A 57,983-nucleotide genomic window follows, 5' to 3' on the forward strand; every position below is an offset into this window, starting at 1 on the left:
GCGATTTTCCTCAAGCCCCCAAAACACCTCACCCCCCCACGTGAAACGTCGTTTAAAACCAACATGCTCTTCCCAAAATGCCCTTTGATTTAGCCGCCTATCGTTTATCTATATCATTCCTCGTCGTTCGTACCTTCTCATCTCTTCTGTCCAAGCGAACCGACTCCAGAAACCCATTGTAAAATCCTAGCCCTAAATCAATCCACTCCAAAGCTTAATCGGAAAAAATGATCGGCGATTCAACCCCTAAAGCAACCTGACATGTCGACTTCAACGAAGACGACGACGCGTCGCAGTTCGTCGTCTCAAAAAGACTGTCGACCACATCAAAGTGGAATGAAGCTGGCGCTTCAATTGCTCATGTTCTATAAGACATCGCAGTCAGCCATTCCCATCCCTCAAATCCAGCTCAACCCAAAAATCCAGTGCAGCGAATAAATCTAGAGGACAGCTTCGGCACCACCAGCACCGACGCCGCCTCTAGAGCGCTCCTGGATCTACAGAGTGAAGCTAAAGAGAAACACATTGCAGCTCAAATTACTGCAAATATATGTTGTTTATTGTGTTATTGTGAAGGATTTTGTTAAGTTGTGTGATTTTTTACCGTAAATATATGTTGTTTATTGTGTTATTGTGAAGGATTTTGTTAAGTTGTGAATTTTAGATTGTAGTTGTCAAGGAAATGCACTAATTAATTGTTGACGTTATGCATTAGTTGTTGAGGTTATTGGTCTGTTGCCAAGGTTATTGTTCAGTTGTGACATATGTCATATTAGTTGTTAAGGTTTAGGTTTACTTATTAAGGTTATGAGTCGGTGGTGAAGGTTACTGTTTACATACGGCTGCTAGTTGTGAAGGTTATTGTTTACTTGTGGCTATTAGTTGTGGAGGTTATTGTTAACTTGCGACCTGTTAGTTATTTGGGTTATAAGTTTATTGTTAAGATTATTGATTCGTTGTTGAGGACAGGTGTTGCTTGTGAACCTTATGGATTTGTTGATAACTTTACAGCTATTTTGTCAAGTTTACAGCATAATTGTTATTGTTATAGAATTTTCTCAACTATTCATGTATTGTTCTTTTGTTTTGTAGACAAAAGGCAAATACCACATCTGAGTCACTGCCTACTTCAAGCTTTACTGCTTACTACTAGTTCATGCATACATTAGTTCAGCGTATGGAGCCAAGACACTGGGAGGCATACAAAGATAGTGTATTCAGACACTACATTTATTTTGGCCCTTCTGGTCTTGATCTTCCCACTTTTGAGCATATTCTGAGACAGTGGGATGATAAAAAGATAAAATTTATCTTCACTGATACAAAAACAGGAGAAGACATTCAGTGCTCATTCAACCTTCAATGGGTAATGAGCCATACATGGTTCTCCAATGAGGGGGATCTTGTTGACCCCAACCGAGACCGAAAAAATAGAATATGCTCAAGGATTTTCAACAAACCCGAGGATGATAGTAATACAACTTCTCCCCTAGCACCCACCAGACGCCATGTAGAGGATCTTCTAATGAAGCTTGTACAATCAACCGATCGTCAAGATGTGAATGACTTTGTACTGCTTCAGATCTTTTATCAGCTGAGCATGATCTGGTGTCCAAGTAGTGTTCTTGGCATTCCTAGCTATTTATTCAAGTATGTTGACAGCATCGAATAGGTGAATAACATTGCCTATTGAACCTACATATTCAGTAAGACATTTGATGTGATTGAAAGGGCATTGAAGGGTCCTGGTCCAGGGAAGAAGATTGTATATCTTCAAGGGTGTACCCAGCTTATATGCGTAAGTATTCTTGTTTTGTTGTTATGGTTGTGTACTTTTTGTTAAGTTTACAAATTAGTTGTTAAGGTTACTGGTTGTATGTTAATGTTACGGGTTGGTTGTTAATATTACGGGTTAGTTGTTAAGATTATGTGTCGGTTGTTAAGGTTACAACTTTTTTGTCAAGGTTACGCTTTTATTGTTATGGATGCTTATTTGTTATTAAGGTTAAAGATGGTTGTTAAGATTCTCTTTCTAATATGCAGCTGTGGTACTATGAACTTACTGGCATCAAGAAGCCAGTAGTGGGAAGTACGACGCAACCTCCCCTCACTAATTGGGTGAAACTGTGAGATATTGCGGGATCCCTGAGATTGGTCATTGTTGTAGCTAAAGCAAGGCAAGCTACTATAAAGCTTCCACAGTTCCAAGGTCAAGTACAAACTATTGAGAGAGGTTTGCGGGGGAAGGAGCAAGAGAAGGAGTAAGAGAACAAGAGAAAAGAAGAGAAGAAAGAGAGAGAGAGAGAGAGAGAGAGAGAGAGAGAGAGAGAGAGAGAGAGAGAGAGAGAGGGAGAGGGAGGGAGGGAGAGAGGGAGAAGAATAAGGAACCGGCTCCTAGAGACGCCGGTAGGGCCCGTGGCCCAAGATAGCCTCTTCCTAAAATGAAAAGGGGAAAAGAAGATGATATCATTCTTGAAGGATGGGTAAGCACTACAGTAAAATTGTGAATTATAAATGTCTTGTTAATGTTGGCTATTGGTTTTCAATAATTCCTTTTTTTTAATAATACTCTGTCTGTATTTATCTTGTAGAGTATGCTATATAATATCGATGATGACGCGATCGAGCAGCACGCCGAGGCAGTTGATCAAATGGAATTGTCTCAGCAATTGAGCTATTGGAAGAGTGTCACGATAATAAATCAAAAATTACGTCGAGACGATAATAGGAAATTTGAAGATCAGATTGCTGCCAAACGAATGCAGATAACTTCTCTTTCTGTAAAAGTGACTACTCTATCTGCTCAAGTGAGGGGGCTGAGAGAGAAACTAAGCGAAGCCCAATGCAGAAGCCTCATTGTATATGAGAATAAGAAGCCTACTACAGAGGTGTCCAGCCTAGCGATGGAGATGCAAACTTGTACATGTTAGATCTTTGTACATTATTTGTGAATTATATTACATAGTTTTTAAAATTAAAAATTTGTTGTTATTGTTAGATATTGGTTGTTAGGGTTACGGATTAGTTGTCAATATTAGGGATCTATTGTTAAGATTAGAGATTGATTGTTAAGGTTAGGGATTGGTTGTTAAGTATAGGGATTGGTTGTTAATGTTAGATAGAGATTGTTAAGTTTTTCGTAATTACATTTTGATTTTTTTTTAATCAAGCACTCCACGCATTGACATTGACATTGAGAGTGAAGTCCCTCAACATAACTTTGCTGACATTAATAAGGAGAACGAAGGCCCCCTACCAGGGGAAGTCCCTCCACCAGATACTACTGGCATCGATACGAAGGTGGAAGATCCTCGCCCAGAGGAAGTCCCCTCACCAGAAGCTGACAAATTTTTTGAGGTTGAAGAATAAATAAATAAGGGAAAGGAGCCGACTGGAGAGGTGTCCAGCCCAGCGATGGAGATGTAAACTTGTACAGGTTAGATCCTTTTTTTACTACATGTGAATTATATTGCATAGTTGTTAAAATTACTGTTTTGATTGTTATGGTTAGATATTGGTTGTCAGGGTTATGGATTGGTTGTCAAAGTTAGGGATCTGTTGTTAAGATTAGATATTGATTGTTAATGTTAGGGATTGATTGTTAAGTATAGGGATTGGTTATTAAGTATACGGATTTGTTGTTAAGGTTACAGATTGGTTGTTAAGGTTACGGGTTTGTTGTTACTCGTTTGTTGTTAAGGTTAGATAGATGTTTTTAAGTTTTTTCATAATTATTCTATGAATTTTTTTTTGAAACAGTTACTCCACATAGCGTGGCTGGCAATGACATTGAGAGGGAAGTCCCTCAACCCCTATCAGCGGAAGTCCCTCCACCAGAAACTGACACGTGTTTTTAGGACGAAGATGCTCCTCTTATTTTTAAAATGAATAAGAGAAAGATGGATGCAGAGGTGCTTACACCCCTTAAAAAAGTAAAACAAAAAGAAGGTTGAAGCCTTCCAAACATATAGTTACCCCTTATACTGAGGGGAAGAAGAAGAAAGAAAAACAAATCATGGGGGACAAAGATATTATAGAAGTGATGGAGGAAAAGGGAACAGAGTCAGCCTACTGGGCTATAGTGTGATCCCCACTCAATCTGGAAAACCCTCATGAGTTCCCCTATGAGCAAGGAAGAAGAAATATACAGGGATAAACTAAAGATGGGGATTCCCTTTTCTAAAGGCTTCATCATCAAGTTTTTTGATAATCACCTAATATTTGTACATAATTACAATGTGTCAGCAGATGTTGTTGCGTTGTTGATGGAAGAGGAGAATAAAGTTCTCAATCATTTTTGTATCTATAGGTGTAACAAGTAAGTATTTATCTCATATTACAATTTTATAGCTTCTATTTTAAGGTTATCAATTAGTTGTTAGGGTTACAGCTATGTTGGTAAGGTTACAGGTTTGTTGTTAAGGTTACAGATTTTTTGTTAAGGTTAATGGTTTGTTGTTAAGATTACTGGTTGGTTGTTAAGTATACGGATTTGCTGTTAAGGTTACTGGTTTGTTGTTAATGTTACAGGTTTTTTGCTAACTATATTTATTGTTTTATTCTTTTTTGCAGTTTGATTAAAGTGTACAAAGGTCAATGGTTGTCTATTGACCGATTTGAGCTTCTTAATATTCTACGCGGTGGTCAACTGGATGATTCAGTAAGATTTATTCTTAATAATTATTAAGTGTTTACCTTATTCTTAATAATTATTATTTTATCATCATTTATATTGCTATTATTTATTTCTTGTTGTCATCTTATAGGTTATTGAGGCTATGCTCGATATAATACGTGAAAGTTACAACGAATCAACTAACAAAAAATATGGGCTGGACTCTGTTTTCTTTTCTGTAAGTATATGACAGACATATATCTATTTATCTATTGCAATCTATGTTAAAAGGTTTCTGATCAGTCTAATTCTTGATTACAGCATACAATACATGTAGAGAGACCTAACTACCAAGATGCATATGAACTCTTCATCAAAATTTTGTTCGATGAAGGATTTACTAACCTCCTAGTTCCTATTGTCCAAGGAGATCATTGACATCTCTTGGAGTTCGATGTAAAAAATAATGTTGCCAGATATTATGACTCCTTGAGAGATCGATCTGGATATTGGGAACACGTGCTCAACATTGTTAAAGCCTTCAACTACATTAAAGCTGGTTTCAACAAGAATAAATTGTATAGCGTATTCAACCCGATCATAGTTCCATGCGAGGAACAAAAGGGATCGTAAGTTTTCTGAAACTCTTTTGGTTTTTAATGTTGGAGATTGATTGCTAATGGATTGGTTGTTAAGTTTACAGATTGGTTGTTAAGGTTAGGCTTTGGTTTTGAAGCTTAGGGTTTTGTTATTAATGTTACGGGTTGGTTGTTAAGGTTAAGCTTTTATTGTGAAGCTTAGGGGTTGGTTGTTATGATTATATATTGGTTGTTGTCCTTAGGTGTTGTATATGAAGATTACAGGTTAGTTGTTAACCTTAGGGATTTAATGGTGGATATTTATTTGTGTGTAGGTATGACTGCGGGATCTATGTCTACCTGTTTATAAAAGCTATTATTGAAGGTAGAAGTGTCTTGCACCTGATGCCCAAAGAGAATAACACATTGATCATACGAACGAAGCTAGCAAGCTATTTATTAATTGAAGGCGGGATGAGGAAAAAAGATCTCAGTCAACTTGACGATGATAACATCGAAAGATCTGTCTCATAAACTATTTTTGTTGAAAGCAGATACGTAATTTTTTTTGTAAATATACCATAAATGCAAATATGTAACTATAATTGTTTATGACATGTAAATATTTAATTGTTTATAAATGTAAATTTTATAAATATAAATAATTTATTGAAGGTTACGGAGAGGTTGTTAACCATGTGAACTAAGATGTAACCTTAACAACCAAGCTATAACCTTAACAACCTAGTCGTAGCCTTAACAATCAATCCATAAGCTTAACAGTCAGTCCATAATATTAACAACCAAAAACTAAGGTTAACAACCAAGTCGTAAGCTTGACAACTAAGCCCTAAGCTTAATAACCAGACATTAACCTTAACAACCAAACGCACAACATTATAACATACATTCCAAAAGTGTATCATCCAGTTTGTATAGTTAACATCCCATATCAACATCAAGTTAAACAAACCAAAAGTTGTTTGCGTCGAAAATTGTTATATTCCTTGCGGTATTCATTACAACTTCGGTCGTTACAATTAAAACAAAAAAGATAATCTTTTTATAAGATCTTTACACAATGAAAACAAAAGTTACAACTCTCGTCAAAACAAACGCAGAGATCGTTTATCGGTCGCTGCTTTGCGTGGGATCTTTGCCTGTGCCGGGGTTTATCCGTGGACCGCCTTAGATCTGGATCCGGTTGATGAAAAATTCGGCAGAGCTTCGCCTTCGCCGATGAAGTATTTGATTTGAATCGCTGAAATCGACCAAGCGAAATCAGGGCTCTTCTCGAGATTAAGACCAAGCCTAATCTCAAGGGACGGACGGGAACGGGCGTCGGATCTCTCGAACTCTCCTTCTTTATGCCGAAGAACTCGCCAAGATCTGTCAACCCTCGCTGAAATTCGTGTTCCTTTGACTCCACAATCCGGCAGCACCTCCTCGTCTTGATAATCAATCGCCCCCTCTGAAAGGAGGCCCTATGCTTGTATTTATAGGGCTTCGGAAGTGGTTATTTGGATGAGAACAAGTGATTTGGCCTTATCTTTAGTCAATAACAGCCTAACCACGTTTGTAGATGATATCAAGTCAGTTTGGATGCTCAGGAACCAACAAATCTCGAGAAAAACCAACAAAAACCGAACCGGGTCAAAACAGCGCGCGCAGGACAAGTCTGACCCGCGCTTGCGCGGGTCCGGTCGGCGCGGTCCGTCACCCGCCGCCGCCCGCTGGCGCGCGGTCGACTTGGGCGACCCGCGCCGACCGCGGATCGGCCATGAGCCGACCCGTGCAGGTTGCGCGGGTCGGCCTGGTCCGAACGCCGCGTTCGGGGGCGGGTCGGACTTGGCCGACCACGCGCCGCGCGGCGTCGGACCCCGCCGCACCCCCCCCCCCCACACCATGGTTCCGACCCGCGTTGGCGCGGGTCGGGCTTTGTCCGGACCCACGCCGCCGCGGGTCGCGCTTTGTCCGACCCGCGCCGCCATGGGTCGGACTTGGCCGACCCGCGTGGGGCGGCGGGTCGGCTTTGTCCGGACCCGCGTGGGCGCGGGTCGGCTTGCTCGACCCGCCCGCGGGTCGGACTTGGCCGACTCGCGCGGGCGCGGGTCGACGCGGTCCGACCCGCGCGGACGCGGTGTTTCGAATTTTTGCTGAGCTCTGGTGTTTTCCGGTCTTTTCGGGACTTGTATTTTCCACCGTTTTGCGTGTTTGACCGTCTTGTTGACTTGTACGCTTCGTTGCGGAATTGACCGTCGAACGCGTGTTGATTGACACACATGTGTTTATTGACGCACGCATGTTGGTTGACGCGTGCAAACTGATTGACGCGCGCGTGAGCTGACTGTCGAGCGTGTAGGTCACTTGATTCGCCGTTTTGCTTCAGGCGCTTGTCGGCGTCAGATAATCCTCTTAGACTCGGATAACGATGTTCGTCGTCTTCTCTCTGTCTCAAGCTGTGTACGGACACCTATAGGCATTTTTAGACGCCTACAAAAGTAAATGTACAAGTGCTAGTAACTTAGAGGCCGGATGCTCCTCCGCGGTTGCTATCCTTGCTCAAAGCGAAGTGGTATGAGAAACCCCTATCCCTATGGAATGTGGACGTCCCAATACCTTGGTCCTGGAGAAAACTCTGCCAGAGGTCTCTCTCCACCGTCATATGTATGCCTTCCAATGTGACCTCAATCAACTCTGGGTCAGCGCTAAACGGTTACGCACGCTGACGGCGACGGCTAGGGGGAGGTTGGTCAACACAATGTCAATAGGATCATCCTTGTCTACCTAACCAAATTCCGATGAGGGATTACCCTCCCACTTTGCTTGATGCTCTTGGACCTCCGGCTTCTCGAAAGCCCTCTCAGAAATAGGCTTGCCGATAACCTGAACAACAACGTAGCCTTCCATTAGGTTGTTGTCAATAGGAGAGATGTAACGGAACTTAATCCTCTTAGGGACATCCGATAAAACCCTAATCTTGAGCAGCACCTTGCAAACTTTGAAGTTATAATGGATGGCGACATCGTTGGAGCACATGACACATTTGCCGATACCCTCGAACAGCGATTGTAGAAACTCCCAATCCCAGAGGTGGTATGAGAGTCTGAAGAGGCGGATCCACGTTAGAATGGGTTTGGGCAATATGGATAGTTTGAGGTCCTCCCTCCAACGCCTAAATCTGTCCTTAAAGGAGCCCATATCTATCAGCTTGAGCTTGATGGCTTGATCTAGAAGGCCATCAAATGAAAATTGAACCATGAAGCTAGTTCTTGCTGCATGTTTGATCTGATGGGGGCCATGATAGGACATTGAAGCGGTAGGCAAGCCTTTCTATGAGCTCCTGAATAAATAGACAGCCTACCTCAAGATAGAAGATGGCGAAAGAAGAAAGCTCTTGAATGGTGCTAGCGGTGTTGGCAAGGACGGTAAGCAATCGTGGAGGGGCGCAAGCTCTCAGACCATGAGGGCAATCCCGAGAGATATGCCCTGAGCCATGGCAGTAGGCGCAGACTTCATCATCGTGAGGATAATCCTTAGCCATGATCTTCTGGTTTATAACAGAAATGGGACTTGAAGGTGAGGCTAATTGGAGAGGGGGGCTTAGGAACAGAAGAAGAGAATGACGGTGATGGGAAGATCGAGGAAAGAGTAAGGAGAAAGAGTGAGGAGAAAGGTTATCATAACTGCCCTGTCTTGGAACAAGCAAAGGGATGGTGAGGTTGTCGCATGGAAGATGGGAATAGGTAGGAGAAAGGTTATCATAACTTTCCTATCTTGAGAACAAACTGTACTATGAAATACATTGAATGCAGGAGCAGAAAAAAGATTTCGGTAACCTTGACAACCAAGCGCAAGTGAATAACAGTAGCCTTAACAACCAATCCATAACAGAAACAATGACAACCAAACAGTAACATTAACAACCAGTCCATAACCTTAACAATAAAACGCTAAACTTGACAACAAATCCATAAACTTGACAACCAAATAGTAACCTTAGCAACCAATCCATAATCTTAACAATAAAACGCTAAACTTGACAACAAATCCGTAAACTTGACAACCAAACAATAACCTTAGCAACCAATCCATAACCTTAATAATAAAATGCTAAACTTGATAACAAATCCGTAAACTTAACAACCAAACAGTGACATTAGCAACTAGTCTATAACCTTAACAATAAAACGCTAAACTAGATAGGCTCGTTACAAGGTTGATGATTGTGACCCTCCATGTGGCATCGAGAGCACTCAATAGGACGGGTGTTCAGCGACCTGTTGTTTATTCGTCTATTACATGGTTTTTCACATCTTTTTTAGTGAGGGGAGGCTTTAACAATTGGTTTTTTGACGGTACAAATAGTTTCTTGTAATCTGAAATAGGAAAGAGGATCGGTGCATAACTTGCTCTGAAAGCTTCAACAGTCATAAACCAATAACAATATTGATAAATATCTCGTCCCATCTAAGTAATTGCAGCACATGCATGTTTGAAAGGAATGCGAATGATATCCCAAGACCTGCATGAACATGCCCGATTTTTCAAATCTACACGGCAAGCTTTATTAGATTCGACCTCCACAATATCTTCTGTGGACTATTTAATGGTCAAGCAGCTACCATGATGAATATTACCACTCAACACTATCTCCGCTCTGGACATAAGTATCCAGACCAATTCATTGTCATAAGCCTTCTTTCATGCATGCGCTCCATGATTTGCTTTCGTATCGTCTCCATCAAATGTAATATTTATAACATTTGTGCCTTTCTTATCCAGCTGTTGAAGGACTCAGCAACGTTTGAAGTAACATGGCCATACCTGCAACGTTCGAAGTAACCTTAACAACCAAAAAATAAACTTAACAACGAAAGGGTAAACTTAACAACAAAACTTTAATCTTAACAACAAATCTCTAACCTTAACAACAAAACTCTAACATTAACAATAAAATTCTAACCTTAACAATGAACACCTAACCTTAACAATAAATCTATAGACGAACTCTAAACTTAACAACTAAAATATAGCCTTAACAAATAACGTTTAAACAAAGTTATCATACCTTATACCTAGAAAATAAGTGTTTGCCCATCTCTCCGGAGAGTATTCCATTGCAGTAACATAAGCCCTATGATCGATCGATGCCAATTCTTTCATGAAATCATCCCATTTAGACATTGTGTACTTATAAGCCGCAGTTTGTAATAAATCACCCAAAATCTGAGTGACATTTGCATTATGACCAAAATCCTTCATCTTTTTTTGAAATTCTCGACTAGATGCAAAACACACCTTGAATGGAAAGCATCTGGAAAGAATTCCTCGATTGCTACCCAAATACCCTTGTCGGCATCGAAAATCATTACTAGTTGATGTGGAAGATTGTAAGGCTTTTTCCTATCATACAGTATCGTCCATAATCTTTGTAAGAACCATTTCCAATTATCCTTATTCTCCTGGTCGCATACGCAATAAGCAAGAAGCAATATTCCTTAGTTGCCGTCATATCCTACAGCACTAAGTAGTATACCTCTGTAGCGGTCATTAAGAAATGTTCCATCCAAAAATAAGATAGACCTACACCCAGCAACGAACCCTTCAATACGGGCATTATAACTTATAAACAAAGTCCTAAACCTTCTGTCATTAGCATCAATAGCAACACGACTTCCTGGATTAGTTGCTTGAACCATGGCTTCATACATGCATAAATATAAACAACAAAGCAGTAACCTTAGCAACAGATTCATAACCATAATAACTAATCTTTAACATTAACAACCAACAAGTATACTCAACAACCAACCAATAACCTTAACAACTATTATGTATGGTTAGCAAACAATACACAACCTTCACAACTAATACATAAGGCTAGCAACCAATACTAAACCTTCACAACTAAAACATAAGAATAAAAGAATGTATCATCTCAGTGAATCTTAAGCCTCATCGTCGTCACTGAACAGATCCTGTTGAGCTCTCTCTTTGCTTTTTCACGCTTTACTGTAGTTAATCTTGATGACATAATTTGAGAGCATATCGTTCTTGATAGCAACTGCACGAAGATCTGGCCTAACCTTCAAAACAGATTGTATTTGCCCTGCAATAAACTTTCTTGATGCCCTTGAGTTGTCAGCATTAGCTCCATGTTGACCGTAAATGTGGGTAGAATAGAAAGTTTTTATAAATATAATCGACGAATTTCTGAGTGGGGAAGCAAACAACATCCAAGGGCAACCATGTGTGTACTTGAATCATCAATAGACTCTTATACGTCTTTGTTCATTATGGTAAAAATCATACTCGAACATTTTCGTAATTGAATAGTATTGAAGTGCTAATCTAACTTTAGCAGCATTATCAAATTTCTGACCAATTTCACATATGGCTATGTGTCACTCAGCTAGGATCTTGGTTTGGTTGTTAATCATGTCTTCCAGCAGCATGATCGTGTCTTCAATGGGATTGTCATTATAAATACACGCATCGGGAATTTTCTGTCGGGATAGTCCTGTAGAAGTAAAAAAAATACATTAATACTTAACAGCGCACCATGACCTTAGCAACCAGCACATAAGCTAACAAAAAGGAAGATATACCTTATAAGGTTAACAACAAAATTATAACCACAACAACGAACTCCTAACCTTAACAGCCGATACATAACCTTAACAACGAACTCTTAACATTAACAACAAACTCGTAAACTTAACAGCCGACACATAACCTTAACAATGAACCCTTAACCTTAACGACGGACTCGTAACCTTAACAACAAACTCGTATACTTAACAACAAACGCATAACCATAGCAACCAAATCGTATACGTAACAGTGAACTCATAACCTTAGCAACAAACTTAAAACTATCTCATAAAATCAGGCAAACAACACATAACCTTAATAACAAGTCCCTAACCTTGACAACCAACTCATAACCTCAGCAACCAATGTATAAAGTTAACAACCAACTCATAATCTATCAGTGAACTCATAAGGAACTTAAAAGTGAAATGCTTACACATTTTCTGGAGTAGTTTGGGTGTTCTGAGAGGTTAAGGATTCCCCAATGGAGGTAGCATACAAGTTTACATCTGTAAATCCATTACGACGACAATACTCAAACATCAAACTTAAGTCCCTGTTATTATCAATTGAAATACTAAAATTCTTTTCTCTTTCGCATATGAATTTCAGTGAAAGAGATTGCATTGGTATTTTAAGCCTTTGTGACACTTGATATTTCAAGCTAATGATTTTTGTAGTCCCTTTGATAACTACGAAGATACTGTCACCCTCTTCGTTGCTTTTTACGTTTGTCACAATGCAAAGAAGTGATCCATCCGTTATTTTAAACAAGAGTAGTTGAAAACCGAAGAGGATTTATTGAGGAGGATTAAGTGGCCGTGGAGTAGTTGGGGTAAGCAAACGGGGAGGAGATGGCTTTACTGCGGGAGGGGGAATAGATATGATAATAATTTGGAGGGAAATGAGTTTTTTCCCCTCCAAAACCCCATTCTAATCACCAATTAATGCTACAGTACTATTCCCGGATTTCCGGCTTAATAGGGTGACGAGCTGTATGAGGGCATTTTGGGAAGATGATGTTGGTTTTAAACGTCGTTTCACATTGGGGTTGTTTTGGGGGCTAGAGAAATATCGCGAGAGTTTTTGGGGGCTTTTAGACCGTTGACAAAGTTTTGGAGGGGCGGAACACTCTCACTCGTTTTGAGAGCTAGAGGCAATTTTCACTAAATAATAACCGTAAATTTCCCTGAACCACCGGGCACGGACTCTTTTGCAAGTATTCTCCCTGCTTCCTCGGTCAACAGCCAATTTGTTCCAATTGGATCGTGGCGTGACGTGACGATGACAAGATGGGCAACAAAAAGTCCGTGGCAACTGGCAAACATATGTGGATGACGACAAAAGGCCTGTGGTCAATTATTTATCCGCAACTTTTAAATGTTAATATTTTTTATTCGATCTTTTAAACATTTCTAACTGTGTGTATATCCTCTAAACAACATAAGATAACAAACGTATTTATGTATGAATCTTTACGTTCTACTAAATAATCTAATACACAACAATGCCAAAATGACATACATGATGAGCGTATCGGAAAACGCGTTTGGCAACCGGGGAGGAGCGTTTGACAACCGTGACGTTTTTATCGTTTCTGTTTTTGTTTTCAACAAAAACAATAAAACGCGTTTGGCAACCGGGGCGTTTTTTAACTTGACCCTTTACAAAATCCAAAAAATAAATACTTTTCTCAAAACATCAAAAATGTGTTTTGAGATTCCGTTTTTTCATCTAAGCGGTCGGCCTCGCCCGCGCTACCACCCGCTCGTTCGTTCCGCGCCACCGCCCCTCCCCCGCCCACCGCTGCAGCCCGCTCGCGTCGTTCCGGCCGCCGCCGTCGCCGCGTCGGAATCCCGCCACCTGCCCAGCCGTCGTCCGGCGCGCCTGCCCGTCGTCGTCGGCCTCCTGCCCACACTGCCCGTTGCTATTGTCGCCCACCCGGGGCCGCGGCCGCCCTGCGTCTGGTGTCTTGTCGGCCTGTCCATCTGGCGTGCCGACGCCGCGCCCCCCATCGGTCTGCCGACAGGTCGTCGTGCTGCCCCGCTCGCTGTCTGCCGGCCCGATCCGCGTCTGCCCGCCTGCCTCCGCCCGGTGGCAGCCTGCTGCCCCGCTTTATAAATAATAACTAAAAATAATATTTTCAAAACATGTTTGAAAAAAAACATCATGGCATAGTGTTTTTCTAAAAAACACACAATAAAAATAAACACTTTGATTACCAAACACACAAATCTTACATCTTTCGCTTTTGACATTAAAACCATCCGCACTCAAAACACAATCATTATAATACAAATTGCCTGCGCAGTGTAATCTCTAGTATACAATCCAATCAGAGCGAGATACTCAGATAGCATCAAAGCAACATCATGAGGTAATGAGGTGTGACCTCTCGTCAATAGGAAGAAAGTACAGTGTGACATTAGATACCGATAACATTAAGGGGGTGTTTATTTCAAATCCTATAAATTTAGGATATGAATTTTACTATGGGATTTGAAATCCATATGTGTTTGGTTATGCGTTGGGATTTCTAAAATATTGTTTGTTTCATTAATATTTTAGAATTTGAAATACTATAATTTGTAATATTTTGTTTGTTTCAAGCTTAAATTATAGCCGAGTGATTGGTATACCGAAATAAAAAATATCATGGAAGATTCGGACTTCCATAGCTGTTAGCTAGGCCACCTGTCTGATCATCTTTCTTTGACATTAATTACTGGATCACATCTTTCCTATGCCAATAATAAATAGGAAGGACTGCACTTGAAATGAAAAAAGCAAGGTTCTGAAAAGAAAGGACGAGGCGCTTGCCTACGATAACGCACTTGACTGAGCTAAATTCAAAATGTCGATACCGCTACTGCCCTTGCGCCAGTTAGTGGAAGGCGGGGTGGGGTTAGACGCCGTTACACTGCCCTAATAGGGGTATTTGCTTCCTTTTTAGTGGGATTATATCTGGGATAAGCTAAGTAACTAGAACTCGGGATTGGGATGGACTCTAAATAGAGCGGAAGGGGATGACTCAGCAGCTGGACTTGAGACGCCACTAACAAAACGAGAATGAGCACCTAAAATGAAAGATAGTACAGTCACTACAGGAATGGGGCGATGGCAGCGACTTCCTGTTTACGAGGAGTTGAGATCGACGACTGTCAAGCAATCATCGGCGAAAAGCAATTGGTTCACCTGCAACGCTTGGTTTGAAGCCCGTGACCCTCCAAGCTATGATGCTTGATTTCCCTAACCGACGACTTCGCCATAGCTAGAATAAAAAGGTAAGGCGCGAAGCGTGGGATCTCCCTGCCTGATGCCCATACCCGACCTAAACCAATCCGTAGCCCCCCCCCATTAATCAAGACTGAAAAGCAGGGTCCCCTCACACATGCTTCAACCTACTTTACTTCATTTATCCAGGACTGATAGAAAGAAAACTTTCGCAAAACAAGAGCTAAGCTTTTTAGAAGTTCGGCCCGGTTTTTTATTTTTTACTAAAAAAAAGGGGGAGGGATTTACCTTTCTAACGCATATTTTGTCGTACCGGCATGGCCCCACTGATTTGTTTTCGATCGGAGCATCAAGCAGCGCAACCCGGAGAACTCGGTCTATCTATACTACCTACGCAATTAGGAGATTGGAATCCAAGACCGGTGGGACAAGAGTCATCTTTCTTTTTTGATCACCGAAAAGCAAAGCAGGTATGCGAGCCGGTCCCGAGGAAGAGTCTTCTTGACTAGACATGCATGCATCAACAGCTAAGTTTGGGCGAGGTTTACCTGCTCCTTAAAGCGGATAGGTTTGGGGGTTTCACTGCTCAACCGATAAGGAGAGGGGGAGAGGAGAGGTGTACTACCGCACAACGGATTGACGAATGCTGTCTATTCGATTGATAAAGAGAAAGCAAAGCAACGAACGGATTGCTTGCAGCTAGCTGATCACCACCGTTTCGGAGTATGAATGAGATAATGTTGACACTGCACACGGACTGGACTCTACCGCCTTGCGCTCTACGGAATCCAATGGCTTTTGTTGAAGTGAAGGCTTAACGAGTGAGGAAACCGAAGGGAAGGGGACGAGCGTAAGGGAGTCCGGAGAAGGAGTTGATCTTCCTCTGTGAAACCATATCGACTTAAGAGTACGGACTAGGACTGGAAGCTTCTGTCCGCGAGTTCAGCGAAGGGATGGGTAGCTAGCCCGAGCAGCTGGCTGTGTCTCCGGCTCAGTAAAGCCCTATTTTGAGCACTGATCTTTGTCTCTGTCTCCTTCTTCCGACTCTTTTATAGTACAGTCGTCTCTCCCGCGACCTCCTCTCGCTCGCTAGGCTCTAACAACTACTGTGCTACGAGCTGAAGCCACGCGCTCAAGCTGTGACTCCTCCACAATAGATTCAGATAGGCGGGATTCACGGATCGCCCGCGCTTAAAGAGCGCAGAAGCCAGAGCCGATCTTAAGCTGTTGCCAGCCGTCGATTGAACCGGAAAGAAGACCGGAATCGCACACTCATTCCTAAGTAAGAAGAAAAGAAAGATACTAAGGAACTGGCTTCTTTCGTCTGCGCGTAATAAATGTAGCTGTGAACTCAGAGAAATTTCATCCTTTAGCGGAAACGAACGAAAACCAACATGTGACGATCTCCCTAATGGACTCGTTGATCATCCCACTCCGAAAGCCGGGATTTCATACAAAACTTGCAACTCCCGGGTAGGGAAAGGCAACCGTCCTGGGCAATGCCGCTATTCAAAAGCCACGATGCACCGATGGTGGTATGGCGAAGCGAGGATCCAAATGTACCGGACTTTGCCACCATGCCAGCGCAATGGGCAATAACAGGACCAAGTATAAAGAAATTCCAGCATATAGACTTAATGGGAGGTGGCTGGAGCTTGTCGAATTATTGCGAACGCCTGGTCATAAGACCGGTCAAGGAAAGGATCTCGGATATGGACACGGGTAGGGAGATCGAGCCACACTTTACGTCACTAAAAGTGCTAAAGGGAATATGGGCTCTCGCACAACGCAAGTCCCACGACTCTTACTTTACTTTAAATATAAAGGCAGGAGTTGCACACGAAAGTCCCGAATCTATCTACACATGGATTACCGACGATTAAATAATACCCAGTTTCCAGTTTCTAGAAAGATCGCCCACCCTTTCCGAGCATCTAATAGCCACGGAAAATAATAGAGAAAAGGGCCGTTTAGACGAATGGACGGCGATGCTTATCGACAGGATTTCATCTCTTCTCCAATTCAGGGGGAGTCCGTAGTGCATCTTCCTTATATACCGCCCACACATACTGGGACCACTCAGATTAAAGAGATTTGTGTGTCTAGACGAGGACATCGGCGTATTTTTCAGCTCCCTTCCTCGCCGAGCTCGACATCTCCCGAAGTACCACCTGCTGCTCCAGTTGCTCTGATGTGCACGCTGACCGGGGTGACGGAGGCCACTCTATGATGACTCGGTCAAAATCGCAAACTATGCTTCCTCAAGGTTCTTTTCACTCTCGCTATCCTCTTCTGTTGCACAACCTCACCAAGCTTATCTTTCTACTCCCTCCGGTCGCCTCTACTTATGCTCTCAAGCATCCAAAGATCCTCTTTGGCGTGCTGTTATGCCAGAAGAATATGAAGCGCTTATTCGCAATCAAACATTGCTTATTCTTCCTTCCCAAGGCATGAATGTTGTTGGCAGCTGGTGGGTTCGAATCCCATTTCCTCCGGCACGGAAGTGGAACGGGCGGGCTAAATTACGTGAGAGAAAGAACCTCTTCTTGATGGAGTCCCTCGGAAGACAGAATAGCACTACTTAGTGACGTGACTAGGCTCTGCTCTGCAAGACCTCTTTCTTGTTCTTGGTGGCGTCTATAGCGAAGAACACCTGATCGAACGAGGGCCGGCCAGGGACTGGCCGGCTCTCGGTTCTTGAGCAAGCTCTTCCACTGCTGGTGGGGCGCTCATAGATGAAAAAAAGAGACTTTAGGAAAGTGGTTCAGGTAGCTCAGCAGGTTAGAGCAAAGGACTGATCAGACTAGCTACGCTCACAAGGGAAGGAAGGGATCTCATGGCCATGAAATCCTTTCTTTTCGCGCTCTCCATCAAAAAGACGGTACGCCGAATGAGGGTTCACCTTTCTTTCCAGGATCCGGTGTGATTTGAAGCATGTATCCAACCTCTTCAATCAGAATTGTCATCTCTCCAACTACAAAGATGAAGGTATGAGATTTGTGGTTCCATCGTTCTGCAAAAGCGCCTAGCATGTCCCACTTGATGCCTCTTCTTTATAAAAAAGAGAAAAAGAGCCCGGACTGATTTAGCAAGAAAGACTTTCTTTGAGAACTGCCTTGCTTCCTCGCTTTCGCTTGATGAGACCGGCCTAGCTTGATAACCAGAAGAAGCCAGAGATTCACTCCGAACTGGGGAGAAAGGAATGGATGAAAGCGGAAGACACTATCAAATGCTAAAATTTTGTAATATGATGAATATGTTATCTTTGTGAGGTTACCTCCCACAAAAAGATAAAATTAGGATTTGTCAAATCCTCTTCAATTGAGAGGTAAGCACACTCATTTATGGGATTTGTCAAAATCCTCTCAAATTGAGAGGATTTGGCAAATTTTAAAAATTGATTACTTTTTGCATTTTGGGATTCAATATTCTAAAAAATTTCTTTAAACAAACATCATATATGGAATCCCAAAATACAAAAAAAACTTACTTTTTGATCCCAAAACTTGTAATCCATACCAAATACCAAATTTTTTGGTGAAACAAACACCCCCTAAGTTTATTTCTAATTGTAGATCAGGATTATTTTATCTGAACCTGTATTCAAAACAGATATGTGCTTGCACTTGGTAAAAAGTTCCCTATCTAAAATGGATTATTTGCATCTATTACAGCAGAATAACTATGTACGGTGCATTTTCACCTTTGGTCATTCTACGCATGAATGAGATTTCAGTAGTGGTGAATCCGTCGTCGTTTGACCCTCCATTGAGCCATGTGAAAAGTTCTATTCATTCAAAACCGTTAAAATTGATACGAGTGGATGAAGGGTCAAACGACGACGGATTCACTCCAAACTTGGTGTGTTGAGGTTTTAGAATATGTAGATCAAGTTCAACGGAGCGGATCATCCATAATGTCGCTCAATCATGTGATTTTAGAGGCGTCAAAGAGGAAATCCCCTCCTATGACAAGGATACCCATTAATCTCATATATATATATATATACTAGTTTTTATGCACGTGCAATGCACGTGGTTAAATATTAAAAATATTGTTTTATATTTATTTCATTACTTTAAATAAATGAGATTTATCTTGAGTTCAAATATGTATAATTGAATTAGAAGATTTATTAGTATTTTATTTAAATATTAAAAAAAATGTAAAGAAATTTAAGCTAAACTTAATTGAATATAAGTATCTGGGATATTGTAATTGCTTTTAATTTGGAACGGTTTATCACATCTCCTATCAAGTACACCTGCATTTTTTCCTAGAGTCATTTTTTTGGTAATGTCACTGTACCTTTTATTTGTATGGAGTCCCTTTTCTGATTCTTCTGAATATCAACATTTTTTTATTTTCTGTTAAAGGGAACTGTGAGACTTCTTTTTAACCCGCATAAGAAGGCGGAGCAGGTGCTTTGCATATGATAAAGGAAGGTGCTCTTGAAGGTGTAGGAGCAATCTTTGGCATGCATGTTGATTACCAATTACCCACAGGATCTATATCTTCCCATCCGGTAAATCTCCTGAGTGTAGCTGTTGTACATCCTTGGACGCTGATCTTGCACAGTTATTCAGCCTACTCCAGTCCAAAGATCCAAAGTCTGAACCCACTCCAGGCTCATAGAAAATAAGCCTAGTTTCTCATAACCAAAAATATACTGCGGTAGTACTTGTGTAATTTGTTCCTTAAATATGCTGATAGTTCCATACCAGGAGCAACTATATATATCCAATTTTCACAGTCAAGAGATCCGTCCTTCGGAATGAATCCTTTGCATGAAATTTCCATGTGAACAATGTATCCATCAGCAGCATATAAGGCAGTGAGAGGAGCATACTATGGGATCCTCCTTGAAGGTCTTAGAAAGCCACGTGTCTTTCCCTTTTTTCCTTTGAATATTTACAAGCAGTCTGGTCGAATATCACAAATATCTACCAGTTTGGAAGCAAACTTTGGATATATGTGTCAAGTACTTTTCCTAGAGATTGCCATCTTACATATCTACCAGTTTGGAAGCAAACTTTGGATATATGTGTCAAGTACTTTTCCTAGAGATTGCCATCTTACATTCATTTCGTGAATCATATGATTTTATTGGCCTTCAGTGACTCCTAATTCGTTCCATGACCACTGGGATATCATTCTGCCAGTCTCATGGGAGAGGCACGATGATCCTGGCGTTACAAATGCTGCTGTATGCTTCTTTGAAGCTAAAATAGAGGTTAAAAGTGGAAATGCTGCGAATCCTCATCATGAATGTGGACTCGGTAGTTGCTACATCTTTTGCTATTCTGGCAATGCAACAACTTATTTCTAGAGAAGATGATCCTCACCATAGCCAAGTATGTTAGTATTTATGTTGGATCTCTATACCATCATTACATAAACAATTACTTTGGTCACTTTTTTGCGATCTATCAGGGTGTCTATCAAGGTGGTAGACAGTTCATCCTTTCTTCTTTTCCTTAAATATGTTAAACAATAAAATGTGATAGATTCTCATTCATATTTTAAAAGCTAGCCAATTGGTTAAAGAGGTCACCTTTATATCATAAATGATTAATCACATTCTGCGTTATCCATAGACAATAACAAAATATAGTAAAATGGTTAAATATCAAAGTGTAATTTTATGTGATGTAAGCAATCACATAAGCATACAAAACTACTAATAACTCTGCATGAAAATGCCTTATAAAAATTCCTAATTGTAATAAAAAAAATAAGTTGTTATATAAAATGATTAAAAAATATTGTTCTTGAAAATTTCTAATTGAACGGAGATCAATCTTTCTCAACCTTTATCTTTTTTCTGGGCAACTCTAGAGTAGCATCTTCATCATCTACGTCGATTGTAATATCAGACTGGAGTTGAATTTCTTGTGCTATTATATTGCCTTCGCCTCGTTCATCTTTTGTCTTTTCATCTAACTTCACCAGGAATTTGAATGTTTTTCCGATGTTCAAAACAAATTTTTGGAAATATGGACTGTGATTATTTTTCTGTTGCAATGAGAACAAATGTTATATTAATACTTATGAATTTGTTTATTTTCTAATTTACTACTTGAATAGAGTTAGAAATTACCTCTTTCTTTTCTGTAATGAATGTTTCTGCTTTGCATCCAATAAGAGTTTCTGCTGCGTCAAAGAGTGTTACTCTTGCATTATCCGTGCCATTTTCCACGAGAATCTTAACTAAGTACCTGTATTTTTCATTGTTAATTTCTAAAGACAATTAGTATTGCATTTTAATATGTTCATGGTATTAAAAAAGATATATTACCTTAAATATGCAATACCGTGCCTGTATATTAACAAAGTTTAGTTAGTTTTAAATTTGTAGATAAGAATATGTATATAATATTGTACCTGTATCGAATTCTGTGACTTATGCATAATATCACTAATATGAATTTTCTTGGCATTTTTAAAAAGCGTTGATGGAGATCCTTTTGCTTTTGCAGCTTCTTCCAATTGAAACCTGCATATTATATTAACAAATAATAATATTCCATTATTGGGTTATATGAAAGTATGCTTGTTCTGCTTACCATTCCCTTAATTCGCTAGCTAGTTCTATTTTTGGGTTGATGCAGAATGTTGAAATAATTTGCGACGATATGCTTGTATCCCCTGCAAAAATGAGAAAATTATAGGAGTAATTGTATGTTTAGCTATCTTTAATAAAAATTTCAGCAATAATTTATGTACCTTGATATATAGAGATTTTAAAATCTGTTAAAGCTATTACAGGTTTATATTTGATTTCTGTTTCAAGAATTGATCCTTCATTTGTAGCTAAATCTCCAAATAAAGTTGCACGCATTGGCATTCCACTGCATATGAAAAAGAAAGAATGTTAATATTTTTTCTCTTATGATATTGGAAATAAGTAACATGAATATACCTCATATCCATAAGCGTGATTTCCCTCCTAGTGTCTGGTTTGTTGTGTCTTGTAATATAGTTGATCGCCGGCTTAACATTAGTTGTTATTGCAAGAATATCTGTAAGTGATTTGATAAAAAGATTATGATTCTATAGATTAATGTCTCATTTTATATTGAAGATTTAAGTAAGAAGTTTGTAATTACTTACTAATTTTTGTTGCATCTTTCATGAAAAATGCTTCTTCAAATGGGACAAATTTGTTAAATATGTTCTCCAAGTGGAATCCTGTTGGTGCTTCTTTGATCGATACGTCTTTTGTTAGTACTAATTCAAGTGACTTGTGGATACTTAGAAAAGCTGGGTTTATTCCTTTCACTTCTCCATTTGAAATGAAAATATTTTGATTTTTTTGAAGCATATCTATAAATTTTTCGATAGTATCTCCGTACACTACTGCTTGTATTTTGTTACCCTGCAAATATTATTAACACCAGAGATCAATGCATGGAAAATATAATTAATTAATACTAATCTATATACTATATGTAAACATGGAAACATCATAAAAAGCCATTCTGATAGTTATCAGTGTTTTAATGTAATTTACCGATTAGAAAATGAGATTTAGCAATATTCATATGATCAGATGTAACGTTGGGCAAACAATATAATATTTAAAATAATTTTATTTTACCTTTGCGTCTGCAAGAATTAGCTTTAGTATTTTCCCTGATCCTTTTGCATTTTTGTAAGTTGCCTCTGCACTTCGAAGTATAATAACATGAATGGTCCATTCCTTCTGAAACTTCTTGAGCTGGATTATTTGGATGTGCTGAGTTTGTTCTTCAATACCGGTAATCATATTTTCTGTTAAATGAATTAAAATATACATGTTAGTTTTGAACAATATTATAGAATATAACATATCTTAGAAAATGAATTTATTAATTCTTGTTCCTCATAAGATTTTGAATATTTTTAACTGATAATATAGTTTGAGTGGGGTTAAAAAGTGAAAGCTAAAGGGAAATAAGATTTTGAATATTTTTAACTGATAATATAGTTTGAGTGGGGTTAAAAAGTGAAAGCTAAAGGGAAAGAAGTTATACAATATTAAAAATTATAAATTATAGGAATGAACATGAATGAACATACGCAATTATTCTTATAAATTAATTACCTTTAGAATAGCTATTGCGACTTTGAAGTTCATTTCATGTTTGTTGGCTGTAGGACTTCCTTGTATACTATATTTTTGTGTATCTTTCATATTCTTTAAATTGTCCGTCTGATATTATTAGGACTTTGGTTGTTGTCATTGAAGTCCCTCGTGATAAAGCAACATACAGCTGTCCATGAGAGAAAACGTGTTGAGGTAGATAGATGCCTACATGAGGAATTGTTTGTCCTTGTGATTTATTGATTGTCATTGCAAAACATAGCCGTATTGGAAATTGCTTTCGTTTGAACTTGAACAAGAACCCTTCATCTTTTGCTGGAGATAATGCTATTCTTGGCAAGAAAACTTCTTTCCCTGCACATGTTGGCCCATTGTGATCTTAGCATGGATTATATTACAATTAAAATCTTGACATACCATTCTTGTTCCGTTGCATAGCCCATTAGTCGGATCCAGGTTCCTTAATAAAATAATAGGACAATGTTTCTTTAATACCAGCTTGTGGGGTGGTAGTCCATTTGGTAGCAACGTGTTTAGGAATTCTGGCTGGTAGTGATGATTAGTGTCATCAACTGCTTCATCAAAGCTGTAAAATTCTTTTTCTTCACCTGGAAATTGCTTTATGATTCTATCATTTAGCATGTCGACATATTCATTTTTTGTTGCCAGGATAGCTCGATCTTTCCTATAGTCAATGGATTTGAAGTTGTCATCTAAAGATGGGAAAATTGCATTTATTAGACAATCTTCCGGTAAATCATCAATTTGATTCTTTATCAAAATAGAAGTGGGCAATGCTATTAGGTCATCAGCCACTGTCGGTTCATCTCCATTTCCAACTCTTAAAAGGAATTCGCTAAATGTTGAATTTGTTCTTGCTCTCATATTCTTCGATAGCTTCAACTTTTCCATTTTGCTCCACAAATATGAGCTTACTAAACTTTCTCTAACAGTTTGTGATCTTGTTGCGCGGGGTACTACTGGTAAAACTTGTCTGAAATCCCCACCAAATACTATTACTTTGCCACCAAATGGTTCATCTTGATCCATTATATCCCTTAATGTTCTATCTAATGTTTCAATTGCAACACGTTTAGCCATTGGAGCTTCATCCCAAATTATTAATCTAGCTATCTTAATCAGCTTTGAGGTTCCATCTTGCTTGGATATGCTACACATAGATGATTCTGTTGTTGGGATTTTTATCTTAAATCTGGAATGTGCTGTTCGGCCTCCAGGCATTATTACTGCTGCCACGCCTGATGTCGCTGTAGCAAGAGCTATCATCCCTTCTGATCTTACTTTGGCAAGTAGAGCATAGTATAAGAATGTCTTCCCAGTTCCTCCAGGCCCATCAATAAAGAAAACGCCACTTTTATTTGCCTGAACTCGTGACCAGGAATTATTACTGCTGCCACGCCTGATGTCGCTGTAGCAAGAGCTATCATCCCTTCTGATCTTACTTTGGCTAGCAAAGCACGGTATAAGAATGTCTTCCCAGTTCCTCCTGGCCCATCAATAAAGAAAATCCCGCTTTTATTTCCTTGAATTCGTGATAGTACGGAAGTGTATGCATTATATTGTTCTGAATTGAGTGATGATTCAGCATTGAGGTCTTCATCTGGAATTTGTACATTGAGTTCATCTTGAATTTCTCTTGGGTATGAACTTCCTTTTGAATGAGGGTTAGTTTGAATAGGCGGTAAATCAAATTTCTTGATATCCTTTCCCATGCTCTCTAAGAAGAATTTAATGTTGCAAAGGGTGTCGTTTATAATCGAAACTTTCGTAGCACCAGGTTTCCTTGAGAAGTCTTCAGATAATGAGTCAAGGTATCGATCCCATAATTTATTAACATCTGCGGGCTCACAGTGAACCAGTATGGTTGCAAACAGGCGGCGAAGGGTTGCTGGCATTTGAAAGATGACGGCTTCATCTAAGCATTCTCTGATGCTATTATCTGATTCCAATAAACCTAATTTTTGAGCTGAATGTTTGAATGATGTGCATTGAATTCCATCCACGGTCAATAGATTCTCAAATGAGGTGGGGCATCTGATGTGAGTAAGTAAAAGGCGTAAGTAATATCTTTCCCCTTCAATTGGATTAGCACCATTTATACGGCCTATTACCTGTCTCTGTTTTCTTGGACTCCAACATTTTGTTGTCGAATCCCAAACATAATATTCAAGAAGTTCACAATATAATAACTCATTTTCTTTGTCCTTTTTTGGTTTTGATTTGTTAGCTTCTTTAATTTTTGAACATAGTGTAAAAAATTTTGTAAGCATCATCTTGTGGACATGGTCCCAGCGGATGAGCTTCGATAGGTCTTGATTTTTCCAATAGGAAACAAACTATTGATTCGGCAAGTGTAGTTGTAAGTTGATGACAACTTGGTAGATCTCATTAAGATAGAATTCATATATTCTCCACAAAGCTTCTTGAGCTGATACCCATCTTGCATCTTGAAAATTTTTGATTTCATTCACAAGTCTTCCTCCTTCATTATATTCAATGTTTACTGCCACTTTATCATGACCCTTATATATGTATTTGTAAAGATACTTCACTGCTTTAATGCCTGAGCATATTTCAACATTAATGTGACAATTATAACGTGTCAGCAAATATGGATTGTAAGGTACAACCCACTGATTATTAAGGATTTTATTGCGGACCAACATTGTTTTGTTATCATTCCTTCTCTTATAAATTGGGTAAGCATCTTTTGCTTGAATTGATTGTGAGCTAAAATCACGAGGATAGTGATATTTGCATTCTCCATTTTGCATGCAACTGTTCTTCATGTTCAACTCTCCACAAGGTCCGTGCATCATATGTTTTTTACCAATTCATAGAGGATCGGGTGTTTGGATTGGTCTGGAATTTCTGCAGATACATATTTATCATACTGATCTGATGATGTGATCTTGTGATCTCTAATAAGAATTATTAATATATGTGCATGTGGTAGCCCTCTTTTTTGAAACTCAATCACATGAACATGTGCTACAACTTTCCCAAAGATCTCCTTCTTAAATAGTTGATCTTTCAAGTCTTGGAGCTTTGTTCGAAATATCCTTGAGGTTAGGTCTGGCCTGTCATTATGGCTTTGGCCTGGATGTAGTTGCTCAATGATCTCTTCCCATTCTGGATTACATGTCATTGTTATAAAAAGATCTGGCTTTCCAAATCGTTGTACTAATGACATTGCATCAAGGTATCTGCGACGCATGTCTCTAGGACCACCTATGAATGATGATGGAAGAACTATTCTTTTGCCCACTTGGCTTGCATTTGCTTCTCCGGCAGCTACACTGTCGACAATGCCTTGGAATAACTCTGCTCTGATTTCTGATTGTTTATTTCTAAAGTAATCAAGCCTTGTTGTTTCAAGCTTTATGTACATATCAACAACATATTGATGGAATAAACGACCTGTTGATGTAAGTATAAAAGATTGTCGTGTGTCTCTCATCTGGAGCTTATGACAATAATAATCTCGGCATGAGATTTTTCCGGGTTTTGGTGCCTTGACGCCTATAAATTTAGGCGTTAATATATGTTCATATATAATAATATTACTTAGAAATATGAATTAAAATTTACCTTCACTTTCTCGGTTAAATATGTCTTCTGCAGATGTGAAGGTAGGTGGAGATATTGAAGTTGGTATTATAGTTCTTTGTTGATTGTCAGCTCTGATATCCCTTTTATCCCTTCTTTTAATATTTTGATGATATCCAACCTCTCCATTTGGAAAGAGTAAGGGATACTGCAGTGGATCATAACAGCCAAAATAGTGTTTCACTTGATGTCTTCCTCCTGAGTGTGCATGGACAATAATCTCTCTCTCAAATGGTGCATTGTCATTATTTCCTTCAACCCAGATTGCAGCCACCTGATCTGCTGTTGGTGAGTTGTAAACACGTTGATCTAGTGCAACGTTACTATTTATTAGTATCTTTAATTCTTCAAAAGATTGATAATTATTCAATTTGCGAAGGAACTTTGCATATGGGTTTCCTTGTAATATATCCATCAAGCTCTTAGTTGTGCTTTCACTCATATTTGCATTGTCTAGAATTCCCAATCGATTTTGCAACTCATTCTCTGTATCATAGAAGTAAAGCTGAAAGTATGAAGGCTTATTTTCCTTTGGAATTAGAGCTAGGAGATTATGATATATTTGTCCTTGTGCTCTAAATGTGAAAACTCATTTTCTATTTGATGCGAGCTCTTTATCAAATCTTGCCCCAAACGATGTGAATGAGAAAATACTGTTGTACATTCTGGTGTGGCTTCGGAACTCAATTGCCTCTGGTGTATGCATTGTATAAAGGGCAAATAATTCATTTGGAATATTCACATCTGCTAGGTGGATTTCACCGTTGTGACAACAAAATGTTGGAGGCTCATGTTCAAACTTTTTGGATCCACAATATGCACAAGACTTTGGAGTGCGTAGCTTATATAGTAAAGAACATACCGGTTCATGAAGAATTTGCCCTAGAACAAATATAAATAATTAATAAACTAATATATAATGTTATATGGCTCTTTCAATAAACTATAAAGTATATGTACACCAACCTTCATGCTCATAGGCCAGTAGAAGGGCTCCACAAAATAGGTCAACTTTACGTTGTCGTTTGCCATTAATAGTATTACCAGAAGAGTCATTACTGTGTTGCTTTCTCTTATTATCCACAATTCTCTGAATGTAAGATTTCTTTTGCTCATCACTCAACCGAGAATATTGAGTCTTTTTAATTCTGGGTATTGGAGTGTTCTCTTCTGTTTAAAAAATTGTTCATGTAGCATTATAAATACATACACATATACTAATATAATAATATATGAATATTTCATTATTGAGTTTAATGCAAACCTTGGCTTGAAGCCATTTTAGGCGAGAAAATGTTGTATAGTAGTTATGATATCCAAAAACCAGAGAATAAATTTCTACAAAGGAAAATCATATGTCATATTACTATTAATTTATTAACAAAACCTAATTGTACATGAAGATTTACCTTGATAGATGAGAGAACACAATCAAATCTTCAATCCTCTAAATTATGCATGAAAATTAAAGAAATTTTAAAATAATATCAATTGCCATAAAAAGTAATTGCAGTGTTAAACAAATATCACCATTAAATAAAATACACAATATTTTTAAAGATTAATCATGAAATCATGAAAATAAAAATAAAAATATAAAAAAGAAACATACTAAATAGTTCCGTGAAACATATAAATTTGTATAATAATAAATTTGTAAATTTATTAAAAACATTACAAAGCAAAATCCAAGATCTCTCTCAATCTGTCAACACAAGCGACTTAATTAATACTCTTGTGCTAATTTCCCTTGCCCGAAAGATACATAAAAAAGAAAGCCTCGAAAATTTCTCCTGATTACAACTCAGACTCCAATGCCTCCAATATCGTATTAAAAAAAAAAATATGTCCAACACGTCCAAAAGAGGAAACTTTCTAGACGTCTATCAAATTTACTCCAGAACCATTTACTAATTTCCCAAAACTTAACCGGAGACCAATAACCAGAGCAGAAGAACCTACAGTCTTTAAGAGCTAAGAGGGGTTCGAACTGGGAGAACTCATCTGGGTCGGTTGATTTCAGCTCAATTATTAAAAAAAAAATAACAAATTTCCGCTTGATCTTTTCCAGGGTGTGGAGAGCTCAGTTAGTGACGCTCTCTGAAACCTTTTGTGGTCCCTTGGAATTATATATGGTGGAGTTTGGTAGCGGCCGAAATTTGTACTGTATCGGATCGGAGACCAGAGAGCTGACACTCGAATTGACAGAGGCAGAGGAATCCTACTGCCATCGTATTATTCTGTTTAAAATTTTCTAGTTTAAGAGCGTTTCCTTGGTTTTTGCCTTTTGCCCCCCCCTAGATTTATTTTACTTGCAGATTCACGCTTCATATTTTCTAATTCACCCTTACATTCTCCCGCACTATTTTTACGCTTTTCTTGCTTAAGCATCCGGATGAGTAAATTAGTAATTATATAGATTTTACGGTGAACCGAAAATAGCAATAGATTTACAGGAATATTTTGTAAGAATTTGAACAAAACAATATTTTTTTGGGTTCCTTGAACTGAGTATCACTTTTTTAATTTAGTGATAATATCTACAAGACCTATTTACATATCTAAGAATAGCAGTGTATCTAAGTGTCCTTAACACCCCTCTCATGGTCGTGGTGGGTCTCATTTAAGTTTACCTGATAAGTTTCAACATACTGCATTGTATCAGACTTTATCAAAAGTTAATAGTGTGTTCAGCAAAAAGGAAGTAAAGAAGTGAGAGAGACAAGTATCTGATGTGGTAGGTATACATGCCATACTTTAGTTTGGATATTTGGATTTCTGAATATAGTTAGGTCAATGGCGGGCATGTTTAACCTTTATTTTCAGATATCATGCACTAAAATTATACTCTTTAATGTATAATAATATACTCTTTAATATATGTAACACAATAGATAATTTGTATCTTTGGGGATTTATAAAACATATATTAGTTATACTCTTTAATATATGTAACACAATAGATAATTTGTATCTTTGGGGATTTATAAAACATATATTAGTCTAAACTATTTGAGCGTGTAGAATATATATATTTTTTACCCCTTATTTTTTAATGAAGCGGGGGTACTTTTCAATTTATCTATTCTCGGTTTGAAATTTAATTATATCAAATGACAAGATGTTACCCCCTCATCATTTTTAACTATTCTCAGTTTTGAAATTTAATTGTGCTAGATGAAAGGAAACTTCACCGAACGCCGAAGAATGTAAGCATAAATTAGCAATGATTCGTATTCTATAGATGGATTGATAAGATAAATTTGGGTTTATATGTATAAATGCTTTTTCCTTGGTGAAGAGGTGGGGACAGATTTTCAAAACCCAAAAAAAATGAGAATTCTCGGTAAAGCAGTTCCCTGACGGAACTATTTAGTAAACAACTTGTTGCAAAAGCACAAAGGGATAAAAAAAGATGAAAAGGAACCGAATAAAATAAAATAGGTAATTAAATATCATATGTCATGAGAATTCTCAGTAAAGCAGTTCCCTGAAGGAACTATTTAGTAAACAACATGTTGCAAAAGCACAAAGGGATAAAAAAAGATGAAAAGGAACCGAATAAAATAAAATAGGTAATTAAATATCATATGTCATATTCAACTACATGCAATTCACGTAATTAAATATCATGCTTATCTAAATTGATAAAAATAGAATAAAAAAATAAAATTTCAACATGTATTTGAAATTAAAAATTCTGTAAAAGGGATTATGTAAAATTTCAATTAAGAAACAAAACCTAATTGTACATGAAGATTTACCTTGATAGATGGGAGAACACAATCAAATCTTTAATCCTCTAAATTCTGCATGAAAATTGAAGAAATTTTAAAATAATATCAATTGCCATAAAAAGTAATTGCAGTGTTAAACAAATATCACCATTAAATAAAATACACAATATTTTTAAAGATTAATCATGAAATCATAAAAATAAAAATAAAAATATATAAAAAAGAAACATACATGTTGAAGGAGCTGAGGAGATGAAGATAGTATGCAAATTGTGTAATTTATTGGTTTATATATAGGCATGACGTATTGCATGTGATAGGATAGTAGTCATAATTAGAGTTGTGTTAATGTTTATGGATAGAATTTTGTTGGTGAAATAAGATGGCTCTCGGGTTAGGGGCTGTTTGGAACACTTCTTTTGAAGTGTTTTTTGGGTGAAAGCCTGACAAACTGTCAGGCTTTCACCCTAAAACGCCTCTTTTTAGAGGCGTTTTAGGGTGAAAGCCTGACAGTTTGTCAGGCTTTCACCCAAAAAACACTTCAAAAGAAGTGTTCCAAACAGCCCCTTAGTGTATTACTTAATAGCATTAATTAATACAGGAACAAGGAGGCGTGTTAATGGATATAATTTGGTCGGTCTAATAGGATAACTTTTCAAAGTTTTCCGTGCTTGTTAACTTTGGATTTTTTCCCTATAGTTTCACAAAAGATTACTTGCATGTGAGGGAGCTTTACCTCATCTTATGACACGATAGTAGTAGATTAAAAGTTTACGTGGAGGATTTCAGAAACTTTGAAGATTCTTGTAGAGGATAGAGAATAATAGCCTTATTATCTTCGAACGGATATGATATTATGGATATGATATATAAAGTAATTAATGTGTTAAATATTAGAATTTGATTATAGATAGGGTAGTTTAAACTTTATAAGGGTATATTTGTCTAAAAAAGTTTTTTCCTAACTCGTGCTTTTAAAGGGAGTATGATATATATATATATATATATATATATATAAACTAATCCCACCAATCACTCTTTATTTAAAAATTCTCTCATTAAATCTCAAACCTAACCCCCACATTCACAGTCTTTCATCCTAAATTCATTGCAAGAATAATGAAATCGAGTTCTAGGGTTTCAAGTGCTGCTTCAAGCTATGATATGGTGGAAGAGAAAGAGACAGAGTGTTTACTATTGCAAGGTGATTTCAAACGTATCTCTTTTATCTGATAATATGTTAAGTCTCATTATGAATATGATAAATTATTTAATTACCATTGTAAAGAAGATATGATAATTAGAATAAATTAAGATAATAATGTAATATTCAAAAAAAAGTTAAGGTTAATATTGACTATAGAATTTTTTTCTCAAACTGACAAGATTTCTTCTATTTCTTTTCTACTACAGCAATCAGCTACAGACTTTTAATGGGCTTGAGAAGCCCCTTGAGAAGCCCAGGATTAGCATATATTGGGCTTCCACGTATTCTTTTTCCACGACATTACACCCTTTCGATCTATTTCGGGCTTGTGCAAATGAGTTCAGGCTGTTTGTTTTTCAAAAAGAATAAATACTACTCGGATGCCTAATGCACCTGAGTTAAATACTTAAGTGCTTAAATCTTGATAAAATCATCACGGAAAAAAAATCTTGATAAAATCATCTTTTACTATTTTAAATAATGTAGCTTTTACCCTTTATTTTTATTTTTGGGGAAAATTGTGTCAATGCCCCAATAACAATAGCCTCGTGTCCCTAGCCTCTCCATCTTTTCTCCATGTGGATCAGCCCCCAAAAAAGTCACTTCATGTGATTCAGTCTTTTATTCCATGCCAACTAAGCACAAAAAGAGGGAAACAAATAGAAAAGCCAAAAATATTCTCATTTCTTTCTCTCTCTCTCTCTCTCTCTCTCTCTCTCTCTCTCTCTCTCCTCCAGATCTACATATGCTCATTCTTCCTCCTCTCCTCTCATCCTCTCTCCCCTCCAGTTCTACATATGCTCCTCCTTCCTCCTCTCCTCTCATCCTCTCTCCTAACCCATTTCCTTCCTCCTCTCCTCTCATCCTCTCTCCTAACTCATTTCCTTCCTCCTCTCTCTCTCTCTCTCTCCCTCCTTTTTTTCTCAGACACCAACATCCCCCTCTGTCATCGTCGACCATTCCGACCCTATTGTTTGCTCCTTTTTGCCCACTAATTTTTCCTGCTCTCTTTCTTTTCACCCAAAACTAAAAAAACCCCTCAAATTCGTCAGAGTTCTACACGGAGGATCCGTCAAAGAACAGATTAGTCTCCAACACTGAAGGCGAAGATGTGGCGAAGAACGAGGTAGAGGAGGCGGTGACAGAGGAGGACGAGGAGCAGTTCGAGGCCGTTGCAAATTCAAGACCTCTAAGCTATCGATTTTTTTTTATAATTTTTTATATTAAGTTCAAGTCCAAGATGGGATATAAGTCTAATGAGTTAGAAGTGAAGTCCAAGGATTTGTATGTTAAGTCTATTGGATTGAATAATAAGTCCAATGACTTGTATGTTAAGTCTATTGGGTTGAATAATAAGTCTAATTTGTTAAATATTAAGTAATGGATTATATGTTAAGTCTAGTTTGGTACGTGTTAAGTCCAGTTTGATTCGTGTTTAACTCCGGTTCGGTTCGTATTAAGTCCAGTTTGATTCATGTTAAGTCCATTTTGTACTTAACATGAAATTAAATTGGACCTAACATGAATCAATTTGGACATAACATAAAATTAGGCTTAAAACAAGTTGAATTAGACTTAACATGATTTAAATTAGACTTAACACGAATTAGATTAGACTTAACATGAAATTAGACCTAAAATAAATAGAATTAGACTTAACATAATTTAAATTTGACTTAACAAGAATTAAATTAGACTTAACATAAATCAAATTGGACTTAATATGAAATTAGACTTAAAACAAATTGAATTAGATTTAACATGATTTAAATTAGACTCAACAAGAATCAAATTGGACTTAACATGAACCAAATTGGACTTATAGTGAACCAAATTGGGTTTAACATGAACCAAACTGAACTTAAAGTGAACCAAATTGGGCTTAACATGAACCAAAATAGACCCAAAATAGACTTAACGTGAACCAAAAATGGATTTAATATGAACCAAACTAGACTTCATACGAACCAAACTGGACTTAAATTGGCTCATGTTAAGCTCAAACAAGAATTAAATTAGACTTAACATAAATCAAATTGGACTTAATATGAAGTTAGACTTAAAACAAGTTGAATTAGATTTAACATAAATCAAATTGGACTTAATATGATGGGAAAAATGCTTCCAGCCCCCAAAAGCCAAGTGAACATGCTTCCCACCCCCAGGACTTGGTCAATGGGTGTTTTACCCCTAAAAATAAAGAATCTGTTCTCTGAGCCCCCAAAACACAAAACCCAAGACATTAAAACATGTGAAGACCATAATACCCTTCTCTCTCTCTTTTTTTTTTTATTAAAATATGATGGAGATTATTTTATTATTTTTGTTTTCTCTCTCTCTTTATCATGATGTACCAAGAGGATAGTTAAAATGATTGATGAGGATTATTTTATTATTTTTGTTTTTTATTATTTTGATTTTTTGTATTGGGAGGTTGTTAAGGTTACGAGTTGGTTGTTAAGGTTAAGGGTTTGTTGTTAAGGTTATGAATCCTCTCTCTCTCTCTTTCTTTTTTTTATTAAAATATGATGGGAATTATTTTATTATTTTTGTTTTCTCTCTCTTTATCATGATGTACCAAGAGGATAGTTGAAATGATTGATGAGGATTATTTTATTATTTTCGTTTTTTATTATTTTGGTTGTTTGTATTGGGAGGTTGTTAAAGTTACGGGTTGATTGTTAAGGTTACGGGTTGGTTGTTAAGGTTAAGGGTTTGTTGTTAAGGTTGTGGATTTGTTGTGTAGGTTACGGATTTGTTGTTAAGATTACGGATTTAATTGTTAAGGTTACGTGTTTAATTGTTAAGGTTACGGGTTTAATTGTTAGGGTTACCTATCTAAAGATCCTCTTGGTACATCATGATAAAGAGAGAGAGAAAACAAAAATAATAAAATAATCCCCATCATATTTTAATAAAAAAAGAAAGAGAGAGAGAGGATTCACAACCTTAACAACAAACCCTTAACCTTAACAACCAACCCGTAACCTTAACAATCAACCCGTAACTTTAACAACCTCCCAATACAAACAACCAAAATAATAAAAAACGAAAATAATAAAATAATCCTCATCAATCATTTCAACTATCCTCTTGGTACATCATGATAAAGAGAGAGAGAAAACAAAAATAATAAAATAATCCCCATCATATTTTAATAAAAAAAGAAAGAGAGAGAGAAGGGTATTATGGTCTTCACATGTTTTAATGTCTTGGGTTTTGTGTTTTGGGACCTCAGAGAACACAATCTTTATTTTTAGGGGTAAAACACCCATTGACCAAGTCCTGGGGGTGGGAAGCATGGTCACTTGGCTTTTGGGGGCTGGAAGCATTTTCCCCTTATTAAAATATAGGGGATTTTAGATATTATTCTATCACATCATATGTATTTTGATATTAGTCCCTCAAATCTTCATATTTTGATATTAGTCTACTTGTTGTCATTACCGTGTTGATATTAGTCCCTGTAAATAGTTTCGTATTATACTTTCTACGAAAATTTCATTAACTCTTAACTTTTTGGATGGACTGAACATTATACCCTTTGGATTATAAACCAAACTCATTATTTATTTAACTTTAGATTTAATTAGAACACAGCATGACTCAGCTCACTGAAAACCTCCAACTTGGTATGTGCAAATCTTTAGAAATCTACAAATTGACTTGCTCGTCACCATTCTCTAAATTAGCTTTCAATGGGTTTGAATACCAGTCAACTAGTATAAACGGCCGGCAACTTGGAATTTCTTAGTGTTGTGTGGGCGCGGTTCTCTACTGCCTCACATCAACTCAGCATCTTCTCCACGTTCTGTTTGTCTACGCAGATTTAAACAAACACAAGTTGTGATATCATTATCATATCAGAATCCCCAAGTTGGTCCTAATAAGTAAAGATTAAGACGGGAAAGATGAGGAGGGTCATTAAGATATTCCTCCCTAAAAATATCAAATCTTCAATAAAATGCCAAACCAGACTAAATCTTCAATAGATTTTTTGAAATTGAAGAAATTTTCATTTTAAACCCAATCCAACTTTTTTTTTTTTTAAAACGGACCCACTCTGTTTTTATTTCCAGAAATCGACCCACTTTGTGGTCACATCAGCAACGTGGCTACAAAGCGGGTCGGTTTTTTTAAATCTCGTCTCTAAATAGTCGGGGTTGCCAACCCCGACTAATTTTGCTACTGTCAAAATAGCCGGGTTGGCAACCCCGACTATTTAGAGACGAGATTAAAAAAAATCAACCTGCCTCGTGACCACGTTGCTGACGTGACCACAAAGTGGGTCGATTTCTGGAAATATAAACAGAATAGGTCGGTTTTAAAAAAAAAGTCTTAATAGGTTTAAAACAAAACTTTATTCATTTGAAATTTGCTCACTCCTCCCCAAATTCTTAGGGGGTCTTGCACTTGAGTCCATGGAAAACAAAAATACACATCGACAAATGTTTTGTGGAATAAGAGGCTTCGAGAGGAAACACAAATCTGACAAATACTTTGGTCATAAGAGGGACCAAATTGCGAAACCCCTAGCGATTCGATGTACTTGTGAGTTTCAAAGATACAGGGTCAGATATCTAAAACGAGCCCAAAAAGTAAATCAACTGGTCAACATAGAACATACTCAATGGATAGATGGTGATCTCTGAAAACCTGAGCAACAATATGAATCTAAACATAATGCGCTGCTCTAGCTTATGTACCAAAATGCAAGTAAATAAGAACCAAAGACGACAACAAAGCACAAAGTGGAATCTCTTCATTTCTTCGCCTTTGCCTAAGAAGAGGCACTACCTGTACTCACAGAGGATACGAAAAACATTAACTTAACCTACAAGGAGGAGGAAACTTAATCTTTTCCTTTCTTGTGAAAAGAACATATTTGGCACTATTAATGACAATGTTCATGACGAACCCTAAGAAAGAACACCCACCATCATGAGAAACCTGCTGGACTTGGACTAACAACAATATGCCGGAGGGGATGCGCAACATCGCCACCGCCAGCGTGCTTCACAAACTCTGCCGGAGTGAGGAAGATGCCGTGGCAGACGCACACAATCCTCACCTCCTCGCCTTTTCGGTACCGGTAAAGAAACCCCTCAATCTTTCTTCCGTTTGGGCCATCACCTTTCGTGGAGACACACGGCATTTCTTCCATCATGTTCCTCTCTGTCCCTTTTATACCGTTGTTATTTGTAGTGCAGGTTCTCGTCTTTGATGGGTTGTCGATCTCTTTTGAGGGGTTAGTGGTTTTTGCGTGATCAGACGGTGATGGAAGTGTTGTGGTGCTTCGGACTTCCGCTCTGTTGATGCCTGCATGTGTATAAATTTGATTGTAATCATGTACTGTATGTTTGGAAGTCACGCAAAGCGTAGCATGCTATAATACTTTGCTTCATAATTGAACATATTTTACACAGAAGGGGAAAGAAGAGGTATGTCTGCATATTATGGGAATCTAGGGTGCGCGGCAATTCTTTCAAACTGGGTCAGGTTGGATCCTGAAGCAGGTTCTGGTAAGACCAGTTTAGTTGTGGACCACACTGGTTTCGTGGGCAAAAGTTGAACTAAAACAAACTTTGCCTGTTCCGGACTCAATTCATACCAAACAAAGAAAACTCGCTTAACATTAACTGGGCCAGGATCAAACCTAGCCCGGTTTTAAACAGCTGCCAGACATGCCCCTACTATCATTCACTCTAACAACTAACATTGTGTATATCAGACAATTGCACGGCCCTGAAGATGGAAATATTTACCATGCCGTCAAAAGACTTAAAATAGACATGATTGTGCACTATTTTTTGATCTTCAGTTTTTCAACAAATGAAGCGTGTAGATGTGTTTTTTCAACATAAGCCATGACACAGTAGTTCCATGATGTGCACTTGATAGAATAGATAGAGAAATATGAATAGTTAGAGAAATATTGTTGTTGAATGCTTGATTGCAATATTTGAATGAAACAAGGTTTACAATACTGTAAACTATGCAAGGTTGCAAATTCATTTTGTCGATAACATCGAGAGACATGAATGTGCAAATTACACCAGCAATGTAGCTACCATGAATGTCGATTTCACGTGGCACACTTGACAGAATTGATAACACAGGAATAACATTTTTGTCAAATCCTTGATTATAATATCTCAACCAGAAAGTTTGCAAGCCACGTATAACTTGTGGTTCTAACAGAACAAACCGTCCATAAATATACTCTCTAGTCAAGAAGGAAACTAAAAGAACAGCCACACAAGCTCAAACTGCCGTTTGAGATGTTCCATCATCCAATTACTTGTGTGGGAGCCTATAACGAGGACTGCATAAATTCTTGCGAAAACGGCAGTCTTCCACAAATAGAATCAAATATGCATCCAATAGATGGATACGATTGTTGGATTGTATCAACAAGCATCTATCGTTTGGACTTGAGTCCAAGTATGAGAAGGTAATTACAATAATGGACTTTGTGACATATGACTCCATTGAACATAAAGGTGCCACTTGTCATTACTCCATTGAACATAAAAGTGTTCCACTTGTCGTAAAGCCGGTCGCTAAGATCAGAACTTTTCATTTGTACCGAAATTTTGGCGGTCTAACACGTAGATAAAAGATTATTTTGGACATTCTCAATAACTGCCCCTGTGGTTTCTAGTAAGTTAACTAATTAATATGCAACTTAACCATATCCCCCAAGCTATGAGGAATATCTCCAACCATGGTGCAAAGGTAATTTGTTTCTTCTGACGCAACATGGGCTACATTATTGGACGAGACCCAACCGGTATATTAAGAAAGAACAAGATTGGTGGATGGCCAGCAAAGCCAATAAATAAACCGTAATTCAAAAGAAAACAAACTCCTACCATACATTAAACAAAAAAGAAAGAAAACTTGTAGGGACTAAGTAAAAGTAGAGGGACCTGAGATTGATCAACCATGGTTAACATATAAGGGGTTGATCATATAAGAGAAGCTAGCATGTTTGAAGGTTCCTAGTTTCTTCAGTCCTCTCAGTGGAATGACTAAAGGTAGAATAAATAGGATTTGGCATATGAACCATATGTTTAGCCCATATAGCTAAGGCAGTTGACAATTCCTCGTTCTTAAGAGTTAAATGAATGTGGCTTACCTTGTAGATGTAATTTGTCTTGAGGTTCGGCTCGAGAACTCACGAATCAATAAGGATCTGTATTTGTTTTTTCAGGAAACCCTCATCAAAGCAAGAAAGAAATACTGAAACTGATACAGGCTCTTTCAAAAGTTTTTTCAGGAAACCCTCATCAAAGCAAGAAAGAAATACTGAAACTGATACAGGCTCTTTCAAAAGTTTTTTCAGGAAACCCTCATCAAAGCAAGAAAGAAATACTGAAACTGATACAGGCTCTTTCAAAAGTTTTTTCAGGAAACCCTCATCAAAGCAAGAAAGAAATACTGAAACTGATACAGGCTCTTTCAAAAGTTTTTTCAGGAAACCCTCATCAAAGCAAGAAAGAAATACTGAAACTGATACAGGCTCTTTCAAAAGTTTTTTCAGGAAACCCTCATCAAAGCAAGAAAGAAACCCCTATAGAACAGGGTTCTTCATTCTAGAGTGATCGCTAAATTGATGGCAAAGTTTGTGCAAAACCCCAAGGAAACATTTGGTAGCTAGGTAGGGACAACCTAATCTTGCTAGTTAAGAGGTAACCATGGTTTTGATCAATAATCCAGATAAAACCTAATAACAAGGATCAAAGTATGCCATTAAAAACAATTCCCATGTCACATAATTCTTATACAATTTTTTAAATTAGTAGGGTAGGGGAAACACATTTCTTCCCTACAAGTGTAATGTAATCAATAGATTAACTAACATTACCAAGTAAAATAAGAGACCAAAATATCAACATATTTACATAGGATCAAACAAGAGAATCATAACATTTGCAACTAAGATGAACTAAATAATAATAATTGAAGAAGCAAAAAATGATTACCTTGGGGCATTAGCCCGCTCTCAAAATCCGAGACCCCCGAAGAACTACTCCCCTGCGATCCAATCGACCCCTGCGACGCCGGCTGGCCTCCTCCTCCTCCTCCTCCACCACCCCACCTCGCCAGCTCAGCAGGGACAACCACCCCATTCACAAGTTTCTCCTCCTCCTCCAACAAATTATCCTCCTTCCGATCTTTCGTCGTCGCCGCCTTCTTCTCCGATCTCTTCCTCTTGGCCTCCAACCTCTTAAAGCTCTGCATCTCCTTCCTCTTCCTCATCTCCTCCTCCGTCTCCGCCGGCAACGACCACGTCCTCTCCAACGGAACCCTCTCCCTCTCTATCGGAAACATCGACAGCGTCGATATCGATGAGGCCCGAACAAGTCTCGTCTTCTCTCTTGGCTCAACGCCAAAACACCCACCCAAAGAGAGCCCCAGGCTGAGCTCAACCTCGCCGGTGTCGCCTCCGCCGGCGAACGTCGGCGTCTCATCTCCGCCTTTCCCTCCGCCGGCGAACCTACGCAAGAGATCTATAGGGTAGCTGCTTGATCTCGTGGACAGTTCATCGATCTCGCCTTCTGGTATCATATTTCTGTCAAAATTCGATTTTTATTGAATTTTTGTATTCCTCGTAGAAAATTATAGAGACCCAATTCAGATTTCGCTATAAATTACAGGAAAATAAAAGAAAAAAGGGACGAAAACAGGGGAAAGCAGGCATTCTTTTTTTTTCCCTCCTTATTTTTTCCCTTTACCCTCAGGAGGAGAGGGAGGAGACGGAGGGAGAGGGCGCTTTTGAGTTGCGCCCCTCGACATATCACAGAATGCCGAAAATACCCCTGGTTAAAAGTTACACGTGTGTGGCGGAAAGCGGCGACGCCAAACGAGCGTTCTCCATCGCTAACTACTGTCTCGCGGCGACACGTGTCGAGATAATTGGTGGGAGGTTGGACACGTGTCGGTTGAGGTGCCTCGTAAAGGCGCGAGGTAACGAGGGAAAGTCCTCTTTTCTCAGCTGACAGAAGGGTGGATAACTGACACGTGGAGGTGAGGACCGTGACCCCGGGAGGACTCTCCCAAGTGGGAAAAACGGTGGTTGCTGGGACAGCTGGCGGTGAACTGATTGGGGTTTTCTTGTGTGACGTGTGGCGAGTGAAATTGGGGGTCTATTCTGTTGGGCCCCTTGGAATGATTTAGAATTTGCCTGTGGACCCTGCAAGGACTTCATAAATGACTGGGTAAATACCGTAAATTTTTCACAAGCCCTGCTTTTTTTTTTGTTTCGGCAGGGGTAGGACCGTAGGAGGGTCCAAACGCGCCGGCCGGTCCGGTCTGGATTTTGGGTCAGAACAGGACAAAATGCCGAATATTTACCCCCTTTCTTTAAAACTTGTTTTTTTTAATGTTTAAAAAATTAGATTTTTTACAAAAAGAAAATGCAATTTTAGGAGTAACTAAAATATGTAAAATTTGGTTAAGAAAATAATTAGAGAGAGAGAGAGAAAGTCATATGAGTATATATATGTATATACGTATATAGTTATATGGGGTATATATACTAGGGGTGGGCAAAAACCGAAAAAAACCGGTTCAACCGAAAAAAATTGCCCGAAAAAACGGGTCGGTTAACTGAACCGGATTAAATGGATGAGAATAAGGTTCTAAACCGCCCGAACCGGATTAAACCGGTCCGAATCCGGTTTGAACCCTTGAACCGCCCGAAAAAACCGACCTGAATTCCAACATATCTTAGCAATTACTAGTAGAACATGAAAGCAACTTTTATTTGTTTTGATGTAAAGTTGCACTAAGGACTTGTTGTTATTAATTGAAATTGGAGAAGGGATATCCTATCTGTCACAGTGAATAAAATTAGAGAAGACTGTTTTTAGCATCCATTCAAAATACCATCACTCTATCTGGCAGCATATTAATTTGTCTAGTATCTTCAAGAGCGCACTTTATTATTATATCAATAAATTCTTACAATGAATTTCAATTCCCTGGTTTATGCCTTATAGATGAAAGCATTGATTCTGGCACTGTACTAAGCACTGATCTTACCATCATTGTCCCAATTCATGTTGCAATTTATCGTTTACGAATTAAAAGGGTCTCCAAAATTCACTGACCTTATCACCAAACATGGAGTTAATTCGGTTCAAAACTGAAACCGATCCGGCCCGATCCGAATTTCGGTTGGGCCGAATATTCGGATGAAGAAAAAAAATATGGATCTGAATGAGAGTTTTGAGAATTCGAAAAAATTCGGATTGGATCCGGATTGGGCTTAAAACCGACCCGAATTGAATATGTCCAGCCCTAATATATACTTATATAGGTCTTCACTTATAGGGTGTGTGTGTTTAGTTATTTATAAAGAGAATGATGGGTATGAAGTGGCGACTTATTTTACTAAATGAGCTATCAAGAAATAGAGTGGTGAGGTCCATATCTTCTGATATGACTAGCGGTGAGCCTCACTAAATGACTATCTCTTGGTAATTCATTTTGAAAAATTAGTCGCTACTTCATACCCATTATTTTCATTTATAAAAACATATTATATAGTTATATATGTATACATCACATACTTATATTTGTTAGGTTATATGGAGCCTAATTTCCAAACGCGGCCCAATTCGTTTAAGTGATCGAATCGTAAGAACTCCAACTGCGCGGATTGAACTAATACCCTAGCTATAAAAGGGTAATTAGGGCGCAACTTGTAAACTATTCAAAACATAGCGGAATTTTACCTGCGGCGGTCATGGACGTAGCTTCTCTCATCGAGAAGCAAACCACGTAAATTCTGTGTGTTATATGATTTTTTTTCTCTCTTCTCTCTCATCTCTATTTCCAAATTGCAACAAGGGTTAGAAAAACCCTATCAAAATTATGCTTATATAAGTATAGTTATATGATATAATTACATATATGCTAGGTACAATAATAATGTACTTATATAACTATAAGTCAATAATATACACATATATGAATACTTATAACTATATTATATATACTTATATTTATACCATGGTAAGAGAGAGAGAGAGAGAGAGAGAGAGAGAGAGAGAGAGAGAGATGGATCCACCCTCAATCATCAAACAATTTTTTTATTATATGGATCCTCTCTCTCTCTCTCTCTCTCTCTCTCTCTCTCTCACCAAATTGCTACATTTTTCTCACTCACACACACACTCTCTTACCATGTGAATGTGGTCATTCATGTAAATGAGTGAATGTGAATGAGCAACATCACTTCCAAGCACAAAAACTTGTGATTTGTACAATGTTCATACATATTGCTGTTGTGCGCAGCGGAAATTTCGGTAGCCGGCAACACCTCGGTAGTACCTCGGCGCAACAAGAGAGTAATATCACAATAGGAATTCCCGTTTTACCAAGTAAACAAGAACCAAAAGTAAAATATCTTTAAAAAATGGGATATCAGCTTTTTCTCTCATCAGTTCTAGGACTGATCTGTCGAGGGAACCTAAATAAGCTATTACAAATCACAGCACAAACAACTAATTTTAACATGGTTCGGCAAGTTGCCTACGTCCATGGGGCAAGGAGGGGGGAGATCTACTATTAGAGAGAGAATACAAATAGGGTTTACAATCACACAAATCTCACAAATAAACTGTAAAACCCCGAAAATTTTATAATAAAAATATGTGAATTATTAATAGTGAATAATTCTCTTATGATTTATAATCATGTAAATATATCAGATGTATATATTTATCAGTGTTTGGGAACCCAACAGGTGTTTATATATGAGAGACATCGAGTGATATGTGTCCAGCAGGTGAAATGCCTACAGAAGGCAGTTTGTTTTCCAGTTTGTTTTCTTTTACGGTTTTTATTTTGGTCTTATTGGGTTTCGGGTCGGGTTAGGGCTTTGGTATATATTCTAAACCTACCCAGGAGAGCCTCTCCCTTCATCTCAACGTAAACCCCTAGCCCCTTTTTCTCTCCCCTCTCAGAACCCTAGCCGCCTCTGGTGATCTTTGAGGAGTTTGGAGGAGTTCCAGGGGATTTCAGCGGATTGGATCTCAGGAGAATCATCTCCAGAACGTTCGTCAACCCCCAAGGCGAGTATCATCTCGCCCAATCCCTCACCCCTGTTTTCCATGATCTTTATTTTGGATTTTTTTGAGTTTTGGATGAGCCAAAATAGTATTTTTGTTAAGAAAAGACTTCTCTATGGTATAATAATATGAATCAGATGTTTTAGTTTATAAAAACTCACCCAATACCTGTTTGATGACGATCTAGATCTAAAATTTTGCCTAAACAAGAACTAAATCATTTTTACTGTCATTTAAACGATTTGGAAATTGTTTCTCATGTTTTTATAATATTGGAACGCTTCATTATTTCGGTCGACCGCCGACGGTTTCGGTCGACCGCGACATTTTTTCGGTCGACCGCCAGGCTCGTATCAGAGATCGGTCGACCGATTCGGTCGACCGACGCTCTGTCTGTGATATTTTCCCTGTTCTGGGTATTTTTGAGTGTTCTGTTCAGGTTTGGGAGTTTGACTGGACTATCTGACATTGGTATTTAGTCTTGCTATGTACCCAGGCACAATAGATGACCTGAGGGCACCAATTGTGGATATATACACTGATATGATTATGAATTGATATAAGTAGTTTTCACTATATACCACAGCGATACTTTTCACAGTTTCTTAGTCCTCGTGTTGGGCATGCATTGCTATTTAATCCTCATGCTGGATATGCATTCATATCCGGTCCATGAGTTGGACAACGGTCACATCCGGGTCATGAGTTGGACAACGGTCACATCCGGTCCATGTTTTGGATAACGGTTATATTCAGTTCATGAGTTATGAACGTCCTCGTGTTGGACTGTGATTTATAGAAGTCCTTGAGATTGGACTGTGAGTTATGAAAGTCCTCGTGTTGGACTGTGATTTATAGAAGTCCTTGTGTTGGAACTGTGAGTTATGAAAGTCCTCGTGTTGGACTGTGATTTATAGAAGTCCTTGAGATTGGACTGTGAGTTATAAAAGTCCTCGTGTTGGACTGTGATTTATAGAAGTCCTCGTGTTGGACTATAAATTCATTCCAGACCTCGTGTTAGACATTTGACACCTATTTCATGAGTTTGGAAACTACGACATGATGTTGATAAGGCACTTATGTAAATAATAACATGTCTTCCATGTTAGCTTTGGTATGCCACTATATAATGTTCTGAGATTTGCTGTATTTCTTTTATTATTGTTTCTGTACTAGAACCTCGGGTTTGGTGTTTAGAGATTTACAATTTGAGATACAAGGTATATACATGAGGGTTTCCTTGTTTGGATTATTTCGCTCGACGTACCTATGCTCGTGTTGTAAATTTCTAAATACTAAAACCCTCTTTAGTAAGATAAATGATTTTAGATCTATTATACATATTATCTGTATTTTCTTATACAACGAGCCCTTTTCCCTTGGGGTTGGTTGTGATGTTACTCGCTAGCGCTTTGACGCTCGTTGTCCCTCCCCCTTTCAGGTAACTATTTTCTGTATACAACGAGCCCTTTCCCTTGGGGTTGGTTGTGATGTTGCTCGCTAGCGCTTTGACGCTCGTTGTCCCTCCCCCTTTCAGGTCACGAGCCAGGAGCACGGAGAGCCGCAGGTTGATAGCGGACCACATTAGTGTTCAGCTTTACTTTCTAGCTATGTATTATTTTCTTTGGTCTCCACTGTAGTGAGGTTAGACATTTGAGGGTATTATTCTAGAAGTTGTAAAGGCTGTGTGCCTTATTTCCTTTTTGTCAGATATTTGTATTTGAGACTTGTTGAGTATTCCAGTTTATCTACTCAGATCTTGGCTATGTATTTCTGTATGTGGGATGATGAGATATTTATGTGACTGTTATCATTCCGTTAGTATATCTTGTATTATCTTTTACCTGTTTTGTACCTACACCAGTTGTTGACTCTACTAGATAGATGTTAATTGTGATGGTGAAACATGTTATTGCACGGTGTGGTGCATAGCAGGTTTGACATTCTTGGTTTCACCTTGGACTGCAGCCTTGTGTGAACCCAGGGGCGTCACAGTTGGTATCAGAGCCAGGTTCCAGTATCCTTAGGATCATCCTGTGTCGAGTCGTGGAGCTAGGATAGAGTTTCCTAGGATTCATGTATAGGGTCCGTAAAGATTTCCTTGTATGAGTGAGGGCGATATATGCGTATATCTCAAAATTTGAGAATTTTTTTTATGACAACTATTTTTGTATAAGTTTAAAGTATTTGTGCAAATACTATATGTTGTGAAAATTGTATTGTGATACGTTATTTATAGAGGTCTATTTTGACTCCTAAACCCTTATTTTCTTTCGAGCAGAGATGTCAGAATATGATATGTCACGTACTCAGAGATCTGGACAGGCTGAACCACAACAAAATCCACCTGAGCTGCAGCAGGCTCCCCAGTACCTGGTAGATCTTATGGCTCCCCTAGTCGCTAGGATAGCAGCAATCGAGGAGCTTGTGGCGAATCACATTACACCACCACCACCAGTAGCTGAAACCGCCATTTCTCAAGAAAATGGGATAGCTAAGTTCCAGAAGGACGAGGAAGGGAGTGCTAAGAGAGGGCACGCCGGAGACAAGGGCAAGAACAAGAGACCCTTGATTGGATCCCAACAGCATCAGCAGAGCCCTCATAAGAAGGGATCTTAACAGGATCAGAGAGCAAGTCAGCAGCACAAGTTCCGGGGATCTTGTTTTAACTGTCACAAGGTCGGACACGAGGCATTAGAGTGCCACAGTGCACCAACAAGAGCTCAGAAGGGAAATGGTCCAACTCAGCAGCAACGGAAGACTGAAGGGCAGGTTCTAGCAGTTCAGGAGGTTTCCTAGGGGCAGATTGTCCCATATCCTCCAGCACCAGTGACAGAGCAGTCTTTAGCCACCGGCAGAGTATATGCAGTAGTCCCGCATGATCATGGAGCTAATGGAGCAGTTTTGGAGGGTACGTTCTTTGTGAATCCCTTTTTCCACCCGTATTCTTTTTGATTCGGAATCGTCGCATTCCTTCATATCGCATGCAATTATGGCTAGACTCCAGCTTGTAGCTCAGCCTCTAGACACCCCTTTTATCTGTTTCCACCCCTTTAGGAGAGGTATCGCTTCTGGAGAGCGTTTGTAGGAGGTGTACCGTCAGTTTAGACGAGTCGGAGTTCATAGTCGATTTGATAGTGTTTCATATGTCCGAGTTCGATATCATTCTTGGTATGGATTGGTTGTCTTCCTACCATATCAGTATTGATTGCTTTGCGAAGACAGTCAAGTTGCGAGCGTCCGATGGGTCCGAGATGATTGTAGCTGCCTCTCAGGGCAACCGACTTGCGGAGTCATTTCTGGCATACATCGAGGAGGCGATGCGACAGGATCAGGGTGTTGAGTTATTTGAGACTAGAGTTGTCTCAGAGTATCAGGATGTCTTTCAGGACATACCTGGACTACCTCCAGTGAGAGAGGTGGAGTTTTGTATTGAGTTGCAGCCTGGCACAGCCCCGATATCCCGTGCACCCTATCGTATGGCACCAGCTGAGATGAGGGAGCTTCAGACCCAGTTGGACGAGTTATTAGCTCAGGGTTTTATTCACCGAAGTCATTCTCCGTGGGGCGCGCCGGTCCTCTTCGTGAAGAAGAAGGACGGTAGTATGAGATTATGCATAGATTATAGAGAGTTGAACAAGGTCACTATCCGGAATAGGTACCCACTACCTAGGATTGATGACTTGTTTGACCAGTTACAGGGTGCGCAGTATTTCTCGAAGATTGATCTTCGTTCTGGCTATCATCAGTTGCGGGTTCGGGAGATGGATATTCCCAAGACCGCCTTTCTTACTAGATATGGATCTTTTGAGTTCTTGGTCATGCCATTTGGGTTGACCAATGCACCCGCGGTATTCATGAACTTGATGAACCGGGTGTTCCGTCCCTTCTTAGATCAGTTCGTGATCGTTTTCATCGATGATATTCTCATTTACTCGAGGTCGGAGGCGGATCACGAGGAGCATCTGCGGATAGCATTGAGGACTCTTCAGGAGCATCAGCTGTATGCTAAGTTCAGCAAGTACGAGTTTTGGCTTTCAGAAGTCAGATTTCTTGGCCATGTTATCAGTAGAGAGGGGATAGCAGTGGACCCGGCTAAGGTCACGGCAGTTCTTGATTGGGAACCACCGAAGACGGTGTCAGAGATTCGCAGCTTTTTGGGCTTAGCTGGATATTACAGGAAGTTCATCCAGGACTTCTCGAAAATTGCGACACCGATTACACACCTTACGAAGATTTGCACTGAAGTCATGGAGGCACTACTTATATGGAGTGCAGTTTGAGTTGTTTACAGACCATCAGAGTCTGAAGTACCTCTTTTCCCAGAAGGAACTCAACCAGAGACAGAAGAGATGGATTGAGTTTATTAAGGACTATGAGTTCGCGATCCAGTATCATCCGGGGAAGACGAACGTCGTAGCAGATGCATTAAGCAGAAAGCGTAGACATCAGATTTCAGCTTTGAGATGTTCATTGCATCGGGATCTTATCACTCTTAACCAATTTGATTTTAGACCCGAGATGGGAGGAACCAGTGCATTTTTGGGAGCTATGACAGTGCAGCCATCTTGGAGTGACAAAGTTGTCAGAACTCAGTTGGAAAACTATTGAATTCAAATCCAGAAGGAGGAAATTTCCAAAGCGCCTAAGACTGATTGGGCCGTTGGAGCAGATGGAAGTCTACGGATGAAGGATAGACTGGTTATGCCAACCAGTGCAGAGCTTAAGAGGGAGTTGCTAAATGAAGCACATCGTACTCAGTTCATAGTACGTCCAGGGACCCCTAAGATGTACAAGGACCTAAAGAGACACATTTGGATGGAGTGTTATGCGTAGGAAGATTTCAAAGTATGTAGCTAAGTATCTTACCTGTCAATGAGTAAAGACGGAACACCAGAGACAAGTAGGATCACGTCAGCTTTTAACCATTCCGGAGTAGAAATGGGCGGACATTTGTATGGACCTTATTGTAGAGTTGTCGAAATCGAAGAAAGAGAATGATTCGATTTGGGTGGTAATGGATGGACTGATGAAGTCAATACATTTTTATTCCAGCAAGGACTAACTATACAGCTGAGATGTATGCGAGGATACCTATTCAAGAGACTATTCGACTTCATGGAATTCCAGATGCGATAGCATCAGATTGAGATTTCAGTGTTCATTCCACATTTTTGGAAGGGTTTCCAGGATTCTTTTGGGTAACAGATTTATCGTTTTGTAGTGCATTTCATCCATAGATGGATGGTCAGACGGAGAGAGTAAATTAGATGTTGGAAAACAGATGCCCGGCTTATGTCATTGACTTTCAAGGTAGCAATTCGGAAGACGGAAAAAGGTTACGACGAGATACATTGGACCGTATCAGATTTTGGAGAGCATTGGAACTGTGTCATACAGGCTAGATCTTCTAGAATCGATGTCTAGTATACACAATGTATTTCATGTTTCTATGCTTAAGAAACAATTACGTGATGAAGAACAGTAGTGAGTGTTGAACGCATTAGAAATTTAGCTTCAGGATGGTTTAACTACGATTAAAATCCCAGTTTGTATACTTGCTAGAGGAGACGAGAAATTTAGAAACAAGATATTTTTTTTCCCTTGGAGAAAACTCAGTGGAACCAGAAAGGAGTTGAGATGATCTTCAGGGTCGCGAAGATGTTATGCCGCGCGACTTCCTGAACCTATTGAGGAAGTGTATTGATTTATGTGTGCGATTATTTGTGTGGTTATATTTTGATTTAACGCTAGAATGAGGATATTTTCGCTTAATTCTTAATCTTTTGGAACACATGATATATAAATGGGGGGTTCCTTGTTTGGATTTTTTCGCCCGATGTACTAGTTCCATTAGATTAGGATTTGAGCGAGAATGTTATCATCTTAGATCGTTAAGTATAAATATTCTATATGTTCATCTAGAAATTCATATTTCGAGATGCGTATAATTTCCGAATTTCGAGGACGAAATTCTTTTAAGGGGGGAAGAATGTAAAACCCCGAAAATTTTATAATAAAAATATGTGAATTATTAATAGTGAATAATTCTCTTATGATTTATAATCATGTAAATATATCAGATGTATATATTTATCAGTGTTTGGGAACCCAACAGGTGTTTATATATGAGAGACAGTGATATGTGTCCAGCAGGTGAAATGCCTACAGAAGGCAGTTTGTTTTCCAGTTTGTTTTCTTTTACGGTTTTTATTTTGGTCTTATTGGGTTTCGGGTCGGGTTAGGGCTTTGGTATATATTCTAAACCTACCCAGGAGAGCCTCTCCCTTCATCTCAACGTAAAACCCTAGCCCCTTTTTCTCTCCCCTCTCAGAACCCTAGCCGCCTCTGGTGATCTTTGAGGAGTTTGGAGGAGTTCCAGGGGATTTCAGCAGATTGGATCTCAGGAGAATCATCTCCAGAACGTTCGTCAACCCCCAAGGCGAGTATCATCTCGCCCAATCCCTCACCCCTGTTTTCCATGATCTTTATTTTGGATTTTTTTGAGTTTTGGATGAGCCAAAATAGTATTTTTGTTAAGAAAAGACTTCTCTATGGTATAATAATATGAATCAGATGTTTTAGTTTATAAAAACTCACCCAATACCTGTTTGGATGACGATCTAGATCTGAAATTTTGCCTAAACAAGAACTAAATCATTTTTACTGTCATTTAAACGATTTGGAAATTGTTTCTCATGTTTTTATAATATTGGAAGTATAGATTTCAAGCCTGAGATTTGTTGTTTATGTTCAGTATGATTTTAAAACCTTAGAACTCTTGTTATCGTAGAGATTTGCAAATTTCGTTTCAGGTTTCGAGCTGACAGAAACCCAGATTTGGGTTTCTGTCCGCTCGGCGGTCGACCGACGCGGTCGACCGCTGAGCTCGTTGTGAGATTTCGGTCGACCGCCCGTTATTTCGGTCGACCGCTTCATTATTTCGGTCGACCGCCGACGGTTTCGGTCGACCGCGACATTTTTTCGGTCGACCGCCAGGCTCGTATCAGAGATCGGTCGACCGATTCGGTCGACCGACGCTCTGTCTGTGATATTTTCCCTGTTCTGGGTATTTTTGAGTGTTCTGTTCAGGTTTGGGAGTTTGACTGGACTATCTGACATTGGTATTTAGTCTTGCTATGTACCCAGGCACAATAGATGACCTGAGAGCACCAATTGTGGATATATACACTGATATGATTATGAATTGATATAAGTAGTTTTCACTATATACCACAGCGATACTTTTCACAGTTTCTTAGTCCTCGTGTTGGACATGCATTGCTATTTAATCCTCGTGTTGGATATACATTACCATCCGGTCCATGCATTGGACAACGGTCACATCCGGTCCAAGCGTTGGACAATAGTCACCTCCGGTTCATGCGTTGGACAACGGTCACATCCGGTCCATGTTTTGGATAACGGTTATATTCAGTTCATGAGTTATGAAAGTCCTCGTGTTGGACTGTGATTTATAGAAGTCCTTGAGATTGGACTGTGAGTTATGAAAGTCCTCGTGTTGGACTGTGATTTATAGAAGTCCTTGAGATTGGACTGTGAGTTATGAAAGTCCTCGTGTTGGACTGTGATTTATAGAAGTCCTCGTGTTGGACTATGATTCATCTCAGTCCTCGTGTTGGACATTTGCCACTTATCCCAAGAGTTTGGAAACCACAGTATATAGTTCCTGTATCGGACATATTTTCTTGACTCTGTGCATGTTTCTCCCACGGGAATTTATGACATAACACTTATGTAGATTTTGACATGATATTTATGTACGTAATAACATGATATTCATGTAGTCTATGTTATGACACTGTATATTGTTCTGAGATTAGCAGTATTTCTTTTATTATTGTTTCTGTACTAGAACCTCGGGTTTGGTGTTTAGAGATTTACAATTTGAGATACAAGGTATATACATGAGGGTTTCCTTGTTTAGATTATTTCGCTCGACGTACCTATGCTCGTGTTGTAAATTTCTAAATACTTGAACCCTCTTTAGTAGGATCAATGATGTTAGATCTATTATACATATTATCTGTATTTTCTTATACAACGAGCCCTTTTCCCTTGGGGTTGGTTGTGATGTTACTCGCTAGCGCTTTGACGCTCGTTGTCCCTCCCCCTTTCAGGTCACGAGCCAGGAGCACGGAGAGCCGCAGGTTGATAGCGGACCTCATTAGTGTTCAGCTTTACTTTCTAGCTATGTATTATTTTTTTTCTTTGGGCTCCACTGTAGTGAGGTTAGACATTTGAGAGTCTTGTTCTAGAAGTTGTAAAGGCTGTATGCCTTATTTCTTATCGTCAGACAGTTGTATTTGAGACTTGTTGAGTATTTTAGTTTATCTACTCAGATCTGGATTATGTATTTCTGTATTGTTGGATGATGAGATATTTATGTGACCATTATCATTTCGTCAGTCTTCCTTGTATTATCTTTTACCTGTTTTGTACCTACACTAGTTGTTGATTCTACTAGATGGATGTTAATTGTGATGGTAAAACATGTTATTGCATGGTGTGGTGCATAGCAGGTTTGACATTCTTGGTTTCACCTTGGACTGCAGCCTTGTGTGAACTCAGGAGCGTCACATAAACCCCTCAAATAAACTCTCAAATCTCTCATAATTTCTCTCTCAAAGGGGATGCTAAAACCCTTTGAAAGTTAGCACGGAAAACTGCACAAAATCTCCTCTTGAAAGTCGGCGGCTCACTGCATTTTGTTCTGCAGTTTTTCTTTTCATGCCGCTGCTTCCCTCTGTGATTCTCCCCTTGCACAAAACCCTAGGGAAAACGCAGGCTTCTTTATAAACCTAGCTATCGGGTGGTCCATCACCTCGTCTCTCTAAAGAAAACCGCGTTCACACTTGCATGTGGTCCCCACGCATGTTCACACTTGCCTCTGGCCCCCACGCGCATTGCCTCCCAATAATTCTCCACCTCAGCGAAGTTTTCCCAAAACCGAGCCGACACCAACCAAACCAAATGTCTCACTTGTTGTGTCAAGTACGAAGTGAAACAATTCACGACAACGGACTCAATCCACAACAAGTCGAGAATCCAAATGAGAATGCGAACAAACTCTAAATGTCTGTATCTACTCCCAAATCGGCTGCATCATAAAGACTGCCTACGTATCCTCTTGCCCAAGGAATCAAGCATTCACATAGTTCACCCAATGGCTTCCAAAGACCCTCAATCCAATAGAAGAGTTCGCCAATAAAATTTTAGTACTTGTGGGTGGAAAAACAGCCTTATTCCCAACTAGTATAAACATTGCTATAGTCTCTACTTGTTCTTCCAACTATTATATCTGTCACCCCCCTTGAATTATTTTATAATGTCTATTTATCTTTTAAACTATTGCATTTGTTCTATGTTTACTCCCTGAACTATTTGGGTCACACCACGCCTCCTAAACAATCACTTTATTCTCATGGTTTTACTAAAAATACTCGTACGTAATAAAATTAGAGGTGGCGACTAGGTACAGAATTAATAGTTTAGAGGATAAGCACGAAGAAATTTACTAGTTCTAAGGTTAAGGGTGGATTGAAAAATAATATTTCAGGGAAATTTTTTTGAAAATAGACCATTTTTGCTAAATATTTAGCAAAATCGATCATTTTGCTAAATATTTAGCAAAATCGACCTCTTTTCGGCTAACAGTCCAAAAAGAGATCGATTTTGAAAAAAAGTACCTTGAAAACATACAGGACTACTAGTCCCGTATGTTTTTAAGCTACTAATCAGTGATTAGAAAACATACGGGACTAGTAGTCCCATATGTTTTCTGGGACCTTTTATCGGTTCAACAAAACATACGGGACTACTAGTCCCGTACATTTTACAGCGCCTAACTTACCGATTTCTACGGTAGTAGACTAGTCGAATTATATAACATCTACGCCCTAAATTCCGTTATTCCCCTTAAAATCTGAGTTCTCTCTCACCGATATCACTCTCAATCTCTTCACCTTCACTCCCAAACTCATCTCACTCCCTCCCAAACCCATTGAACTCTCTCCCAAACCCGATTTCCACACCTAAACCCAATCTCCATCTCTCCCAATCCCGTTCTCTCTCTCCTAAAGCCAACTCACCCCCCTCCTCCCTCAAATCTGATGCCGAACTTGATCTCCGACGCAAGGGGCCGTCTATACTCTCCGACGCTAACGAGATCCGATTTTGTTAAGGTAACAATTTCAATTTTTTTCATAAATTTCTCCAATTTCATTTAGTTAATATGTATATTTAGAGGTATATCTAGAGGAAATAATGAATCATGATCATCAATTTGTAAAATATCTAATTTGTATACGTCAAATTTTAATTGTTCAGTTAAAATGGCGAATGGAATTCCGATTATTTGCTTATTCAATGGGAAATTGAGTGTCAGAATGAATAATTTGCCTATATATGACGGAGGCTCTAGGAAAATGTTCATGTTGTCTAGAAATTATAATTTCGATGGAATGATGGAGCAAATATACAGAGTTACCAGAATTAATCATGCCGAAAATGCCATTAAGATCTTTTGTAATTGTCCAATAAATAAAAAAAGAACAATTGCTGTAGTGATCACTACTGATGAAGAATTGAATGACATGATACAACTTACGGATAAACAAATCGCAATTGAGTTGTTCATTAAAAATATTCCAAAGTCTGGGGTTGTCGAAGTTTCGTATGCTCACGGAGAGTTCTCTTGCATGCTTGAAAGTCAAATCTCGTTATCTCAAAGCGCTTTGCACTTAAAAAATAACGCAGGTGCAACGTCAAGTGACATGTTTCACAATGCGTATGATGATGTTTCAGTTGATTTACCGGTTGGTGGTTCTATAATAGAAGAGGACGAATATGTAGATGCTGATGATGATAGTGAAGATGTTGAGTCCGAGGAGGAACGTCTTGATAGTATGCAGTTCGCAACTGGAGAGAACAATGATGATGCAAGTTAGATGAATGAATATTGTGTGAACAACGATTATGTAGAGTCTGAAGAACCGTTACCCGAAGAGTTTGAAAATGACGAGTGGGTAAATAACTCACAAGCTGAGTTAGTTGAGCCCGGTCCTAATTTCGATCGACCTGAGGATATCACTTTCAAAAAAGGAGATCTATTTAAGAATAAGGAAAGCTTAATTTTCGCTATACGTGAATGGGCAATTAGGAACCAAGCCAAATTCAAGCCGGTAAATCCCAATGCAACTAGCTACCATGTAGAGTGTTACTTCAATGAGAAATGTCAATCTGCTTATACAAGTGCTGCAGATATTGTTACAAGTGAAGATATTTTTTCTCGCTATTTTTAGAAAATATGACTAACGCAATTGATTTTTCAACAGGTGGTTACCACTTCTCGAAGACTTTGACGTGTGTGGGACATTATCCTGGGGTAGTGTTGTTTTAGCATATCTATATCGCGAAATGTCAAAGGTTGCTTTAATGCAAAATAAAGAGCTCAAAGGCTGTTTGACATTGTTACAAGTTTGGGCATGGGAGAGACTGGTTTTGAAACCACGATTATGCAAGATCCGAGAGTTGGATGGACAGATTCCACTAGTCTGTAGGTGAAATTCGTCGAATTTAATCTCGTTTAAAATTTTATTTTTCATTTAAACTTTTGAACAAAAATCTATCGTATATAAAATTTACAGATGGAATGTCACTAAAGCCTATAATGAGGTCCCGACAAGACAATTAGACTTTTACAAGAGGGGAGCTCGACCGAATAAAATTTTTTCAGGTATGAATTTGAATTGCAATCGTTTAAAGCTATCGATATATTTTAAACAACAGTCAATATATGGATTATTTTGCAGTTCGAGTGGTAGACATACGCACCTTACCTACATCGTCTACCGCTGATTTGTATGGAGGGAGCGACATATGGCGGTCTAGAGTTCCTCTCATTTGTTTCGAAATTATGGAGATACACGTACCCAATCGCGTGTTTAGATAGTTTGGACTCACATAACATGCTCCACAATTGGTCGAACAAATAGAGAGAAAAGCGTCTAAAGGTGGACATCAGATTAACTAGCAGCGCACACATCAATCATACATTACTCGGTGGAATGATCGACATCAACTTATTGTCGATCCGCTTTATTCTCCGATGCAAGAAGTCGATTACATAAGATGGTATTAGGGGGTTACCCGACGTTGGATAATCAATCAAACTACGCCTCCAATCGACGAAAACGAGATTCACAACCAATAATCTCGATATGTACCAAGAGGGTTAGATGAGAGGCGATTGGTAAGTAAATTGCGACAATTATAATAGATTTTTCAATATTTATGTTAGCTTTTGGTTTCTTATATGAAGCAATATTTTTATGTAATTGTAGATAGACGCATTGGACGAGGTAGTGTGGATTGCAAATGAGGGTATAATTACCGCTATAGGAGATTCTGTGGACGTATCGATATTGTAGCGGATAGTGGCGAGAGTTCGTAGAGCTTTTCAACAAACTCATGAGGATCGGCATGAAGGTCGTGAGCAGGTGGATCTCAAAGATACTACATATGTGTGCCAACGTAGACGTGATAGATCTTGCACGCACAACGATGATGCTGGTCCGTCACAACAAGCTGGTCCGTCACAGCCCCACACACAACCGGAGAGCGAGCATAGACAAGCTCAAGACGAAAGGGGCCGCCGACGATCTCAGCGGGTGCAAAGACCGAGACAACGAGGGAGGGGTGGATTTTTCCTTTGTTAGTTTTTCCATGTAGATTATATTGTCGTATGGATTTATTGATGCATTTGGATTTGTTCTACTTAGGCTACATATTATCGTATGGTTAGATTTAATGCATTTAGAATTATTTTGTGCTGATGTGAATTTTGGTAGAATTTTGGATGTAATGTTGTGATGATGTATTGTGGCGAAAATTTTGGTTGTGTGCTCAGCTAGAGGGTCATGCATGTTTTGCCTCAGCCCAGCAAACATACGGGACTAGTAGTATCGTATGTTTGCTGGGCAGAAGCAAATTGTCTCTACAAAATGTACGGGACTAGTAGTCCCGTATATTTGCTGGCAGAGGCAAGTTGCCTCTGTAAAATGTACGGGACTAGTAGTCCCGTATATTTGCTTACAGAGGCAAATTGGCTATGTAAAATGTACGTGACTATTAGTCCTGTATTTTTGCTTGCAAAGACAAATTGGGGATGTAAAATGCACGGGACTAGTAGTACCGTATGTTTTGTTGAAAGTCCCAGAAAACATACGAGACCACTAGTCCCGTATGTTTTTAAGCAGTGATTAGTACCTTGAAAACATACGGGACTAGTAGTCCTGTATGTTTTCAAGATATTTTTTTCAAAATCGACATCTTTTTGACCAACAGGCCAAAAAGATGTCGATTTTGCTAAATATTTAGCAAAATGATCGATTTTGCTAAATATTTAGCAAAAATGGTCTATTTTCAAAAAAAAATCCTATTTTAGGGAGCAAGCTAGCAGAAGCCTATTTAATAAATAGGTAAGGGAGACAACATGAGATATGATGTAGTTGAGAAGCATTAAAGGATAAATTCAATAGCTTAAGATGCAAGTAGGGGGCCGAAGCCCACAACAAATTTGGCCGTGACATGAAGTCAAAAGGTAATTTCTTCAAATTTATCGGCAAAGTTTACTCGCTATATTGAAAACAATCATGGAATTGATGTTTTGATATTGCTACAGGGACCTAAAATATGGGACCAATAGGAGAGACAAGTGATGTGTCTCCCTCCTATTGAATAATGAGTTGGTCATCATTAATGTTGACCAACTCATTTTCCAATAGGAGGGGAATACCTTACTTGTCCCTCTTATTAGTCCCATATTTTGAATCATTGAGGAATTTTTCAAACATTATTAACTAATATATATGTACGTGTGAGACTCACACCAGAATGGGATGCTGACCAAACGTCGAGGAAGCAACTACCGGGCGTCGAGGACGCGACACGTGCCACTCGAAAATCCCATGGTACGCTGGGGCCCACCAACTTACTGTTTTCAGCCACGTGACTTGAGGGGGCAGAGTGAATACACGTGTCGGGCAGAGGCCTGCCGACGGCGACAACTCGAGCAGGCCGGCCCAACTTGCGCGAGGGCCACGCTAGATACGTGTCCACGTGCGCCGCCCCGACTTGATGGGATAACCTGCGGAAGACGTCATCAGATGTGACGTGGACGTGCCTAGGACGAC

The 57,983-nt window shown here is 38.8% G+C and overlaps 2 protein-coding genes and 1 long non-coding RNA gene across 3 annotated transcripts; all 3 read right to left on the reverse strand.

Annotated features, from left to right (window-relative positions):
* On the reverse strand, positions 21,125-26,808 carry LOC109832276. The gene is made up of 2 exons (XR_002244679.1): positions 26,723-26,808; positions 21,125-21,242 (listed from the first exon to the last, which is right to left on the reverse strand). It is a non-coding gene; the product is annotated as an uncharacterized LOC109832276 (long non-coding RNA).
* Positions 21,573-22,285, reverse strand: LOC109832275 (replication protein A 70 kDa DNA-binding subunit A-like). Its single transcript, XM_020399701.1, has 4 exons — positions 22,138-22,285; positions 21,947-22,046; positions 21,751-21,875; positions 21,573-21,672 (listed from the first exon to the last, which is right to left on the reverse strand). The coding sequence occupies exons 1-4, from the start codon at positions 22,157-22,159 to the stop codon at positions 21,587-21,589; spliced, it is 333 nt and encodes a 110-aa protein (XP_020255290.1). The 5' UTR covers positions 22,160-22,285; the 3' UTR covers positions 21,573-21,586.
* On the reverse strand, positions 36,389-40,451 carry LOC109834081 (ninja-family protein AFP3-like). The gene is made up of 2 exons (XM_020401982.1): positions 39,673-40,451; positions 36,389-37,003 (listed from the first exon to the last, which is right to left on the reverse strand). The coding sequence occupies exons 1-2, from the start codon at positions 40,256-40,258 to the stop codon at positions 36,624-36,626; spliced, it is 966 nt and encodes a 321-aa protein (XP_020257571.1). The 5' UTR covers positions 40,259-40,451; the 3' UTR covers positions 36,389-36,623.

Source organism: Asparagus officinalis, chromosome 3 (assembly GCF_001876935.1).
Source record: "Asparagus officinalis chromosome 3, Aspof.V1, whole genome shotgun sequence".
Lineage (NCBI taxonomy): Eukaryota > Viridiplantae > Streptophyta > Magnoliopsida > Asparagales > Asparagaceae > Asparagus > Asparagus officinalis.

What these genes read in the sequence shown, in the direction of transcription:
- LOC109832275 (XM_020399701.1), bottom strand. Translation starts at nt 22,159, where the DNA reads ATGAAAGATGCAACAAAAATTA. An exon ending in GAAAGATGCAACAAAAATTA is followed by an intron (nt 22,047 to 22,137) that starts GTAAGTAATTAC and finishes AATCACTTACAG; the next exon opens with ATATTCTTGCAATAACAACT. An exon ending in ATCACGCTTATGGATATGAG is followed by an intron (nt 21,876 to 21,946) that starts GTATATTCATGT and finishes TTTCATATGCAG; the next exon opens with TGGAATGCCAATGCGTGCAA.
- LOC109834081 (XM_020401982.1), bottom strand. Translation starts at nt 40,258, where the DNA reads ATGATACCAGAAGGCGAGATCGATGAACTGTCCACGAGATCAAGCAGC. An exon ending in GAGCGGGCTAATGCCCCAAG is followed by an intron (nt 37,004 to 39,672) that starts GTAATCATTTTT and finishes ATACACATGCAG; the next exon opens with GCATCAACAGAGCGGAAGTC.